This window comes from Brachypodium distachyon, chromosome 5 (genome assembly GCF_000005505.3).
Source record: "Brachypodium distachyon strain Bd21 chromosome 5, Brachypodium_distachyon_v3.0, whole genome shotgun sequence".
In the NCBI taxonomy this organism is placed as follows: Eukaryota; Viridiplantae; Streptophyta; class Magnoliopsida; order Poales; family Poaceae; genus Brachypodium; species Brachypodium distachyon.
Window position 1 is genome coordinate 18,179,956 of NC_016135.3, and position 65,948 is coordinate 18,245,903.

General features: G+C 46.5%; 11 protein-coding genes and 1 non-coding gene across 15 annotated transcripts in view; 7 read left to right on the forward strand and 5 right to left on the reverse strand.

The window, feature by feature from the left end:
• Positions 1-1,773: 1,773 nt before the first annotated feature.
• MIR827 (microRNA MIR827) lies at positions 1,774-1,937 on the reverse strand. The gene has a single exon (NR_126903.1). It is a non-coding gene; the product is annotated as a microRNA MIR827 (primary transcript).
• A 1,748-nt stretch (positions 1,938-3,685) lies between these two features.
• On the reverse strand, positions 3,686-9,883 carry LOC100820966 (la protein 1). The gene is made up of 9 exons (XM_003580021.4): positions 9,652-9,883; positions 9,392-9,544; positions 8,633-8,775; positions 8,227-8,375; positions 7,904-7,984; positions 7,482-7,812; positions 5,371-5,518; positions 4,981-5,059; positions 3,686-4,207 (listed from the first exon to the last, which is right to left on the reverse strand). Exons 1-9 carry the CDS (start codon positions 9,791-9,793, stop codon positions 4,096-4,098), a joined length of 1,338 nt encoding a protein of 445 aa, XP_003580069.1. The 5' UTR covers positions 9,794-9,883; the 3' UTR covers positions 3,686-4,095.
• Positions 9,884-11,093: 1,210 nt separating this feature from the next.
• LOC100821263 (zinc finger protein CONSTANS-LIKE 3) lies at positions 11,094-12,621 on the forward strand. Its single transcript, XM_003580022.4, has 2 exons — positions 11,094-11,964; positions 12,046-12,621. The coding sequence occupies exons 1-2, from the start codon at positions 11,308-11,310 to the stop codon at positions 12,412-12,414; spliced, it is 1,026 nt and encodes a 341-aa protein (XP_003580070.1). The 5' UTR covers positions 11,094-11,307; the 3' UTR covers positions 12,415-12,621.
• A 401-nt stretch (positions 12,622-13,022) lies between these two features.
• On the forward strand, positions 13,023-15,503 carry LOC100827347. Its single transcript, XM_024455543.1, has one exon. The coding sequence runs from the start codon at positions 13,469-13,471 to the stop codon at positions 15,290-15,292; it is 1,824 nt and encodes a 607-aa protein (XP_024311311.1). The 5' UTR covers positions 13,023-13,468; the 3' UTR covers positions 15,293-15,503.
• An 897-nt stretch (positions 15,504-16,400) lies between these two features.
• Positions 16,401-20,139, forward strand: LOC100828055 (VAN3-binding protein). 2 transcript variants are annotated; one of them, XM_024455544.1, is made up of 9 exons: positions 16,401-16,820; positions 17,725-17,810; positions 17,921-18,126; positions 18,223-18,300; positions 18,408-18,470; positions 18,703-19,057; positions 19,172-19,348; positions 19,475-19,582; positions 19,659-20,139. In XM_024455544.1, the coding sequence occupies exons 3-9, from the start codon at positions 17,929-17,931 to the stop codon at positions 19,871-19,873; spliced, it is 1,194 nt and encodes a 397-aa protein (XP_024311312.1). In that variant the 5' UTR covers positions 16,401-16,820; positions 17,725-17,810; positions 17,921-17,928; the 3' UTR covers positions 19,874-20,139. The 2 variants fall into 2 exon arrangements, with proteins under 2 accessions (XP_024311312.1, XP_014751107.1); XM_014895621.2 differs by lacking the exon at positions 16,401-16,820 and having other exon boundaries at positions 17,714-17,810.
• A 4,945-nt stretch (positions 20,140-25,084) lies between these two features.
• On the reverse strand, positions 25,085-28,537 carry LOC100821563 (cytochrome c oxidase subunit 6b-2). 2 transcript variants are annotated; one of them, XM_024456363.1, is made up of 4 exons: positions 28,234-28,537; positions 26,688-26,776; positions 26,522-26,603; positions 25,085-25,410 (listed from the first exon to the last, which is right to left on the reverse strand). In XM_024456363.1, exons 1-4 carry the CDS (start codon positions 28,306-28,308, stop codon positions 25,357-25,359), a joined length of 300 nt encoding a protein of 99 aa, XP_024312131.1. In that variant the 5' UTR covers positions 28,309-28,537; the 3' UTR covers positions 25,085-25,356. The 2 variants fall into 2 exon arrangements, with proteins under 2 accessions (XP_024312131.1, XP_003580071.1); XM_003580023.4 differs by lacking the exon at positions 28,234-28,537 and adding an exon at positions 27,678-27,858.
• Positions 28,538-34,380: 5,843 nt separating this feature from the next.
• On the forward strand, positions 34,381-37,043 carry LOC100821874 (S-adenosylmethionine decarboxylase proenzyme). Its single transcript, XM_024455597.1, has 3 exons — positions 34,381-34,614; positions 35,211-35,354; positions 35,449-37,043. The coding sequence occupies exon 3, from the start codon at positions 35,649-35,651 to the stop codon at positions 36,837-36,839; it is 1,191 nt and encodes a 396-aa protein (XP_024311365.1). The 5' UTR covers positions 34,381-34,614; positions 35,211-35,354; positions 35,449-35,648; the 3' UTR covers positions 36,840-37,043.
• Positions 37,044-38,969: 1,926 nt separating this feature from the next.
• On the reverse strand, positions 38,970-42,587 carry LOC100822183 (peroxidase 46). The gene is made up of 4 exons (XM_003580025.4): positions 41,477-42,587; positions 40,654-40,833; positions 39,711-39,876; positions 38,970-39,621 (listed from the first exon to the last, which is right to left on the reverse strand). The coding sequence occupies exons 1-4, from the start codon at positions 42,206-42,208 to the stop codon at positions 39,209-39,211; spliced, it is 1,491 nt and encodes a 496-aa protein (XP_003580073.1). The 5' UTR covers positions 42,209-42,587; the 3' UTR covers positions 38,970-39,208.
• Positions 42,588-45,195: 2,608 nt separating this feature from the next.
• Positions 45,196-49,711, forward strand: LOC100828357 (cell division control protein 48 homolog B). 2 transcript variants are annotated; one of them, XM_024456259.1, is made up of 13 exons: positions 45,196-45,483; positions 45,996-46,286; positions 46,398-46,442; positions 46,520-46,632; positions 46,716-46,865; positions 46,935-47,039; positions 47,184-47,283; positions 47,552-47,836; positions 47,947-48,116; positions 48,426-48,554; positions 48,941-49,034; positions 49,125-49,202; positions 49,279-49,711. In XM_024456259.1, the coding sequence occupies exons 2-13, from the start codon at positions 46,116-46,118 to the stop codon at positions 49,591-49,593; spliced, it is 1,755 nt and encodes a 584-aa protein (XP_024312027.1). In that variant the 5' UTR covers positions 45,196-45,483; positions 45,996-46,115; the 3' UTR covers positions 49,594-49,711. The 2 variants fall into 2 exon arrangements, with proteins under 2 accessions (XP_024312027.1, XP_010240074.1); XM_010241772.3 differs by having other exon boundaries at positions 45,197-45,483; positions 46,520-46,575.
• Positions 49,712-49,873: 162 nt separating this feature from the next.
• On the reverse strand, positions 49,874-51,993 carry LOC100822497 (protein CHROMOSOME TRANSMISSION FIDELITY 7). Its single transcript, XM_003580026.4, has 6 exons — positions 51,818-51,993; positions 51,325-51,571; positions 51,131-51,223; positions 50,834-50,908; positions 50,409-50,755; positions 49,874-50,131 (listed from the first exon to the last, which is right to left on the reverse strand). Exons 1-6 carry the CDS (start codon positions 51,916-51,918, stop codon positions 49,996-49,998), a joined length of 999 nt encoding a protein of 332 aa, XP_003580074.2. The 5' UTR covers positions 51,919-51,993; the 3' UTR covers positions 49,874-49,995.
• A 3,194-nt stretch (positions 51,994-55,187) lies between these two features.
• Positions 55,188-58,082, forward strand: LOC100828662 (probable folate-biopterin transporter 2). Its single transcript, XM_003581343.4, has 5 exons — positions 55,188-55,802; positions 55,910-56,169; positions 56,260-56,355; positions 56,452-56,622; positions 57,104-58,082. The coding sequence occupies exons 1-5, from the start codon at positions 55,190-55,192 to the stop codon at positions 57,809-57,811; spliced, it is 1,848 nt and encodes a 615-aa protein (XP_003581391.2). The 5' UTR covers positions 55,188-55,189; the 3' UTR covers positions 57,812-58,082.
• Positions 58,083-61,645: 3,563 nt separating this feature from the next.
• The window catches only part of LOC100822809 (eukaryotic translation initiation factor), a 6,193-nt gene continuing 1,890 nt past the window's right edge, over positions 61,646-65,948 (forward strand). The window contains exons 1-8 of the mRNA XM_010241773.3: positions 61,646-61,962; positions 62,633-62,704; positions 63,792-63,899; positions 64,078-64,311; positions 64,777-64,874; positions 64,980-65,067; positions 65,148-65,498; positions 65,576-65,818. Of these exons, the coding sequence (XP_010240075.1) occupies positions 61,807-61,962; positions 62,633-62,704; positions 63,792-63,899; positions 64,078-64,311; positions 64,777-64,874; positions 64,980-65,067; positions 65,148-65,498; positions 65,576-65,818 (1,350 nt within the window). The 5' untranslated portion in view covers positions 61,646-61,806. The remainder of the gene's footprint in view (positions 61,963-62,632; positions 62,705-63,791; positions 63,900-64,077; positions 64,312-64,776; positions 64,875-64,979; positions 65,068-65,147; positions 65,499-65,575; positions 65,819-65,948) is intronic.

Consider the following 65,948-nt stretch of genomic DNA (forward strand, 5'->3'; position numbering starts at 1 on the left):
TGTCTCGATCGATCGATCGCCAAGTGACGGCTGTTAGCAAGTACAGCGATCTTTCACCGGAACTGAAATGACAGGCGGACCAAGAAATTAAACAGCTGCACGCGCAAGCAACGGTGCAAGCAATTTTGCGAAGAAGCAGTTTATTTTATTTTATTTCGTTTTTCTTCAGGCAAAGAAGCAGTTTTGTCTAGAGAAGCTTAGGGTATTTTCGCAGAGCGGCAAAGTGTAAGGTCTAGCTACAGTGCTCTGTCGAATCATTTTTTTTTTGCGAGATGTCGAATCATTTGGTATATTTCTTTGGGGAAAATCGTTTAGGATTCGATCTGGACGAAGTGAGCTAGCAGCGCGCGGCTTTGGTTAGTGTGATTATAATACTAATCGATTGATTTAATGGGAGCCACGGAAGGATGAGGAGAAAGGGACATGCCACTGGCCAGGGGCTAAAACTAATGCTGCCGGGTTGTTGGACAATAAGAAATTCAGACGCCGACAAATCGGCGAGATGGCCAGGCATGTGTTGCATGAAAGAGAATTTTATTCGTCACCGACAGTAGCAAATTGGCATGACCGGGCGCTATAGATTACGGAATTAGACTAGTACGCTGGCAAGCTTCACACCATCCAAACCTTGCGACACATTTTTGTAGTGGTTAGCAAAACGCCAGCCTGCGTTCGGTCGGGGTCCGTGCTCGGCTGTAAGAATTCAGTTACAGTTGATGTGTTTTTTTTGTTACTCTGCCCGCATCATAGTAATTGTGTTTCTACTTTCTACGGACGGTGTAGACGTGTAGTACCGCTGGTTCCGCTTGCTCTGGAATCGATTCGAATCATTCGATCTTGGGGCCAAAGGGAAAGTATACCGTGTTTTTTACAAAAATACTTTTCAAGGGAACCCAAAAATGATCCGAGAGAAAGCAAAAAAGAAAGACACTGTGACAAGCCGCACCAGAGAAGAAGGGGTGAACCACCTTGGGCCGGGTTATCAAAAGCCCATTTTGGGATAGGCCTGGGCCCATACACCCAAAGACAACATGGAAATCACATGCATGGGCTGTCCTGGTAGACCTTGTTGGAAAGTTGAAACAGGCCAGGCCTAGTGTTCGTGCACCGGAACGGCCTAGCTGGCGCTCCGCACATGCGCAGGTTCGCGGCGGCGAGGATCTCGGCAACATCCATCCTCGGCCTCTCTTTTCGTGCACCGTTGCGACTTGTGACTTGTGAGCCGGTGACCGGGATAAAAGCGGGAAGGGAAACTCAGCCAGTTGGGCTGGAGGCATTCATCCTAGTACTGTAGGAATTAATTCCAGGCTTATATGGTTCCTAATTGGTTTGAACCCGAAGCTTCATGAGGCTTCAGAGTTTGAGCATCTAATTTTCTTTTCTTCTTCTGAATGCAGTTCTGGGGCTGCCACTCGTATCGTGCATTCGTGCTACGTGAGCCAACGCTGCTGCGGCCTGCGGCAGCAGGCACACACCGGACATGCCGGATGGCGTGCCGCGTGCGTGGCAGCTCCGCAGACCGCAGCTCTGGGAGACTCTATATCGATTCTGTCAATACTTGGGAGTACTCCACTGTAATTCACCGGTCGCATCGATCCGGGGAAAGAGGCAAGCAGACGATAAACGGCGAGCTGACGACCTTGGCGGAAGACAAGCACCACCGCGCGCTGGAAGCCGGATAAGCACCGTGAACTCGTGAAGCCGTAGATGCAGCCTGCATCTGAAGACCGAGACACTCGTACTATCAACCATCCAAGACTGGAGGATAGAGCAAGCTCAGGACGCACGGCATGTCTCACGAACATGTTTGCTGATGGTCATCTAACCATCGCCGGTGTGATGATGCAAAATCATGGCACAAGCACCGAAGCACGGACCGATCGATGGTTAGATGACAACCAACAAAACAAGTTCAGAGCTGCATGAATCGGCTCAATATCTCAGTAGAGTTACGGAGATCCATGGGATAGGAGGAGCGAGAGAGATGAGAAGGGAAGAAACCCGGGGCCTAGCCAGAGCTGGAAGGCGAAACAGGAGTGAGGAGAAGACTAATGCAGGGTATATGCTTTCCATGAGAGTATGATGCCAGAGGAAAGAAAAAAAAAACAGGGGGTATATTCGCGGGAATAAACCATTCGGGGTGGCATAACAAGTCAAAGGGCTTGCTGCTTACTACACGGAGACGGGAGTCCGTGAGACCGTGAGACCGTGAGTGAAGACTGTTTTGGATTGTAGGATTTTTTCATTTAAAAAATGGAGAGAAATTTTCAAACAAAAGTACATTTCAGATCATAAAATTCGAGCTGTCCAAGTTTCACATAATTCTCAACATGATATTAAACCTCCCCTTCCTCAATTTTTTTAGAGCCAAAGGCCCCGTCCCGTTTCATTTTCATTAAAAAGGAAATCAACGGTCTTACGAGAGATGTCCAGACTTTCAGCAAGAAACTTAAAAAACAAGCGAAACATCCTAAAGGATGACCAAACGCTAACAGCGAGCAGAACATTCAGCCAACACAGGCAAACAAACATTCAGCACAGCAGCAAGAGCGACAACCAGTCATGAAAACGTCCCCTATAAATCCTAAATAATTCATTACACATGGCATGCCAGTCATGCATATTTTAGTCATACATTTTCTAATTCCCGTGATACATAAATATGATCTCATGCCCTCTGTACTTCAAGAGAAGAAGACAAATTCGACATAGACATTTATCTATTTTCAGGCACAACTCGTATAATCATATTTTTGCACCGAGTTCCACAAGCTGAAAATATTCACAAGCGTTTAGAGTAGTTTCGGAGAAGAGAGAATATAGGTGTCATGACGAACCATTTCCTTTACACTCCAAAGCCCTCTTGGCCCTATGATTCTGCGGGGGTCAATTCACCCAAATCGAGTTCAAAATGTGCAAATAGTAATCCCAGAAAAGAAATTACAAATCTATGATTAAAATAAACATGGAAATAGATACTTCAAAAATTAGAAGAATTTATTATTGAGACATCTGGATAAAAGAAATAGCTTTTCATTAGTTAAATATTGATTTAGGTGCCAAATTGTCTACCTTGAGAAGCTTCGTTCCATCAAGGAACACAAAAGCTTGATCATATTCATATTGTCCTTATCATATGATAACTTAAAATTCTTTGTTATCCCAATCAAACTATTTCACCCACTAATACAATACTCTCGCATTGGCACGAACTAAAAAATACACTACAAGTTTAAAAAATAAATAAATAAAATACCCTACATGGTGGTGAAAAATCAACAAGTGAAGCGATTTGAATATGACGAAACACCACCATCAATTGAGTGTTTTAGGAGTAATGAAAAGATATTTATACCTTCAACACATCCCAAGATAAACAGACACGGATATTCTGATATATTCTGATATATACTGCGACCTGACATATATAGGGTCGCTGACATGTGGTTCCCGCCTTTGGAAAGTCCACATGCCCTGCGATCTCAGGGTGCATCCCTGTCCCTGTCCGAGACAAAATGCTATGGGATGCGATACAGATTCCTCACATCTCTGGTAATGACTAATGACTACTACCATTGTAATCATTGTAGGTTTCCCGGTTAAGTGATTCTGCTTGGGCATATAGAATTATAGATTAATCACAATAATGAACCGAAGGCTAGTTGGAACACAGAACACCAAATGATTTTCAGAAACAAAGAACATGATCCTGGATGCGGGATGCCGCCGTTTCTACTGAATACTCTCCGTTGAGAGCAGCAGCCAAGATTCAGTATAATTCCGGCCACTGCACTACTCTGTTTCAGATGCAGCAGTCAGGACTGGTATGATAGCAGCCTTTCCTGCTACAATTGCAGGCTGAAAGCTGGTTCACAATTCAAGCTTTGGCCGCACAATTTTTTTCTTTCTTTTACGCTCATTGTCAATATGGCTCACAGTTAAATCATTCCAACTTTAAAAAGATCAAACAAACATAAAGCTAACACAGCAGGGCCGTTTCCAAAGCCGTGTAGGCAGCAGGCACCAGAGACATATCATATGTCTTTTTCTTTCCTCACTGGAGCTAAGGGCTAAGGGGTATAGTAAGATCAAGCTCTATGCGGAAGCGTCAACCTTTTGAGCTTTATTAGAAGTCCTTTCATGCGAGTCGGAGTGGCGACCGCGCTTCGCGAAGTGCCTTCCACCTCCTCTGTTGTTCTTCCAGTCCCTGGAAAGTTTGCACCAAGAAAACGGCCTACATGTTAGCAATGATGCTAATACATAACTCTGACCAAAAAAACATGGTTTCCTACACTCCTATGGTCATAGTCCAACTAATTTTGGGTACTCCCTCCATCCCAAAAAAAGTGGGGAAATAAGTGTCGCAATTTTGTCTAAATACTACAGTCCGTACCTCTGAGGATTTACAAGGCACGCACGTGTTCCAAGATTCTCAATTTAACTAGCAAAATGTATCTTATATGAGAAAAGTTATATAATAAAACAGTTCATTTGACTACGAATCTTATGATATATTTTTTGTTTAACATAATACGTACATTTTTTGTTAGTTAAATTGAAGATCTTGAAACACGTGCGTGCCATATATAACCGGACGGAGGTAGTATGTATGTATCTAGACATGTTTCATTGTGTAGATTCTTCCATTTTGAAAAAAAAATTGTGACACTTATTTTGGGACGGAGGGAGTACATCACAAGCTTGTAATATTTTCAGAACAGTCCAGGAGAAAGAAAAGAGTGCAAGTCGGCGACAAAAATATTGCCAGCAGTTTCAGGACAACATAACATAATTCAAGACCTAACATATAGTTATTTTCTTGCATAGCATGAGGCTTCTTTACTCTTTAAAATTTCAATAGATATTATCTGATTTATACGCAGTTTAGACATAATATGCACTTCAGATACCAAGCAGGACTACAACTGGCAGAGAATTTAAGCACAGCATCAACAATCAAAAGTGAGAAATTTATAGTACCTCCCCCTGTTACTTCTATTGTCTTTATATTTCCCTTGTCCGCCCTTTATTTCACTCCAATAATCCTTCTCAGCTTGACCTGCATTGAAATAGTAGGTTCATCAAACTAAGCATACTGTTCAAATCTGCTATATTTATACTGTCATTTCCATGCCACAATTGATGAATCCTTAATGGTTTCATAAGACCAGTGCACCAATCAAAATTATTTTCAGGCATAATTAAAAGCTGACTGCCTAAAAGGCCCATTTGATGAAAAAAAAAATCTAAAAGGAATGATACCATAAACCACACCAACAGGTACTATATAAGAAGGCATCTACTTGCATGGTTGATTTAGTTACTTTATTCAATAGAAAAAGAATAACTAAGAGAAACTGCAGCCTTTACCGGTCACAGGTTCCAAAGTAACGATGTGGCCCTTCATAATCAAACCACCTTCATCCGAAAGAGCTGCAAAGGCACGGGCCTTTTCAGCTGCCTTAGAATCCTCAAACCTGATGTATCCTGAATCATCGCCCTTACTGAAGTCCACATACTTCAAGACAGAAAAAGGGCATGAAAAATATTGCAGTTTAGCATCAACTCATGATGTGTAATAGAGACATTCTGCTTTGAGACCTTAAAGAAACTACCAAGCTATAACATTAAAAATATCAATATATCAATGAATCGTCTTTGTATCACTAAAAATGGTGCAAATTATTCGTGATATTATAGAATTAACCAGATAGGTTATAGTGAAAACAGGTTAAAATTTTGAAATTATTTCTGCAACCCTACAAAAACATACAACAGTAACCTGAAATTCTGAATAGAAACAAATCCAATATCAATGAAAATGTTGGATAATATTCTTGTTATTGTCAAATTAACCAAATAGGTTATAGTGAAAACAAGTTAAAAGTTTTCAAATAATATCTGCAACCCTACAAAAAACATACAACAGTAACCTGAAATTCTGAATAGAAACAAACCCATAGCATGCTTGGCAGTGAGATTAGATGAATTGGTTGTGTACAACATATGTTGCGATCAATAAAACTGCGTGATTCTACATAACTTCATAATAAATAAATGTTTGCTTTGGCACAGGGTGGAACTTATTTTTTTTATGCCTAGTGGGCTTGTGATTGTGGGCAAAGGGAGGCACAGACAGGTAGATAAAGAATAAGTGGGCTTAGTATGAACAAGAACTTCGCAAGACTAAAATGTAACTGCTTTCTGTCTAAGGCTTCATAGCCACCCAAATAGCCTTAGTGTTAATGGTGAGGTTCAAAAGAGGTAAGGCTTGTTGTATAAATAAATAAAAACAAGCTTAGCGACATATTTTCTAGTAGTTTCGCGATCTGTAGTGAACATACAGATAGGATTGCAAATGAAATATGCATGTTCCAGACAATTTACGCATGTGAATTGAATATCACTAGTGAAGTTTGAACTTTCAGGTTTCTTTGTTACCCTTAATCTTGATTTGTATTTGCATGTTTAGATTTTTCTTTGCATGTAGTTAGGCATCCGGCGAGAGGTGTACATGCAATGTGTACGAGACCGACAACTTGTCAGCTAGGCGGTGCAAGGCGAGATGCCGAGAGATGTCGTGCGATGCGACATGGAGGCGAGATGCCGTCGTGCCATGCGATGCGGCCGGCCGTGCGAAGCTGATGAACAAGTCCATCGGGCCCTAGCTGCATGTGCATGTGTGGCCGGACGTTTGGCTAGGCAGAAGAATAATTAGTTAGCTGTTAGCGGCTGGACAGGTTGTTAGGCTGTTAGCAGCAGGCTATGTGTGCGTGTGTGCAGTTGGCCGGGTCTTACGATCCTCGAGAGATTCTAGGACGTGCTACTGCTGGTAGTGCGTGGCGCAAGACCAGGGCAGGTTGTTGCTCCGGCCATGCATGGTGAGCTAGCTATTTAAGCCGTGTAATCAAGTTGTTAAAGTGAGATAAAGGGAAATAAAAAGAGGGAAAGGGCAAGGCCATGAGAGGCAGCCATTGCCAAAAATCCATGTGTTTCTTTGTGTGTCCGTCTCAAGGAAACTAGAGAGAATAGAGGGAGCTGCAGCTGCGTGAGGCAGCTTGAAGAAGTCCTGCCGTGGCAGGAAGGAGTTCTGCCGCGGCAGGAAGAAGAAGAGGAGCAGGCGCTAGCTGCTCCAACATTCTTTGCCTTTTTGGCAAGCTTGAGATAACTTTTTCAGAGATGCAACTATCTCACAGAAAAAAGGGCTGTTTCTGTTCCAAACAAGTAATACATCGCATTACTGACAGAATGCAACAGTGGAGGACGGAGTTACATGGTGATCAAATATCATGACAGTAAAGTTTAAAGTTGTCTTCGCTTATTATTTTAGCAAGCTTGAGAGTTAAATTAGTAACTACTCCCTCCGATCCATACTAACTTAGTACAAAACGGGCGGCACTTTTGATGGATCGGAGGGAGTATATCACAGTAAAACAGGGTATGGAAAAAAATATGAAAAGAAAAAGAAGAAATCATATTACCCGCACTGTGCCAAATTTTGCAAAATGTTCTTTAAAGTCCTCCCTTAAAACTGGCTCCTTGTCATTTGCTGAAGGGTTATTACCATCCTTGGTATCAGATTTTGCATCCGCCGCTTTCAACTCCTCAAGATCATCTGGCTGCTCTTCCCTGACATCAGTGTTCTCAGGGATCGTCTCTTTATGATCTATCTCTGATTCCTCTGCAGGACTGGAAGCTCCTTCCTTCTTGGCAACGTCGGCCTCATCAACTTTGTCCCCGCCATTTTGTTCTGTATCGTTTTCAGCTAGAATTTTCTTCAGCTTGAAAGCGAGAATTAGACCTTTTGGATATCTGCAACCAAATATTAGTGATTCCCAGATTTAATTCAAACTCAAGAAAATAAAGAGAGCATGATTCACATCGTTAGTAAAGAAAGGTTTACCCTTCATCATGACCGTTCTTATTAGGGTGTGACTTTTCATAAGCTTCTTTCTTTGCTTCTCTTTCAGCATCAAATTCCTTCCTGCGTTATGCCAGCAGTGGATTACAGGTTGTTGATATACAGTTCAAATAAAATCAACAATGTCAAAACTGTGGGTCACTCAACTCTTGTTACTCTAAATAAGGTGTTGGCTTGTGTATAAATCATCGTGAACAAACAGCATAAGCAGATAAGCAAACTACAATCTCAAACTGATAAAGAAAGCATGGAAATGAAGAATTAGAGAATGTACCCCAGAATGGGAACAAAAATAGTTAGCTTACTTTGGTTTTATTTCCAGGTCCGCTCCTGCAAAAATAAGATTGTTCTTCATAACACCGTTTGCTTCCTCTTCTTCCGAAAATTCAACTAATGCCGTGCCACAGAAGTGCCTTTTGTCAGCAACATGCTTTGGTAGCCTAACACTGTTCACCTGCAATTCACACGCTTCAGATTAACATAGCATCATCAGCATTTACATTCAGGATTCATAATAATAGTGCTGTTGTATTAACTTTTGGGTTTGTCAAATTATGATATCCAGCCAATCCAACATATATCATGGATCTGACAGAACATTTCGAGTTCAAAAGAGCTGATATGTGTGTCACTGAACCTTTGAAGCAACAAGCACTGTATAATCTAGCATATCCTATCAGGTGAGGTAGTCAAGGCTATAATATAACATACCTTGCCATACTGAGCAAAGAAAGATTGGACATCCTCCAGCTTTACATTGTAAGGAAGTGGTGATGCAGCAACTGACCTAGAGTCGACTTGCTCTATAATCTCATCTGGCTTCAACAACTCATTAGCTCTACCAACTTTTTTCCCTGTAAAAATACAGAATTGAACCATGGTTATCAGACCACGTCACTAGCTTCTATAAGCACAACTAAAGTGAGACATGTTCATTCTGATCTAAATTTGCAAGAGGTAAACCGTCCATTTCACCAGGTGATTTGGCTTGCAGATTTGATCTACCATTTGAAAACAGTCATGATTTAATTCATCTACTCCCTCCGTCCAACAAAAGATGTCTCAAGTTTATCAAAATTTGAATGTATCTAGACATGACTTAGTGTATAGATGCATTCAAATTTGGTCAAAGTTGAGACATCCTTTGTTGGACGGAGGGAGTACTTTATATGAAAATCATAAAATTCACCCAAGTCTCAAAACGAAACTGTTAAGTACTCCCTCCGATCCTAAATTGTTGTCAAAATATTACATGTATCTAGACGCTTTTTAAGAATAGATACATCCATATATGGGCAAATTTGAGTCAAGAATTTAGGATCAGAGGGAGTACTTAAATTAAATACTACCCTTCCACTCACAATTTATGTGTCTTCAACAATGAAACAGAAACTCCGGCTGCAGACCACTATAGCATTCCACGTATTGTATCATAAGACTAGAGCGCTGAAGGGCAGATAACTTGCTTACCGTCCTCGGATACACGGAGAGCCGAGGAACACCGCAACACCTTGGCGACCGCAAGCACGGTGTTCTCAGGCACGCTGTCCTCCTTCACGGTCGCATCTAGGCCAAGGTGCGACCTCATCTTTGCGAAGGAGCAGATGAGAGCCAAGCTCACCACTGCCCAATCCCAACCCAAAAACAACACCAAAATTAGCCAAAGAGAAACACAAGGCAGAATCAGCATGATCATGAAAACAAACTTCAGGGGCTAGAGGAGCTCTTACATCCATCCTCGCTCTCCTCGACGGTCTTCCGCAGGAATCCGTCGCGGGGAAGGTTGCTGTCGCTGAAGTAGAACTCCACCTGGCGAAGGACAAGTTTAGCCTTGGCTTCGTCGAGGGAAGCGGCGGCGGCGTTGGTTGCCATGGCTGGCGCGTTTGGGGCGGACGGAGGCAGTGCTAGGGTTTTAGGAGGGGACGGGCAGGCCTGGTTTGGGGTTTTCTAGCGGCGACGAACCACCCGAGAAGAGGAGACGTGGAGGAAAGACGTGCGGCGCGTCTGGGCTATGGCCTATGGGCTGACTGCTGAGCATCCACGTCTAGGAATTACGACTGGACTTGGGTTGGGCCAGAAACCCTAGGTTAGCCCATTTACCCATTAAGATTCCTCTAGATATGGCCCATTTGTCCCTTAAATTTGCCGCAGACCATGTAATTCTGCCCAAGTCCATTTGCCCCCTCAAATTATCACCCCAAGCTTGGGGGCTTGGTGACTGCTTACAAAAAGTCACTCTTAATTTCCCTAAAAAAAGTCACCCTTAATCTTATGTAATTGAAGCAGTCTGGTTTGTACTTATTTTTTCTTGGAAACCAAGCAAGATACAGTTCGAAATGTTTATTAAATGTATCAAGGGCTTGTTCATTCGTCACATTTTCAAGCCCTTGGATCAACACCAGAATATACTTGTCTCCAAGTCATTCCCTATACGTACAAACCATAAATCGCAGCAACATGTTTGCAAAGTTCCATACCTTGGACAGGTACTATTTTCGGCTTGGAAGTGAGAAAACTATATATAGCCATATAGGAATTAGCAAAGAGATGCATCATAGCATGGAAACTCCGTGTGGTTGGATGCCCAGGACCAGATTCTCGTCAAACACAGAATAATTGGTTCAATTTATTCAGGTAATTTCGAATCCCCAGAAAAGAAACATTTCCTTTACGGAAAAGATTCCCACTGAAACTATTTCCTCCGTCAAAAAATAAGTGACATGGACTTTCATAAATTCTTATACAAATCAATATATACAAATTCACGCAACGGGATGGAGGGAGTACCATTTTCCATCTTGCATGAGTTTTGGTCTTTTGGATCGTTATTCCCGCGCTAAGAATCGACGGCCTGTTGCACACCCACCACGGGTCGCCGACATGGCCAGGCGAGCAAGCATCTCCAAGCGATAAGAGCACGATCCCGCGAGCCAACCTTCGCGCGCCATCTGTTCCCGGTCCGGTCGCCGTCGCATCCCCCCAACTTGGCGCGTCACGACGCCGGCCGAATTTCCCCAAGACAAGGACGAGGACGAGCGAGGGCGACTGGGCGAGCCAGCGTTTTCTTCCCCAGAGTTTTCAGTTTTTCACCGCGCGCACGTCCGCCTCTGGAATTCGGGACCCGATAAGACTCTGCGATGCACGCGCGGTGTGGCCCTGTCACTGGCATTGGCCGCTGGGGAACAAAGCCGGCCCCGCCGGGACATCGACTTCCGTGGCCGGGACTGCGTCCACGTCGCGCGCCCCCGTCAAAACCCCGCTCACCCCCGGCCTCAGCAGCTAGCTCAAATCCGCAGCCGGGCGCCGGGAAAGAAAGCTTGGCTGAGAATCGCCTTGTCCCTGCAGGCTGCAGCAGCCAATCGCCGTGCTAGCTCGGCGCGCGTGCGATGGAGGGGGAGGAGAAGTCGGTGGCTGCTGGCGCGGGGGCCTACTGGGGCGTGGGGGCTCGGGCGTGCGACGCGTGCGCCGGCGAGGCGGCCAGGCTCTTCTGCCGCGCCGACGCGGCGTTCCTGTGCACGGGGTGCGACGCGCGCGCGCACGGGCACGGGTCGCGCCACGCGCGGGTGTGGCTGTGCGAGGTCTGCGAGCACGCGCCCGCCGCGGTCACGTGCAAGGCCGACGCCGCGGCGCTCTGCGCCGCCTGCGACGCCGACATCCACGCCGCCAACCCGCTCGCGCGACGCCACGAGCGGGTCCCCGTCGCGCCCTTCTTCGGCGCGCTCGACGTCGACGCGCCCAACAAGCACTTCGTGGGCGGAGCCGGAGCCCATGCCCCGGCCGCTGCTGGAATAAACAACGAGGAAGACGAAGACGACCGGAGCAACGACGCCGAGGCGGCGTCGTGGCTGCTCCCGGAGCCCGACCAGAAAGTCGGCGGCGCGTTCTTCGCGGACTCCGACCCTTATAACCTCGACCTGGACTTCGCGCGCTCCATGGACGACATCAAGGCCATCAGCGTGCAGCTCAACGGTGCCCAGGCCGAGCTCGGCCTCACGGGCGGCAACAACAAGCTCTTCTACTCCGATCACTCCATGAACCACAGCGTAAGCGCGCATATCCGATCAATTCTAGCAGCACGCACCTAGTTAGCTCCCGATTGATCCACGAGCTGTATATGTGCGCAGGTGACGTCGTCGGAGGCTGCGGTGGTGCCGGAGTCGGCGCCGGTGGCGGTGGTGAGCAGGGGCAGGGAGCGGGAGGCGCGGCTGATGCGGTACAGGGAGAAGCGCAAGAGCCGGCGGTTCGAGAAGACCATCCGCTACGCGTCGCGCAAGGCGTACGCCGAGACCCGGCCGCGCGTCAAGGGCCGCTTCGCCAAGCGCACGGGCAACGGCGGCGCCGCAGCGCTGGGGGAGGAGGAGGACGAGCACGAGGGGCTCTACTCCTCGGCGGCCGCAGCCGTCGCCGCGCTCCTGCAGGCGCCCGGGGCAGGGCACGGGCACGGGCCCGAGCTCGACTACGGCGTGGACGGCGTCGTGCCCACCTTGGTCTAGACGTACGGTACCGATCGCCCTTCCCTTGATTATTGGGCGCGCTAGTAATTTTTGTTGCATGCACATACGCACGCGATGTAATTTTTGTTGTATGATTCGTTCGCTGGAGCGCGATCCGGACTTCAAATCCAATCCAATCCAAGCCCCCCCTCCCTTTTCTCAGCCCTGTATAATTTCCCTGTATATTATCACCTCACTTTTGCTTAACGATCATTTTTGCGCTGCTTCACTAGCGGTAATGATTAATGAATATGCTGTACGTGCAAAGTCGCTTTTGCTGTTCCTGCGCAGCGCGGCAACTTGAGCCTTGAGGTGACCGGACGAGGACGACGAGCAAGGCTGCAAGGAGGAGGTCGATCGGTTGGTCATTCTTTAGTGCGGCATATCTTTCTCCATTCCGAAACTGGATAAGCTCTGGACCGATCGAATCCAGAATGACAAGTGTCCGGTTGCCGTCCTGCTGATATGCCTTCTTCTTTCTTTGCCTTGTGCGTGCTGTTTCTTATACCTCTCTGTATCGCTGCCACCAGCGCTAGCTTTAGAGCTGGAGCAAATGCGACAGTACAACTGTTATTTGATGCTTCGGAAATCAGGGACCGTCTTCCTTTGACTGTTGAGATTCGGTTTTGTTTCATGTGTGCGTCTGTCTTGGTTTGCAGTACTGAGTAAAGTCGAGTAGGTTCTTTCGATATAACTTTCGGGGATCGATCAACGTAGACACGATCGCATGAGAATTTACATACGAATGAGATGTTTTAGCCGACGGTGCGGGTGCAATGCGTGGTCCATCTGTACGTACTCGTAGCACCACAGATGGAGTCTACAGGTTATCAGCTGACGACGAGTTTTATCTGCAGTTTTGGAGCAAAAGCTACGCCCTTCTTGGGGAAATGGGCCGGCCCCGAAAGAGTGCCTGGTTTAAACCCAAATCTTCATGGGCTAGCGAGGCCAGTGAGGCCCAACAGATAATTCTATCCCCAGAGGGGAGCATTTTACAGTGAAGCTGGAAAATCTCCAACCCCGGCAGGTCCAAAACCCCAAGCCCCAGTCAGCCATGCCGACCGGTGTGGCCACGACGCTCCCCTACCCGAAACCCCCGCAATCCCCTCGTCTCCTCCACCGCAGCCGCCACTACTCCGGCCTCCGCCTGCTCCTCGCCACCGCCTCCCCCTTCTCCCCACCTCTCGCCTGCTCCAGGCGCAAGCCCAATTCCACCATCCATGCCTCCTCCGACCCCGCCCCCTCCTCCTCCTCATCCTTCCCCTCCTCCCCGACCCCGCCTCCGCGCCCGCCCCCTACGGAACCCCCATCCACCATAGCCCACGCTGGCCGCAGCAAGAAGAACAAGAACACCTCTGGCGGCCGCATCGAGGGCAGCGGCGACGTGCGGCGCGAGGCCAAGTCCCGTGCCAAGCGCCGCAGCCGCCGCCTCGGAGAGAACGCCTTCTACCGCCGCAAGCGCCAGGCCGCCGCGGGCCAGGCCGACGTCTTCACCGACGAGGAGCTGGAGATGATTGGCCTAGGCTATGACCGCTCCGTCCGCTTCATGGACGGGCCCGACGACCCGCGCCTCCGCCACCCGCACGACTGGTACAGGTTCGGCCAGTACGGGCCCTACTCCTGGCGCGGCATCGTCGTGGGGCCGCCCATCCGCGGCCGCTTCTCCGACGACCGGGTCTCCCTCATGTCCGAGGTCGTCGACCACGACGACTGGGACCGCCACCATCAGTTCGAAATGTCCAACCAGTTCTCCAACCGCCTCAATGAGCTCGACGCCACCGTCGGCTTCAGGTACTTCTGGGTCTTCGTGCGGCACCCGAGCTGGCGGCCCAACGAACTACCATGGCAGCAGTGGACGCTCTCTGCCGAGGTCGCCGTCCAAGCCAGCAAAGACGAACGGCTGGATAAGTGGAGCCTCATGGGCAGGTTTGGCAACCCGACACGCGAGCTGATCACGCGCTGTGCAGCCTGGACACGCCCGGACATCCTATACGTCAAACGGCCGCTCTATCAGTCGAGGTTTGAGCCACAGGAGGAATTCTTTAGCCGGCTCCGCCCGTTGGTTGATCCCTCGACGGAGAACCAGTTCCTCTTCGACCTTGAGCAGGATGGCAGGGTCATTCAAACTACCTACTTTGGTGGCCTCTGCAGGATTGTGAAGGCAAACCCAAAGTCTTATGTGGATGACGTTGTGAATGCATTCTCAAAGCTGAGTGATGCGGACAAGTCGCGATGTCTGGAGTTCCTACTCACAAACCATCCCACGGAGCTTCTCCATCCATACACCAAGGAGTGGAAAGTAAAGTTAGAGGAGATGGAGCTTGGGTGTGATGCACCTGATGAGAGCGACGATGAGGGTGGTGACGATATTGGAGATGAGGTTATTGACTGGGTTGAGGATGACGAGGTTGATGTGATTGATGATATTGAGGATGATGTAGACAACAATTATGAGGCTGAGGAAGTGGCTGATGTCAGTGAAGAGGTGGAAGCAGATGAAATAATAGAAAACAGCGAGGAGAATGAGGAGTACTGGGATGAGCAATGGAAGAAGGCGATGAAAAGTTCTGATAGAATGGAGAAGCTGGTCAAGACTAGGTTCGAGGAATCATCTGAGTACGAAAAGCAGCAAATGCAACAGCAGAAAGAGATGGAATCGGAAGTGGGCACCTCTAACACAATGCTTATGGAACAGGAGCAGACTGAGGAGTATGAGGTGAAGCAGTTCCAGCTGGACAGTGCAAGGGGCAGAAGCGGGAAGCACAGAGTGAAGGGCGAGGCGCATCTGAGGGCTGCCGTCCGGCCATTCACTTATAGGAATCTTGTCAAGGAAATTGTTCTGATGAGACACCAAATTATTGAAGGAGAGATCGTTTAGTTTTGAAATGTTTGCCACTGGAGAAATGCAGAGACAGCAGAAACAAGTTTCTGAAGAGGGCTCTTGTTTATGTACAATATCTAGCCATATTGAGGGGATGTTGGTTTTTTTTTTTCTTGCAGTTGTGATCTGAGGGGATACTTAAATCATGTACCTGCAAAAGTTTTTAATGAATGTCTAGATTTGAAGCTATGATATGATATTTCTGATAGACTGGGAAGTCGGGCTTTTGCTAATTTCTTGTGTGAATTTGATTTTTATTGGGCTGGTTATTATAGCAACTGTTACTATCTAATGTGCTGACTACCAAGTGGTTCTATGCCACTTATTCGTCTGCAGCATATCACCTGAAACAACAACTCAGCCAACCTGTGCCTGATGACAATAGCACAGTGTCGAACCAAAACTCATGAGAATGGAGAGCCCCAAAGGCCTACAGCGAACTGGGCATGAAGGTGACGCTAGTAACCAACTTGCACATAAAGAGATTCAGAATTTTCACTAAAGAGAGATTCGGCAGTTCAGGGTTTGACTGAGAGAATTGCTTACTATTGCAGGGAAGAGTTAAAGGTCATATTATTGGGACTTGGGACAAAGGTTCGCATCGAGCTACAACTGTGGCCATCTTATCGCAGAGCCAAGAGGTGAAATGTTCTGCCATCTAAGTTTAGTGCACCAGAACTTGTCATGCCATCCCCCCTTCCTCCAAACCTACCGAAAAGCCATGACAAGAGCTCCATGCCGACAAATTAACATGATTTTAGTTTCCCCTTGAAAATTCTCTGAGAGAACCTTGAAGAATCCGCAGCGTCGGCTTTATTTTAAAAGGAGCTGTAAAGTTCACGGATCAAACTCATATCTCGTGATCAAAAGGGCCCTTGCCGTGAGATATAAAAATCCGCCTCAAGTTTTTCAAAAGGTGAATGATCAGCAGACAGGATTAGAAGGCCTGCACATGATACTGGAATAAACAAGTGTATAAGAAGCTTCAGCTGTAATGCTCTTTAGGCAGGCGGCAATAAGTGAAAAAACATTTAACCTAACGCACGCTCCAAAGCTAATCTTAAAGCCACCAAATTTGCTTTAGATTCCGATTATTACACCAACCAGCAATGAGTAACTGCTGCACCTCACTAGTCTACTTCATAAGAAGCAGTGTTGGGAGTTGCTCAACTATTCCTCACCAATGGCAGCTGGTTTTGGATCACCTGTAAACACTATTACCTGCCGCAAACCATGCTGCAAATTCTTGAGAAGTTAAGCTCCAATGATTCACCAATTAATGAAATTCTCTCATGCTCTGCGCCAAAACACATTCTTATTCCAAAATGGGAAGAGGCCTGGTACTGTAGCTGCAAGCAAGTGATTGAAGGTAGCAGTGGTGATTTTTCTGCTGAACCAATACAGAATCAGCTTAAGCTTTTGCAACACTCAATAGCTTCAAAACTCATATCCGCAACAGAAATGGAACGCACCAGACTGCAGTGATACTTCAGAACTGAAGAATCTGAAGGCATATCTAAACAAGGTATGTTCCCCTTGCTGCAATAGTTCGCTCTGAGTTTCTTAAATCTGAACCTCAGCATGTTTATAACAGGATCAATACAGCATCAGCTAGCCATTAGTACCTTCATATTATATGCTTGGACTGGTGCATGAGAAATGGGACCCTTCAGCACCATCCAGACTTAGTGCCAACAATAGGCTCATGCATCACTCGATGCAGAAGCCAGGGCCATACCTCCTTTTTCGATAAAAAGAGACTTTGCCTACAGTTTGCTACAGCATGAAACTGAAACCCAGTTCACTGAACACCCAACTAGATTCTCGCACTCTGCCGCTACAGGATACGACAGTACAGCTCTACGATCTATGACCCATGAAGTGTACGTCTTTGCTCCAACATTGCAGTATTGCACGCATGGCAATGATTCTGGGAAAGTTCCGCAGCATCGTATGGACGGCTCCCTCATCCTGCTGCCTTTTTTCCAATTTTATTTTGCAGCAGTGGGAACCCAAACTCCAAACATCGCATGTTCTCCCAAGGAAGCCTCTGCTTTGCAATCGATTTGATTAGATTAGCCGTAGAATAGATGGGACCATTGCACCCAAGAAAACCTTAAGTACCTCGTCTTTGCAACATTGTTCCTTTTTTAAGTGGTTCAAGTAGAAAATCCAGCACTAAAAGTGCATGCTAAGACTTCTCAAAAATTGAAGGACGGTTGTACCAATGATTTTTCTACGATAAAGGCTCCAAGGTCCCCATTTTGATTCCATCTTCTTAGTGTGCAGCTAAAGCATAATGGGCGATGGTAATGATACACCCCACTCTTATTCCTCCCAAAAGACACTAATAAGCTTGTTTACTCAGTATTTGAAATACTAAACCACTGCCTCTCTGTGACACCTGTCTTGTTTAAGTTTTTTTACAGCTAAAAGTTGCACTAAAGTGGTTGGAGCTATCCTAGTGATCTGTTGGAGGATCTGGTTCCTGCCAAGACATTCTATTCGGCTGCAGGTGGGTATCAGTCTTTCAGGGAGGGAAGCTGCCCCTGCACAACCACCAAGAAGATCACAGCACATCTCTGTATAAATCTCTGACCAATTGCAAACTTCTGGTGGAACTAGCTTTCACAATGGAGCCGGACGGAGGCCTGATTGCGTGCGAAGAGCCGCCGCCACCTCTAGAGCCGATGGACCTGCTGTCAAGTGCGTGGTGCAGTTCGGCGATCCAAGTTCTTCAGACGGGGCCTAAGGAGGATTGCTCGCTGGCGCTGGTGGAGCACCCGGTCATGGCACTTGACAATGATCGGAGAGACCTGTCGGAGTTGCAGGTAAGTGTAACTTCAGTGTACTGTAGCAATTATATTTTGTCAAGGTGAAAAATGGGCGCAGCATGACAAAATATGCCTATCCGGATGCTTTTACAGAAGAGTGATCGTAGCTTGGTCGTCGACAGCAGCGGTTTCGGTGCACCGCAGACGCAATGGAAATACGATGATCTAAAGGTGCTTAGTTCATGACGGCTGCGCAGTGTTCATGTGTACATGCAAGCTTGGTTTTAATTGGTCAGCCTGATGGTTCCAATTGTGTTCTTTTTGTGTGTGTGTTTCAGTCTTGGATATGGCTTCAGAAGGCGATTCACCCAGAGCTGGACTATGACCAGAAGAAGAAATGGGTGAGTGTACTACGCTTTAGTATGACCTGGGAAACAAAACATAATCGTGAAGAAATGGTGCAATTGAGGTAGCCAAATGGTGGCCACCCTCATTAGTTCATTTCCTTTTTCTTTTCATCCCACTTATAGGAAGCATTTCGTTGATTGATTTCCGAAACAAATCGTGCAATTGCCATTTATGATGATCACGCCGGAGCTAAAAACATTTTGAATCTCGCCTGTGCGCACGCAGCTCCCGCGCAAGATGGCGGCGCCATGGAGCGGCATCTCGCTCAAGAAGTGGGTCAAGGAGCGGAAGCAGAAGCGCAAGGAGGAGGCGCGACTGCACAAGGCCGAGGTCCACGCCGCGGTGTCCGTCGCGAGCGTCGCGGCCGTACTCGCCGCCATCGCCGCCGAGAGGGGCTCCGCGCCGGCGTCCATGAGGGAGACGTCGGTGGCGTCGGCCGCCGCGCTCGTGGCCGCGCAGTGCGCCAGGGTGGCCGAGGCCGCGGGTGCCACGCGCGACCAGGTCGCCGCGGCCGTCGGCGCCGCCGTGGCCGCCACGGATGCCAGCAACGTCATCACGCTCACCGCCGCCGCCGCCACCTGTACGTAGTAAAAGCCCTCTCTGTCGGACAGATTCTGAGTGCCCGCGAAGATTCAAACCATTCGATGCTATAGTCGTTTCTTAATTTTCGGGGTCTGTTTTGATTTGAATGTAGCACTGCGGGGCGCGGCGGCGCTGAGGGGGAGGCGAGGAGGCAGCGGCGGGCATGGGCAGAACGAGAGGGCGGACCAGGCGGCGCCGTGGCAGGACGACCTGGACTTCGACTTCAACTACGCGAGGTCCAAGGCGGCGCTGGCCAAGGGCGACGAGATGTTCGTGGCCATGCCGGACGGTACGTAAGCCGCCGTCCCGTTCCGTCCGATTGCGCGTGCTTTCGAGCTGCGGGCGTCATTGATCGCTCTCCGGCCTCATGTCTTTGCTTGCCGCGGGTAACGTAGTACTCCGTATATACGTGCAGGGAAGTGGAAGCTGCACACGGTGTCCGCCGCCTCGAACAAGGACGGCAAGGTGGTGCTGCGGATCAAGAAGATGAACCTGGTCATGGCTTTCTCCAACGCCAAAGAAAGTAAGCATGACCTTATTCTCTTCATCAGCCATGTATGTACGGTACACTGACCGGCTGCTTGCAAAAAATGTAACAGGCGTGGTCAATGACATGAGCCCGTGCGCGCCGGAGAAGGCGAGCCGGGACGAGGAGGCGACGTACCCGATGGAGGTGTCGACGAGCAAGGGCAAGGTGGAGCTCCGGGCCGACGACTACGCCGTGTACAAGAGGTGGGTCACCACGGTGACCCACATGCTCGCCTCCTCCGCCGCCCTCGTCAGCACGCGCCCGCCGATCACCCGGCGGAACTGACCCCCCCTGCGCGCGCCCCACCTGCGGCCTGAAGTAACAGCGACGCGTGTTGATCGTGATCCATCCGCCGTGTATTTCAGTTTCACAGCTTGTGTTCGACCCCCTTCCGGCCCCAAGACTGTAACGAAGTTTAATTAGCCGGTCGCTAGCTGCACGGTCCAGCACCTGCAGCGCCTGGGGCTCGTAGTATTTCTGCCGCGGAATGCGTTTCGTTTTGTAATTTCCTGTTCAAGTGCTAACTATGCGTTTGCTGATTCCTTGTTCAAGTGGTGACAATGCGTTTTCGCCGCTGTTGCGCGCGATTCGTCAGGCGACTGGTTTTCACTCGATCTCGGCCGGGTTTCCCAATCTCGCGCCAGCTTGCCGGCCGGAATGGTTCCACTTGCGAGGCCTTTTTTTTTAAAAAGACATCTCGCTTCATTGATTCAATAAACAAAGTACAAATAATCGAAATTGAAACGAAAACCAACAACAAAAAACCTTAATGAAACTAAAAGTTAAATTAAGATTCTTTGAAGTAAATAAACTTGATCCGTCATCCGTATCTTGAACTCTCTATCTCTTCGGTGATGAAATTGCAGAAGATCAAAACTGCACAAGCTGGACTAACCTTATAGGTTTTAAATAGCCACATGAGTCGCTCACCGCAACCGATGAGAACCTAATATCGTTGAACGCACTCTGGTCGGGGACGCACCCGCAGGTTGTCGATCTGCTGATTTGTCGCCGAACCAACTAGAAAGAAGACCAAAATAATGAAAAAACAAACCACGAGATCCGCTAACTCCATGGAGTAAATCGTGTTGACTACACCAGGAAGAGGATGGAGCTGGGAGACTATTATTCCATACGCCGTCGTGAGGACACAAAAACTCACAGAAAAGGTAGACAAACTGCAGTCAGACGTTGATCTATGGTTCCCCTCGTCACCCGATGCCTAATCGACGGTCGGAGACGAGGGAAACCCGAAGAAAAAACGCTGATCGGAAGACTCCTGGCGGCTAGGGCTTGGAACGGGGAAATTTGAAGACGGCTGCTCCACACTGATTTTCTTGCGAGGCCTCCTTGATTAGGCATGTTTCACCTTCTGTGCTTGTGTTCGCAGTTTTAATCCCTCCTCGCAAAAAAAGATACTAGTACTACTTCTGTGCCCTCATTTGCTGGTGCATTTGGAATGAGAAAAGAATCTGAACACTGGTGAGTGGTATCACCCTCATCTGCTGGTGCATTTGGAATGAGAAAAGAATCTGAACATTGGTGAGTGGTATCACCCTCATCTGCTGGTGCATTTGGAAGCACGGGAATTCGATCGTGTTAGTCGCCAACTCGCCGAGCGTGAACATGGTGTTTTGTGCCATCGAGCTGGAGGGATCGGCTTGGGCTGTGGTCAAACTCTTTAGGGGTAGTAGTTTCCCACAGTGGAATGAAAGCTAGTAGTCGTGTACTTTTGCTTATGGGCCCGTAACCGCGTCGCGGTATTCTACTTCAATATACACAACCTGCTTGGGTGTATTTTAGAAAAAAAGAAAAAAAATACTGCTGCGCCGTGGAATGTCCTTCTCATTTCCTTGTTCAAGCGCTAACATTGGTGAACATTTGCACGTTCCCATACCCGATTTGGTGTTGCTATTTCATCAGGCATCGATTTAATTTCGCTCGCCGATGACAGTCCGATCAACTTTTCGATCTCGCCAGCTTGCCGGTGTGGTTAAGATTGCAAGGCACAGCCGTCGTCTATGACAACTGCGACGCAAGGTCCGGTCCATTTGTTCGGAAGGCCCAAAGGAAAAATTGAAGAAAACAAGTGTCAAACCTTGTAACTTAACTATATTTATCATAAAAATCACATAAAACACACAAATTTTGGCCCCCAATTTGTGTTGGACTTACACCATCACACTTATCGCCTTGGCCTAGGGCTGGCTCTGTGTAGAGCTAATAGAGAAGAGTAAAAGACGCATCGCCGCAGTGGTTGGAGCCGCCAATGACACGTGTATAACAACTACAATAGAGCAGAGAGAAGAGTCATCGATCACCGTATGGTTACTGTCATGAGGTGAAGCCGTCTACAGCACAAGAACACAGATCCAGAGACGAGAGAGAAGACCTTGTTGTGTGCTTATTAGTAGTTAGGGTCCCAACTGTCTAACGCGCATATGCAATGACAGTGGTGGAGTCTAGGATGAGATATCGCTGAAGTAGTGGATAGAGGTTAGAATTCCTTTTGCAAATCTCGCCAAAGAGCGGGATATTCTTGCTTTTTGTGTGGGTAGAGATTTTTTTTTGATAGAAAGCACATAGTGATCTTGCTTAAATATAAGGAAAACTAGGCCAGAAAGTGGCGGAGAGTTCCGAGTGATCGAAAAAAACACAAGACAGCTCATTTGATCTAGAGATAAGGATGCCAAGGCCCAAAGTCCATCGGATATTACTCGTACTCACCTTTGATGGTCTTCCGAACTTCGAGAAAACTCTTGCAGCACCAGAGGCACCGGTGCACCGCCTGCCAAAATCTGCAATCAATCATTGATCGAGTATCTTAGATAACCGTTGTGAACCCCATCGTCATGAGGTCCACTTGTGCCTTGCGATCAATGCTTGCCAAGGCGAGAATTGCCTCGGCATGCTTCGATGTGAGCGGCCCATATTATTTGTCTCAGATTTGCCCAAATGGATGTATCTATGTTTAAAAAACATTTAGATACATGTAATATTTCGACAAGTAATTCCAGCCGGAGGGAGTACAATATTCAAACATTTAGCTATCTATGACATATGGGTTTCATTTCAAAAGGATACTGCAGGTGGACTCCGTCTTAGACTATGTCTTAAAATGCTAGCCTCTGTCTTAAAACGCTAATGTGTCCTTAAACAGGCAGTTATTAGAAAATAAGGAGTATAAATGCCTTAGGTTGATGTCTGAAGGTCTCCGGAAACAGCAAGCCCAAACGTGAGCTTTGCTGAGGTGCCGTGCGGTGATGCACAAACTGACTCTTAATTCTGCGTTACCTACGTGCACATATTCACATTCCGTTCGACGCATTCCAGCACTGAAGAGCATGCAGCCCTCCCAATGCCCACAAACACTATTACCCTGCACACATATTTCTGTTACACCGAAGCAGACAATGTGTACAACCCGCACAAGAGAACGAAAACGGAGTCAAATAAATGCCAACAGAGAGAGGGGGGGGGGGAGGAGCCGGGCAGGTAGGTGGAGCTGGAGCTCATCTACGGCGCCCATCCCGCCGGTTTAACGCCGGGGCATTGAAGGAGCCCATCGATCGCATGGCTGGATCCACCGCTTCTTCGCTGAACTGAATTTAAAGTTGCAGTCGCCGAGTTGGTGTATCCGCTGCTGCAGGTTGGTTGATTAGCCTCGGCCCGGGGCGCGTGCTCTGCGTCTCCTGCCCGTCGGGTGCAAGTCCAGGGCCGCAGTCGATCCCAGAGCCCTTTCCCGATCTTCCTCTCGCCATCATCACGTACGTTCGTATATACACGCGCTATACTGCCTCTACGCACACCAGAATACCCGATCGATCTACTGGCTCCATCAGTCACATCACTTGCACGGGGGAATGCTGTGTGCGTGCGTGGCGCGAGCATGGAGCGAAGAGATCCAATATATGCGGTGTGCTCTGGTTTCTAAGCTCTCTCGGCCCGTGTGTGTGCATGGCTGCAGCACAGGCACTGTACTGTGCCATCTTGATGAGGGAGCGAACAAACATACATGCGCATGCAAATGCATGGTCAGCAAATTAACCTCTCGGCTGCAGCGTCCATAAAGGCATGTTTCATCCTTTCGGGGATCGCCGTCCTCGGCTCGGACCACCCGCGCCTTACCACCATTTTGCACTCTCGCCATTTATCACGCACCCCCCTCTCTCCCTCAACTCGTAGTATGTCCTGTCTATCGGTCCTGCCTTCCTTCTGCTACATAAGGGGCTCCTCCTCGGCTAGACTTGTTCTTCTTCCCAGCAACGCACCCAGTCACCACTCTTCACCAGTAATCGCCATGCAAGCCACGGTTCCTCCCTTCGGCCTTGCCATGAAGCCGGCAAGCCTGAAGAGCCTTCGCTGCTGTCACCATGCCGGCCCAGGTTCCCTCTTCGCTGGTCGCTGGCTGATGCTCTGCTCCGTGACCGGGCTTCTTCTCGGCTGGTTCAAGGAGGGGACACCGAAGAGCTTGGCGTCGTCCCGCGCGCTGTGGTGATCAACGACTGGCTCTATCCTCCCTGAGCTCATCTGCTCATCTGCTCCCTGACATCTTTCATCATCCTCTCCCCGAACAGTTCGGCTGGGAATTCTTGCTTTGGGTGACTGTTCTTGACCTTGCAAGACTTTACCGTGCCGGACGCTCTTCTACTGAGTGCCCGACCCTCCCTCGTCCGTACCAACCCTCTCATCTCCTGTCATCCCGTCTATCCCTCTTGAGCTTTGTAACTTGCAGCTAGTAGAATCTACTTATTGTGTTGTTATTCTTTCCATCAGTTGTTGTTGTTTTCTTCGTGCGTAGCGAGAAAAGTTTGTCGAGATTGTTACTTGTAACTTGTAAGCCGGCCAACAATTGTTACTTGATGTCTCCCAGTTGCAGCTTGTGAGAAATTAAGGAAGTGTACGGGTTAATTAACTACTACAAGCACAAAATAAAAGCATGACATCAAACGTCCGCATAAAATTTAGAGCACACTTTGTTGGGCACATTTACATGCGTTCATGTGCAGCAGCATTCTTATTGTGTTCTGTACCATCTGACTGGGGCCGGCAGTGAAGTGTTCACCAGTATTGTCATGGTCACGTGCACCCATACAGAACGAACACTAGTCCAACTCAGCCTTCAAGCAATTCAGAGCGTCAGAACTCACATTAACTAGCAAACAGGACTACAGGAGTACTTCCCAGTGTTGCATCGGCTACTGTTTGCTGTACCGCGGGGAAAGATGTGACGCAAACTAGCTAGCTTGACAAAATATGATTGTAAACTGAATATCGAGTACTGCCTTATCACATAACGTGCAATGCAAGGCAATGTCTTTCTGGGAACTGCCCGCAAAATAAAATAAAATAATAATAATCTTTCTGGGAACATCTATCTGATCATCTGATGGATATTCACTGAGTATTGATATAAATGGGCAACCGCTGGGTGAACTGAAAGTAGTTTCCTTCTACTAACTAGCCCATTTTAGACCCCTCATCGCTCCATTCAAAGTCCAAGAACGGGCATAGATTACCAGATTGAGCAATAATACCTCATTTCAGAATATACTTCAATTAAAGCATGTGAAAAGCATGTCTGAATAACAGAATAAGCATGCTCAATTATTAGGGAAACATAAGAGGAAATCATCACTTGCTGTTTTGCAGCTATGGCCTGGAAGAGATCAAGACAGAAGCATAAATTCCAACCAGAAGATAGCAGGAGCACTGATGTGAAAGCAGTGGACTGGTCGGAGACTGGAGGAGACTCTCAAACAGAAGATTTAGAGGGGCCCTGGAAATGTCCCATTCTCCCTCTGCTCATTCCACTTATCAACCTGATTAAGCGTGACAGGAAAATTAGTTGATGATACTGAAGCAAAAAAAGGTAAAGTTGCTCCTTAATAGTAGAAGTTACACGAATTTGAAATGGAGTTGCTTTTGAACCAAAGAGAGATGATATGGTCCAGCACTCTGACGGATCATTTAAGGATAGAGGCATAGATGAAATGCTGGGAGCTAATTTAAAAGAAAGATTTAACACTCAAAAGGCTAATATATGAAACGCTCAGTTGAAAACAAGAAAAAATCTCGATCAGGTATAATAAATATATAGACCTCAAGAAAAAAAAAGGTGCATCACTGTAGTTGCTGTATGATAAATCAAGCCTCTAAGTTCTCAAATGGAAGCAATATCAGGTTGTCTATGTGTCTTGTTTTTTCGTTTCCAAGTTTGTGAACAAATTCATAACATCAATGTTGTAGTCATCACTTTGATGCATCGATTGTAAATTTCCAGCAGTGAAGTTTGTTGACGTGTTTTCAGATGAATGATTTCAACGAGGTCACTTCATTGGCAAAAAATTGTCAAATCCTAATGTTTCAAAATTGGCAGGTATTTTCACTACGACCACAGATGCGGTCTGCGAATTACTGCTCAAGAGTAGAAATTGTAGAATGCAGATCCTACGGAATCTACATTGGCAGGTATTTTTCACTATGACCACAGATGCGGTCTGCAAATTACCGCTCAACAGTAGGATGTGCTACTTGCAATTATAGTATCTAAGTGACTTCAGAAGGCTCATAGTAAAGCCAAATAAAGAGAAAATCGTGTTACTTTTTACCCTGCCGAGTTATACACAGATACTGGCGGAAACAACAAAATTATTTCAGCAGGATTTCTAAATCCAGATTCAATATTCTAGATTTAGATATAGTAATTTAGATAATGTATTACTTATCTTCTGGCAACTTCATGCATTATGCATAGACTATGGCAGTGGCAACACAGATTAGATAATTCACATTTAAAAATTCTACTGCAAACTAAGACCGCGCTATTTAAATCAAACTTCCTGGTATAATGCCCTTGCAGTTGAAAGTAATAAGAATGGCGGCAGTTATAAACTTATACAGTTATACAGTATAGACAACAAAGTCACTCACCCATTCAGCTGGGCAAAGAGATCGGTAGTACTTGGCAAATTTCTCACAGTCAGCAGTTTCTTCCCCTTTGGCATTCACACACCTGATTTCATCAAAGACAAATAGTCAGGAAACATAATAACATATTTTACGTGTTTACATCATGAAGTTATTGCATCATATATACCTGTGGTACTCAACATAGCGAGTAAAACAATGCCTGGTTTGGTTTGTTGTAGGAAAGCGGAAGTCAGCAGGTGCTGTTTTAATCTCAATCTGGTAAGTGAGCAAAATATGAACCCGTAAGGACAGTACAGCGTGCATGGAGAACAGAAATAAAGCTAACCAGTGACAATCAACTAGACAAAATTAGTGACCGATAAAACATCCCATCAATCAAACAGTAACCATGATGGAAGTTTTCTAGAATAAAACATGGATAAATTTTCCAGCAAATATATCTTGGAGTTCACAGTTTGATGATGGCATGTACAAGTAAAATGGTAGATCCCGTACAAGTCGTTAAAACACCAACATTGTTGTATGGAGTGGGTACACACTATAACCAGACCAAACCAACGATTCTCCTGAAAATGAAGCACCCAATTGCCATCACATCTAACATTGGTGCCACTACCTTTAATACAGGACGTCAGTGAAACCCCCCAAGCAGGTGGTTCTGAGTATCGTCCCAAATTCAACACTTAAAATGCATACATCAGCATTACAGAACCAACCAGCCTAAAGAATTCACCTTCGTTCAAAATAAATCTTAGCAATTCACCGTCCAATCGTTCTGCTGAGCTAGTCCGATCTAACCAGCAAATTCTGTAAAACTCCTAATAGAGATAGGCGCTAATCGCACGAAAGGGAATGGCACAAAACACACCAATCGCTCACGAGGAATAGGGCAGAAATATAAGGACCTCCAGCGCCAAAAAAAAAGGACCTAGGGTTCAGAACAAACACGGGTATCTGCTTATCGCAACCCAGATCACGCGAAGATACATACCCTACGGATCAGAATCAGATCCACGCGACGAGGAACAAACTATAACCGCGCCGCGATCGACGAAACAACGAATACAGTATACTGTAGGGGAAGCGAATGTTCCGGAACGACCCTACGGAGATCCGATCGAACGAAACAGAACAAGATTCTAGAAGGTTCCCTCACCTCGGCCATGTCGTGGGGCTGGACGGAGACTAGAGATCGAAGGCTAGGAAGGAAATCGCGGCGTCGATGAGCGGAGAAACGGGGGCTCGACGGAAAGGGAGAGGAGGGACCTGGGAAGGGACATGGGCCCGGTCAAGACGGAGCTTAATATTCGGATCTGGCCCATGATGACTACGAATAAACTATGGGCTCTACTATGGGCCTTCACCTAACTAACTTGAATAGATGCCACAGCTTGTTTCTCCGATGCTTCCAGCCGACCAGCACCAGCCCATGAAATCTTTCGGTGAGGGGCCTCCAGCCGGACCTAGTGCCTTTGGGACTTTGGGTGCTTGTGGATGTGGAGTGTGGACGAGAAAATAACAGAGCACATGAACCAAGTGATTGGCAGTGGATTTTTTTTTCTTACGGGCTCATTTGGCTGCAGGGAGTAAAAAAACCAGGTAACCAAACACGGGGCGGGCATTTTCAGGAGCACAAGGGAGGATCCCCTTACACCATGGGGCATGGTGCCATTTGGCAGCAAGGAGACAGGAGGGAAGGGATTTGTGCTCACAGATGATGATAGGAGCTCTTCAGATCCGAGGGGAAAAGAACGTTGAGGTGGAGCAGAGCTCGAGGGAGGGGGCATGGCCCTCGGTTGCCGGAGGGAGGCGGCCGGTTCGGGGTAAGGGGCGTTGCTCGCAGGCCGGATCGAGGGAAGGGCTTGGGGAGGCGGCCGGGTGGGCGGTGCCACTCGCGATCGAGGGAGGGGGGCGGCGACGTCGCTTCGGGTCGCTGGAGGGAAGGACAGAGGGAAGAACGGCGGCGTCGCACGGTCGCGATGCGTCGTGAGAACGAGCGAGCGAGCTAGTGGATTTTCTCCCGTCGTGGGAGTCTTCCCCGTAGAAAGGCCGTGGAAAAGGAAGGGATCTCTCCCCCCTCATGGGCTACCAAACGCGTCCCCTGAACATCATTGTTGATAGTAGAAACCGACTCATGCAGAGCAGCTGACGTTGTTTGTGGTGACGATGACGGAGATCAAGCGACCTTGGTGCTTGTTTCTCTAGCGTTGCATCCAACGATTTCAAAGTCTTAGCAAATGATCTATAACTGTGATCGATCAAGGTAGCGTCTAACGGCATCGAGGTGACAAACAAACTACGTATGAACGGAATCCATGGTGATATGGATACATTATCCGAGAGGCCATGTAGAGAGTACAAAAGGTTTTACGCAAGTGTTGTTCTCAAGGGGCATGGATCAAACCCTGATGTTCACAATCTGGATCCTGGTGCTTTGCTTTTAGACATTGGTCTTCTTGTATCCACTGGCTTCACATTGCACCTGATTACATTTTTGTCCAGATTAATAGAGTAGATTTCATTAAAATTGAGACAAATAAGTACCATTTTGTACACCATGTAGGGTGGGCTTTTTTCGAGTTTGCCCTCTATTTAGCGTGGGGTTTTCCCGTTTATATACAATTTGTCAAATTATGTTGAATTTGACAGATGGGCCACCTTGTCAAGTTGAGATGATCAGCTATCTGACGCCCCTGCATGCCGGATTCATACATGTGTTGGGTGTTTCTGACTTGGCCCGAGTAGCTTCCAACCATGACTAACATGTCCAGTTGCGAGACTGAACCGCGCCCCATACGCTCTACCATTCCTGAGTACTCGCCTACGCATCGTACGTACGTGCTCCATCATCGTCGGATCTCTACCACCGCCCACCACTACCTATCCCAAATCGTATGCGCCACGAGTAGCGGGATGATTCGGTTGCTACCGACTAGGCCTAACCAAGACACGGATCACTCCGGACATGTTTAAAACACCCAACACATGTATATTTTAGACGTGTCTTGCAATTACACGTTAGCTCATCCTCACGAGCGACCTCCATCTATTTAGATTTGACACGGATTGACAAATCAGGGTACCGCCTACAAATTGTCAAAAACAAATCAGGGTAAAAAGTGATCAAAATTTAATCAGATGCTTCCTGATAATTTTGGACACTACTTCACAAAGTGAAAATCACTCAAACGAATGAAGAGAGCTTGTTGTTCAAGGTAATCCACATCGTTCAACGAGACACGCATGACATTAAACGTGAGTGATTTGATCTTATCGTGGGGCATGTTACCCACGAATTGACCAGGAGTATCTCTTGCAAAAAATAATTCAGTCCCAGATTGACCGCAAAGTCAGGCACATAGGACTACACGCGGATCCATTCTCGCGACGAAAAAAGAAATCAGCTGTCAAATTTCTGAAATTTTATTCCCCATTCCAAGTTGCCCGCGCCCCCGGTCCAGCTGCGCAGGCGGCACTCTAATCCGCTAGCCGTCGATGTCATCGTCGCACCTTGCGCTCGCCGCCTACACCTATGTCACGCCGGCTTGCCGGCCCGCTTTTTCCCATTCAGTGACGACAGAGACGGCGCCTTTCGTCTTGAGTCATGGCTGCGGCGGGCGGCTAGTATTAACTTTAGCAAAGTTGCAAACATCCGGTGATGACCCTAGCTTGTCTGCCATGTGCTACTAATACTTTAATGAATCTATCCGATTGATTCAGAAAGGCAGGCCCTCGATGCCCAGCTAGACACAGAAAAGAGGGAAGTGCGGCCTCTCGCTTCTCCACGGGCTTTTCCTGACAGTACCGAGATCGCAAATTCATGAGCCTTTCAGTCTGCCCAGGGACGTACGCCGTACGCGAGCTCTCAAGAGAAAACTCCATTCGGCGATCTTTTTGGACACTATGTATGTTATGTGTCCCGATCGACAGGATCACCTCCTAGCCTACCATTATATAGTGCTATGCATACTAAATCAAGACGCTTGCTTGTGTGACTCGAGACTTGACTGTTTTCTCTTCTGAAAACGATATGCACCTCGATAATGAACCAGCTGTATGCTTGGCACTACCAGGAGAGCATATAAACAGCAGCATAAACGGACAAACAATGAAAGAAACATGCTAACTTCACATGCCGCGTGGTCAGGCTTAATTCCGACCACCGATGGTACTGTACAAGTGGTAGTTCGTTTCCTGGCGTACGTCTAAATATGTCTGCGCAAGAACACGCGTATCCGCCATTTCATAGTTCAGAGAAATCGGTGTGCCGTATCCGCCAGAAACAGAAATTGACTAGCTGTTCTAGACTCGACAATAAACAGTGTGACAACGAATCAAGAAAAAACAGGAACACACCGCCACACCGGTAACATCAGGGCAGGGTCGCAAAGGTCATCTCTTCGACTGTTCGCTTGGTACTCTACCCTGAAGCGGAGAGATCACCCAGTTCGTGCCGATCATCCCCGTCAAAGCTTCACCAAAACGTAACGTCCCGTGCAACAACTTCCTCGGCTGCTCGCATCATCGTGTTTGACTGCAGTGTTTGTCCATTGCGTCCAGGTTCAAATTAACGTGGAAAAACGTGCACTTCAGTCCACCACGGGCTATATGAAATTAAAATTTAAAGCGAGAGCAAACGACAAGCATGTCTGGCTGTGCGGGAGGGAGAAAGGAATGCGACATGAATGGGCCAAGTAGTGAAAGGAATCACGGGACCATATCACCTGTCACGCTCATGCATCAGAGGTTGAATACTGGAGCAAGATATGGTCAGCTTATCTATCCATCTATCCCTGCTGGGTGTCCTTGGCGTGGCGAGCTGCCGTGCATCTCTGAATTCTCGGCCAGGGAAAAGATTGCGTGATCCGTGCGGGTTTGGTGTCTCGGCTGATCGGCGCCTCATATTAATTCGTGTGGCCTCCGATGGTACAGCACTACAGCGACGAGGAGAGCCGATGCCTTCTCTGTGTTTGCGTTGAGATTTCGTCCGTTTGTTTATGCGTGGCGAGCAGTATAAAAGCGCCGAGAGATTAGAGGATGAAATTGAGGAAAGCGGGGTGGCGCTTTTCGTGTGAGGAGCTAGACAAGATCATGACTTTACTTACAGTACTTTTTTTTTGTTTTCTAGCTTTTGACGAAGTTGGAACGGCGCGGCGCCATGCATGCTCGCCACTTTGCCAGGTGCGCGGACGTGGCTGTCTCAGCGGTGTGCACTTATCGTTGTCACGGACTCACCGCAGCCCGGCGTAGCGTGTGTGCAACATGGTAGGGTACATTTGACATCTTACTTCAAACAAATGAATTAGTTTTTTTTAAATCGTGTTATTTTAAAAACTTAGTTCATTGGTTGAGCTAAGAAGGCTCAGAGGGTCCTCTGAGATTCAAAAGGTTGCAGCTCTAAGGGTGAACAAGTAATCTCGCCTAGTCATTGCGTAGATTATGGTGCTGCTCGCCTTTTTCCCTAGAGGATCCGGGTAATCCCAGGAGAGATTATGACAACTAATCCTTTCACTATACTTCAGTAAGAGTATGTTTTAGCGTCGAGTCTTTGTTATTACGGCAGTTTGTAGGATAATTATCTGAGTAAGATCACCGAGAAACACCCCGATGAAATCTGAAATCAGTAACATTTACTACAAAGGGAAAAAATACTCATGTTTCTGGAGTTTGTCTCAGCTTCTGTGTGCTCCTTACGTTCAAACTATAAAACTTTATAACTTGGTTCTAAGACAAAATTTTGAATTTTAAGCAAGATTACAAAAGATATCTACGATATCAAATAGTATGCCACGAAGATGTATATACACTGTCAAATTTAATAAGGTTATGTTTGGTCAGACTTAAATGTGGGTTTTGGCTTTGGATTTATAAGTCACATAGACCACATGTTTTAGCTTTGGGTTTATAAGGGCCTCGAGAGTGTGCTAAGCCAAATATGGATGAGGTTATGCAGTTTGGCACCGATGCCATATGAGCATTTTTTCCACAACGTTTGCGATGCTAAATTTTGCTTGCATGTGTTGGTCCCACCTAGAGAATAAACAATAGTACTGGTAATTGTCTTTATCTCCAGCCATGTTCGTTTCACACCATGACGAGAGAGAGTTTCAACAGCAATCCTTCGACACATTTTTTAATGTCTTCACTCAATTTGGCACCGGACCATGTAGCTGCTCCGGTTCCAAAATTTTAGGATTTGACATCAGCCAAAACTTAAAAGCAACATTTAAAACTATAAAACATAATTTGAAACATAATTTCACATAAACCGGATGGGTCCTTCTCGGTCTACACGGCCTTAGTCAATTTCAATGATAAAACCAAGACCTCGAGTTATTCTCTATTATATTTGTTCGTCAATCCTCACAACAACAGCCAAGCGCCGTGAGAGCATCTCTAGTAGATTCCTTATATAACCTCGATCCCTTAATATTTCGGTTTTGGTGCAAAAGAATCACTCCTTAAAACAGGACGGCCCGTAGAAGTTTTACGGACCCCCATAAAATTTTCCGCCCGCTCGCTATATCTAGGGCTCCGACAATCATTTAAGTGTCAAGGTCCTCATCTCCACCGCATGTATGCCACCACCAACCCGGTCAAATCCGTCCAACCCCGCGCGACACCATAAAACAAAACTAATTTGTGAGATCCGTTCTATCCGAACCCACGCACTACAGTAAAATACGTTTTCGGTCTACATTAGACGACTTCTACGGACCGACTATAGAAGAGATACTTTAATCACTACTCCATTCGATCCGTATTACTTGTCGCGGTTTTGTCTAGTGTATCGGAGGGAGTACTTCTTTCCGCAAATCAAACAAAGTTCTTCCAAAATGAGCACGTACAAAGTTTGTCCAAGAGTCATGAAACGTTTTGGAGCGACGAGTAGGCTACATGACAACGAAATTAGGGCATCTCCAATACTCCTTCCGTTTACTCCTTCCATTTCGGAAGGATCGAACAGATGGAGTACTACTCATTAGAGCATCTCCAATACTGGTTGATACTAAATTTCTCCTCTCTCCTTTTCAATATGTTGTCTTGTTTCTTATTCTTTTTCTTTTTCTTGATGGACCCACATGTTATCTTTTTTCTGTCTTGGTATCATTGTAGTACCTGTTACTTATTCAAGTAACCACTACTTAGTTGTGATGTTTATCTCTACTTTACATTGGACACTGCTTTCTTGGTACCTGTGTAGTACCCTTTGTTGAAGATGTACTTATATTTAAAACCGTGCTAATTTTTACAAAACCCGGAATACGAACGCCCTCTAGGAAAACAATCCAAGCGCGGATACCGTTCGGCGAAACAGTAGGAGGAGACCTCACAGAGGTGTAAAGAATCAAAGCTTTTTCTTCTTCTCAGAGATAAGGAATGAAGGAATCAAAGCCCCGTGATGCCATTGCCCTTTGCCATCGTTCAAGCTTCGACTGCCTACCGCGCCGAGTCAGCCACAACGTGGACTCCAGATTCCCAACTCCGACAGGTAGAGCCCACCTGTCCTCGCCCGGAAGCAGTCAGAACATCGCAGACGGCCCGCAATCCCGAGGGCCACCCGATCCACCGCGGCCCAGGGCACCACAGCCGCGAATCCCACGCGCCCCAGCTGTCAAAGCCTTTCAAAAACAAAAAGAGAAACAACAGGTACTGTGGAAACCGTCGGAACCTCAGAGAAGAACGAGCCAGAACACCCTCTAGACGCGGTGCACCGTAGACGAGCGCTCACAGCCGCGAATCCCATATTCGAGTGGGGTCCACTGCGCGTCCACCGGTGCACGGGCCTCCACGCGGGCCGGGTCTTTCCTTGGCGGCCACGGACACCCGGCTCCGATAGGGGCAGCTATAAGTACGGGGGCAGACCCAGGGTTCCTCCCTCAGCCGCACGCTTCTTGTTGCCTAAGAATTTCCTCTCGACCCAATCCTCTCGCCGACGCCGTAGCAACCTTTGAGAGAACGAGATCTGCAAACCCGTTCTGAGGGAGAGGAAATTTGAGGAGGGGGTTCAAAGGGGGAGTTCGAGAGATCGGAATCAGATCAAGCGGGCGCGCTCGGGATTTGGGGGAACCAAACAATTTTTCCCAGGAACTGTAAGTTTGTTACGCTAATCCTTGTTACTCTTGTTCTACCGTACCCTGTAGATTTGTGATCTAGGTTATGTTGGTATGTACGATAGTTGTGCTGTTTTCAGGATTTAGGTCGGGTAGTTTCTGCTTTCAGTACGGAAATTATTCTTTTAGGTAGTTCGCATCTGGATCTGGGATATGCGGTGTTTGGCCTATGCCTTGAAATTTTGTTTACTGTTACTGCAAAATTATTCACCGTAATTCAATTGTTAGATGGATTTGAAATCAAAATCGAGCGAGGAAGTCGTCCCTAGTTGCTGTTGTATAAATTGTGCAGTATGAAAATTTATTTACCCCATTTTATTTTACACGATTCTCTTAGTTAAAATTCCCCATTGAATATTAAATTGTGTAATTATGAAATTTTGATTTACCCATTTATGTCTGCGGTTGATTTTAGTTGACGCGATTCTCTTGGTTAATTTCCCATATGATTCTGGATCTGGTTAATTCTGTTTGTTGCCACTAGGAGTCCCAAATAATGTCCGTCATTGTTTCTTCATTCTTGACCGTGAAAGTTTGCTAGAATCCTTTGTCTAACTCCTATTTCTCTTTTGCAGTAAGTGAATGTACTAATGGAATCAAAGGGTGGCAAAAAGTCTAGCAGTAGTAGTTCCCTGATGTACGAAGCTCCCCTCGGTTACAGCATTGAGGACGTTCGACCAGCTGGAGGTGCCAAGAAGTTTTCTGCTGCGTACTCGAACGTAAGGACGAAACACAAACTCTTTTATTTTGTTTCCATCGTTCTATCTATTCTAATCTGTTGCTAATCATGCAACTTATTTCTATCTCCTGCAGTGCGCGAAGAAGCCATCCTGATATCGCTTTTGGCTTCCCCTTCCCGTAGTTTAGGATTTCTCTGCAATTTTATTCTGACTCTTTTCTTCCACCAATCTCTCTGGCTAGCTGCTTCGCTATAATCAACCTGTTCTGTGGTCTTGCTTCTTGCCCTCCTCTCTGCTCCTTCTCCGGTGCTGTTTTCTGACTCAATTGCTCCAATGGCTGTCCTCTCTGTTGACCCCGCCCCGGTATCGGCGATCGGGTTTGAGGGCTATGAGAAGCGCCTTGAGATCACCTTCTCCGAGGCTTCTGTCTTTGCTGACCCGCATGGTCGTGGCTTGCGCGCTCTCTCCAGGGCCCAGATTGACTCTGTTCTGGATCTTGCACGGTGCACCATTGTGTCCGAGCTCTCCAACAAGGACTTTGACTCCTATGTTCTATCTGAGTCGAGCCTGTTTATCTACTCTCAGAAGATTGTGATCAAGACCTGTGGGACTACCATGCTCCTGCTCACCATTCCAAGGATTCTTGAGCTTGCTGAAGAGCTGTGCATGCCGCTTGCTGCTGTGAAGTACTCTCGAGGGATGTTCATCTTCCCTGGCGCACAGCCAGCTCCCCACAGGAGCTTCTCTGAGGAGGTTGATGTCCTTAACCGCTACTTTGGTGGCCTGAAATCTGGTGGCAATGCTTATGTGATTGGAGATCCAGCCAAGCCAGGCCAGAAGTGGCACATCTATTATGCCACTGAGCAACCTGAGAAACCTATGGTCACACTGGAGATGTGCATGACTGGGCTGGACAAGAAGAAAGCCTCTGTCTTCTTCAAGACTTCTGCTGATGGACACATCTCATGTGCTAAGGAGATGACAAAGGTCTCTGGTATCTCTGAAATCATCCCGGAGATGGAGGTCTGTGACTTCGACTTTGAGCCCTGCGGCTACTCCATGAACGCCATCCATGGATCTGCGTTCTCTACAATCCATGTGACCCCTGAGGACGGCTTCAGCTATGCCAGCTACGAAGTCATGGGCATCGACGCTTCTGCCCTTGCCTATGGCGACCTTGTCAAGAGGGTCCTCAGGTGCTTTGGCCCATCAGAGTTCTCTGTTGCTGTCACCATCTTTGGTGGACGTGGCCATGCTGCTACATGGGGGAAGAAGCTCACTGCCGAGGCTTATGACTGCAACAATACGGTTGAGCAAGAGCTCCCGTGTGGCGGTGTTCTCATTTACCAGAGCTTTGCTGTGAACGAAGAAGTTGCTGTCTCTGCCGGGTCGCCGAGATCGGTGTTCCACTGCTTCGATGGCGAGAACGTGGAGAACCATGCTCTTGTGAAGGACGGCAAGCTTGCTAATCTGCTCCAATGGCGAGAGGACGCTCTGGAGGAGGATGGCGTGCTGTACGAGTGATCTGATGTCTGCTGTTTCGTCCCCGTGCAATTTGTTTTGACTTATTTCCCTTCGGTTATTCTGTGAAGCAGCCAGCCAGGCTATTGTTGCTCTGAATAAGTCTAATAGCTCTAGGTGGTCAGCTGCGTCTACCACAATGAGCATATGTCTGAAGAAAAGTTGTCAAAAACCGCAATAAATAAGCATTATTGTCCTTCTGAATTCTGTTTTTTGTACTATTTGGTCATTTGTACATGCGTAATTGTGTACATGTCGTGTTCGATTCTCCGCACCATCTTAATAATTGTGGACACATCATGTGCCAGACTATCCGATTGTATGCTTATCCTCTGAATTTCTGATACACGTGCACCTGCCTCAATAATTCAAAGTGCTTCAACGGAGGTGGGCGCACGCACATGGAGTAACTTCTTTCTCGAACAAAAAGTACGTAGTATAAGTTTATTTTCTATTCCTCGAACAGAAAACAATGAAGTTTGCAAATCTAATGTTTGCATATAATAGGAAGTTGCTGCTAATCGTATGCACATCCAATGCACAAGATCGATGGACGATGCCGACGTGCGAGAGTGACGACTCTCCGAACCAATTCTGGATGGGTGCTCCCCTGTCCTTACTTTCGTCGTACGCAACTACAATAGGACCGCGCGATGTCGTATACAATTGCCTGTGCCAACTACAGTTACGCCGGCCGATCTGTCTTTGCACCGACTCGATCGATCGATCAAATTAAGCCCTTTAACAACCACACTTGCGCCTGCCGATCTGTCACTCTCGATCACGCGAGAGGCATCTCCCTTCGCATTGCCGACTGTTTCTTTCCTTCTCATTCTTTTCTTGAAGCTTTGTTCTTTTTAGTGGGATATGCGTCTGGTTTTGTTTCCGCTCCGTGTCGTGTCTCGAGTCGACAAGTGCCCCTCGCGTTCATTTTTCGGTGCTTCCTGTCTCGCATCAAGTGTTGGCACGGTGATCCCATCGACCTATCGCCAAGGATTCCCCGATCTACTTGGTTGCCATGGGTATGCTGCGTCTAGAAGAGCCCGCGGCGCCACATCTCAGTGTCCGCGGAACACGAATATGTTCTGGGGCGCGTTGCCACGCGGGGCCGTCCATATACTACTATCCCCCTCACCCGCGCGGATAGGGATTCCAATTCCAAGCGCATCAAATTCCAAATCTTTTCCTCTTCTTTTCCGCGACGGATCAAATCCCAAGCATTGACGAATGACGGGCGCTGAAAAGTATTCTGAAGGATTGCGTGATTGAGCCGGGGATCGAGTGCTTGGCTCACACGCTCTGCCGTTTGTTCGGGCCATGTTCCTCTCCTCGCGTGTCGATGAGATGGATCCATGCGTTTTGGCAGTCAGCACTGATTGATTGGCCGGCATGTGGCCAAGACGAATACGGCTAGGGCCACCGCTGTGGTGCCTTCCTAGCAGATGCCCATGGCCCCCCAAGGCCAAGTTGCGTGGCGAGTCCGTGAGTGAAAGGAATCTCCGTTTGTACTGGCTGTGCCTCTGTGGCCGTTGTATAGCTTTTTTTTTTTTTTGAGGGGGTTGGCCGTGGTATAGCTAGCCCGTGCCAAAGGTTTCCAAAGCATAGGCAGGCAACGGCCCGCTCTACCTTTTGTTTTTTTGAGGGGAGGGCCCGCTCTACCTTGGACGCCGCTGTTGGACTCTTCCTCTTCCAGGCGGGTTCTCTTCCGTGACGGCTCAACCCACGGCCCACGGACATTTCTGCATGCAGTAGAAGGAGGCCCGTTTGGTAGGTCGGGTCGCACGCCAAGCAGCCATGCCCATATATGACATACGGCGTACTAATCTGGCTCTGAATCCTCTCAAAAAAATAAAAAAATCTGGCTTTGAAAGTACCAAGCGCGGCCTGTGTCACTTGAGTACTCTTGGCAGGCTCCATCGATCCCCATGTGCTTTCTATGACTTCCAACACCCCGAACCAAAGACACGATGCAGAGCTTCAGTTCATCGTCTATCTATTCTGTCCTGGCCTGGGTCCTAGACCAAATGGTAATATCCTCGACTGAGATAAATGAATGGCGCTCTGCTTCCATGAAAATGAAGGAACATTTGCTGTTCTGCACAGGCAGTTTGCTAGACCGCTGCAGAGTTCAAATACTTGAACGGAGCATCATTTTATTGGGCTTAATTTGGTATTTTCTGTTGCAGGTAAAACGCAATGCCGCTTGCCGCCCTCTACATGCGGCGGCCTACACAAAGAAAGACTCGGTCATCGGCTACAAGAAGAACAAACGAATCGATCTAATTCCCCCAGCTCGCTGCTAATACATCCGATCCCTATGTATTTGTATTACATGTTACATCATCCAGAATCTGTGATCGCTACTCGATCCATCAGCCGTTGACGCTGGAGCAGAGCCGCCGGATCTCGCCGTCGGATCCTGTCTTGACGCCGAGGCTGGTGAGCCTGGCGTACGAGCCGGCCCAGCTGGCGAAGAAGCTCTCCTGACTCTGCGCGAAGGCCGACACCTTGGCCCTCGTCGTGGCGTTCTGCACCAGCACGGCGTCCGTGCGCAGCAGGCCACGCCCGTCCAGCAGGTTGCTGAAGTACCGGTTGTCGAACACCTTCGCCGACCCCTCGTCGCAGTCCACCGTCACGGTGCTGTTCCCCGATGAGCAGGTCTGCATCAGCTCGTTCGCGTAGTCGGTGTTCATTGATGCATCAACGGGCACCATGCTTCCATTGGCGTCAGGATGGAAGCGCTCCCGGAATGTGCCGCAGTGCGCTGACCCGATGGTGTGCCCGCCTGCATAAGCGGTAGTGCTGGTGTGAGATGATTCCACAGTGCCAGTGTAGCCAACTGCTGTTTTACTCTGAGCAGGGTTGTGAATGTACCTGAGAGAGTGACGAGGTCGTCCAAGGTGAGGCCCTTCGAGGCGAAGCTCGCCGCCATAGCGTCGACGGAGAAGCCCGTGTCAATGATGTTTGCTCTGACATTGGAGGCTAGCGAGACAAGGCTATCACGTCGCCCGAGAGAGACGGGCACCGACGGTCCTCCGGTCTAGTTTGGAACAAACATATAATCAAACATCAGTTGATGAACTAGTACCACTCAAAACATTTTGCATTTCTATACCCATGAAGTGTACACAGGCGTATAGCAGCCTGCATTAGTTCTTCAGCTTAGTTGCTTCTTTTCTCGTCAAGAACGGAGATTAGCCATGCAAAAAATAACGTGCAGCCTTATTTTTACTGTCATCTCACCAGATCATCTACTGTATCTAAAACTAACAGATAGGTGAAATGGTGGATGTTTCAGCAACTCTACTGGCCTGAAATTAGCAAATGCATAGTCAATTCCAACTTCCAAAAGCACATCCGTTGTCAAGCTTCAGAATTCCAATTATGTCTACTTGTCCTTTGCCCTTAGGACCATCAGTCATGTGCCATACAAATCATGCACATACAAAGGCCAGGTCCCAACATAAGTTGGGATTATGCTCAGTTGCTCACTTATATGGAAGCTCTTCAGGATCTCCCTCCCCATTGTATTTGGATGTAATCATTAGACAGGCTTACTAATTAACTAGTCATTGCTACATATGGGACCGTGAGCGCTTGATTCATTGGATGGTACAAGATCAGATTGTTGCAGCATTCAATGACAGTTTATGATGTCCTATGTCCACCAAGTACTCCTGCTTAGTACTACCATTTCTCTAAGCAGATTCATGTATCAATTATCAGCACATTTAAATTTTATGAGAATTAAGAGAAAGCACAAACTGCAGCGAAGTGTATTAGGGCAATGGGTTTGGGTAGGTGCATTGATACTTACATATGTGACAGCATCTCTTGCAGCAAGGACTATAATGTCACTGCAAGAAACGGTTGCAGGGCATACAGCTTCGAGCAGCCTCTTGGCTTCATCAATGACATTGAACCCGCCCAGCGAGAGGTTTGCGGGATCGGTCCTCTCCGTGCCGCTGCCTTCGATCAGCACCGACGCATCGCATCCCTGAGATAAAGAAAATTACACAGTTAAAATTATTCCTGCCGTTGATCGCAAATAAATAAATAAATTCCTGCCGTTGTCCATATGCGCTTTCAGAAACATGATGAACTGAAACTGTAAGGTGCCATCAGTTGCACGCATGTAGCATGTCAAAGACTACTATGTATCAGGCGAGTTGAAGTTTGGGGGCTCACTGATATACCTATGTAGCTCAATTAGTAAAATTGCGTTTCCTAAAGAAAAAGTTCCAGATCATTCTGTTGATCAGAGGATCAATCGACATTATTAATGGACGCAAAATGAAATAGGTCCGGCATACCATTCACTTGCGTCACTGTTTCCTCAGGAAACTATGGGCAGGGTAAGAGAAAAAACTGTTTGGAGATTCATGTAGTGAAGGGGGGAAGGATCATGACAAGGCACATCGGAATAAAATGTCACATTAGTCATCAGTGAGCTACTGCGGCCACCGCTGAACGCACGAGGCAATGCTCCAACGCCATGACGTCAGGATAATTTTCTGGAAATACCAGATTAATTGAATCCTAGATCTAGCACAAGGGTGTGCCAACATCAAGAACGCCAAGTAAAACACATTTCCAAAATGCAAGTGGAGTAAATAGAGTACTCGAAATCTTTCCATTACCTCTACGAAGCAGTCATGGAAGACCATCCTGAGGAGCTTGCCGGGGATGGTGGGGTCCAAGGTGGAGGCCGACCTGACGACATCGTTCACCGCCAGCTCCACGCTCGGGCAGGAGGCGGCGTAGAAGCTGGGCGAGAGCGCCGGCGAAGACGTCGGCGGGGCAGAGTTCGCCGGAGACGGCGGCGGTGCCGGAGATGGAACAGATGGTTTCAGTACTGGTGTCGGGGTCGTCGTAGGAGGAGACGCTTTCGGGGCGGGTGCCGGTGCGGGAGATGGTTTTTGAGCCGGAGCCGGCGCCGGCGCTGAGGGTGATGGCTTTGGAGCCCGCGATGGCGACGGCATGGGTGGTGGAGATGGTGGCTTCGGAACCGGCGACGCTGCAGGTGGAGCCGATGGCTTCGGCGCCTGCGCCGGCGCGGGTGGAGATGGCGGCTTTGGCGCCGGAAGTGGAGACGATGGCTTTGGCGCTGGAGAAGCCGCGGGCCTAGGTGTCGGCTTGGGAGCCGGCGAAGCCGATGGGGGAGACGCTGGCTTTGGCGCAGGCGACAACGCTGGCCCGGACGCCCGCTTCGGAGCCCGCGACGCCGCTGGTGGAAACGACGGTACGGCTGCTCTTCGAGCCGGCGGCGCCGGAAGCGGCGACTGAGACGAGGCGACCGCCGCAAGCGCCGACAAGACCAGCGCCAAGCACATGAACATGACTCCCCATTGCGGCCTCCGACCCGTACCCATCACGGAAGATACTCCGGTGGCCCGAGTATCATGCACCAGCGAGTATAAGGCGTGAACGAAGCTCGCGAGCCAAGACCTCGCCCACACGAGTTCACCGCCGCCTGCTGCCTGCGAGAACAAGTCCAGTATCTACCGCGGCAGCGAGAAGGAGCTAGCTAGAGAGCGCTGGGTGGGTCGCTAGGAAACAACTGCTGATGCTGGCCCGGCCGGAGAATCTAATGTGACACGCTCCAAAGGCCAAAGCGCGTTTACTGCTGTTTTGGCATTGACGACGGGAGCGGCCGGGCTGGCGGCAATGCAATGCAGCTAGCAGAGGCGCAAAGGTGGCAACTCCCGTCTACAACTACCGGCCGCTATGGCACGCGGCTCCAAGAGATCTCTCTCGTGTCTATCCATAGATCGTGCCCGGCCTGCGCTACACGCACGCACACGCCAAACGAGCCGGCGTGTCCTGGTGCCCGCTGCGTAATCCTGTCTCGCCGTACTACGTACCAGCAAACCATTTAATTACAGCCAGTTTGGCTGGATGTTTTTTTCTCCTCCTCGATCTCCTCTCATCCGCTGGACGTGTCTGCGTGGGTGCGTATGAATGCGCTCACGGACGTCGCCGTACGCGGCGTGCCCTGTGCTTTGTTCTTCGCGCGCGTCGTCGTTTCGTTTCATCTTCTCCTCTCTCTTTTTCTCCCGTTTTACGGTCAGCGTGAGACCGCTGTGCTGCTTGGTGGTTCCTTCTCGTGCAGCTAGCGTTGCAGGCAGGCCAGCGGTAGTAACATGCACGAAGGCCAGCCAGTACAGCAGTACTGAGCTGGGTTGGGGGTGATTGGCGTGCCGTAGTTAACCGGGGAGAGATCGCACTGCCATTGATGGCGGCATTTACTTCTGGGTCGCTGTTAGTTGGGGCAGGGAAGAGAAGGCTGGACGGTGAAGGTGCACGCCATCTGCAGCAGCGCTGGGGCCGGGGCAAAGACTAGCGGTACCTTGGCGCCGCCTCTCGTTCCGGGTTTTCAAACCGCGCAGCAGAAGATAACGTGCGTCGACCAAGGGCTTCTGTCGTACTAAGTCGGTGTTTTTAACTAAACTCCGCCGGCCAACCACCTTCCCGTCGTGGGGTCGCACGCGGCTAAGCACCATGACATGGGTCGTAACTCAGGGGAAGTTTTCTCTTTTCCTGAGTAGACTAGAAATTGCACTGCCAACACTGACTGAGCACATGTGTTTCCCTTGACGAAATGGGATGGGAAACTTGTCAGGGTGCTGCTGTGCATTGTGCCATGAGCGCCAGCTGCGAGCATCACCAGCCCCCCACACCAGAGAAAGAGTAAGAAGACGCGTGGCCGGCTAAAGCCGGCGAACAAGACTCAGGCTTGAGACAAGACAAGCAAGCCGGAACGAACACCTTGCTTGGGTTTTGCTGTTGATTTTTCCCTTCCCGCGTCTCAAACAGAGCAAGGTTCTCGTTGATTCGCATTCGCATGGTTTCAAAATCACAGGAATAGAAAAAACATAGAATTTAAATGTCATGCCATGTTGAATCCTATGAAAATTCAAAATACAAAAATGTGTAGTAGAAATTGTTTGATTGCACTACAGAAAAAATGTAGGATTTGCTTAAAAGATTATGTGCTACTTATTGTTGTCATAGAGACAAAAGAAATTTTAACTAGTTCATAGGAATTATTCCTGTGGTTTCAGATCCAGTAAATCAAACGAGCTATAAAGAAAAAATTCCTTAGGAATAGAACCCTTCAAATTTCCTATGAAATTCCTTTGAATCAAATGAGTCCTAATACAAGTAAAAGTAGGTTATGTTCCGGATTTCCCTCCTAAAAAAAGTAGGTTCTTTCCGGCATGTATTGGGCTGGCTAACTTCATACAGGCTTAATATCGAGCCGTTCCGAGCATAGACAGGCCGACGAAAATGGGAACAGAATGGGCCCGAATTACCCTCAGGTCTAGTACCCTCCTCACACTGTTCGGCTGTAAGAATTCGGCCTGTACACACCCCTTCGCTGTGGCGCTGCCTCCCCGCGTTCTTCTTCTTCTTCCCCAAACAGAAGCATTGACACTGAACAACAGACCTCCGCGGCGGCGGCGACGCAGCCAGCATGTGAGCTCCGCCTCCTCCACCCATTGCGCCTCTCTTCTCCCTTACTTGGTGTCTCTCCTCCCCGTCCCATGGGGCCTCTGTTCTCCCTCCCATGGCCGCTCTTCTCCCCGTCCCTAGAAATTGGGAAATCTCTTTTAAACCCGTAATCCCCTTCTTGGCTCTTGCCTTATCCAGGGAAAATTTGGGCGTCAGCATACTCATTTGTGGGCATAATTTGTTCTCTGCTACTGTTTTTTTTCAAGAATGCCACCCAGTTGATGAATCATCGATTAAAGAAGAAGAGCCAGAAGGGTAGTACAACTCCGAAGCGGCGTAGCTTTTTTTCTCTGCTACTGTTGTTTCCATATACGTAAAGGTTTAGTACAATCCTTGTGCTATCTTAGTAAAATTGTTCCGCTGCCATTAAAAAAGTAAATCCTGTGATCAACTACTTCATATGCATGTTCTGTTTCAAATACGTGTAGCTGGACCATGTCAAAACGATCTTTAGATTTAACTCTGTTATGCAATAATTTTCTTCTGGACTATATCTCTATGCAGCATTGAAGTATGAACTTTTACCTTTGACTGGAACACTGAACTATGCGCCTTCTTCTATGCACCGTGCAAATGATGACTCTTATATACGGAGTATTATCGTGTTGTTCTCGGTGCAAAAATTAGTCTCCAATCGTTGGTAACTACATTAATTTTTTGTTTGAGTGGATGGTAACTACATTAATTTTGCACTGGCGGAGCTATATTGTGGCCTAACTGGGGCCGGCCCGCCCAGGTTTTTTGCAAAAAACAAAATTACTACTCATAGGCCCAGCCCAGCAGAAAACTCACAGAAGCCAGGCCCTTTTAGCCCTTTACGCTGCCTGCCTGGGATCGTCACTTCGCCTGGCGCCCTCGAGCACTTGCCCTCGACGACGCCGGCCGGAAGCCAGGCACAGGGCCGCTCCGCACACCGCCGCCACTCGCCCACTGCCCTGCGCCTCCTCGCCCCGCCCGGCATCCTGCGCTGCTGCCCTGCGCCGCCTCGCCTCACCTCCCCGCACCTGCAGCCCTTCGCCCGCAGCCACTGCTGCTCCGCCGTCGCGGTGGCTGCTGCTTCTCTGCCGCGAGCGTCGCCCCGCAGGATTCCCTGCGCTCGCTTCCCCTCATCTTCCCCAATTTCTCTATTCAGGTATTTTTCTTAGGTAGCATCTTTTGGTATAGCTTCTTTTGTTTGTGATATGTAACCTATGCGAACAGATGATTTGAGGAATGACAAATGTTTAGTGAAGTGGTATGATTGGGAACACAATTTTGTGTTCTCCTTTAGCCTGGCCCACCCATGAGTTTCTTGGTAGCTCTGCCAGTGAATTTTGGGATTTTAAGTGATAAAGATATGCATGTTTTATCGTTAAGAAAATGAATATATGTGTGACTATAAATTTCCTCTGTACTTAAAAAAAGAAGGTGCATAACATAGTTCTTCCAAACATGTCTAAAATCTAAAGAAGCAACAATGCGTGCATCCAAACAGGAATTGGAATTGACAAGATGAATGGATTCCACCAAGCAATTCCATCATTAACCAAACACCAGAATTGCAATCATAGCATATTTCTATTTCAGGTTGAATTGGAATTTACACCCCAATTCCTGTTCTTGCACAAACAGAGCCTAGGGTTTATTCTGGGTTTTCTCTTGCAGCTCCGGCGGCTCCCGACACTTTCCGTGCCTTGCTGTGCTACCTGCACGGCGACTTGATGCCCCTGCTCGCTGGCGATTTACTGGTATTGGGGCACTGAAATAAGAGAAGTAGGCGAGGAGATGGCCGCTGGGAGCAAAGCCGGTGGCAGCGATGGGGATGATGGCGATTCGACTGGAGCTTGGCGGGCGGAGGAGGCTGTAGCTGGAAACCGCATGGCGCTTGATGCTCTGCGGGAGCTTGTGGTATATCCCTTCATCTACGCACGCCAGTCGCGTCTTCTCGGCCTCAAGGTGCCTATTATCTATCACCTGTCCCCTGCTCTTCTCCGCCACCAATTTCACCACCCTATGCGCCTTCCATTAACCAATTCCCTGTCTGTTGTGTGAGCTTGCATTCTGCAGTGGCCCAGAGGATTGCTTCTCTACGGTCCCCCTGGCACCGGAAAGGTACTACATTTGCAATCAAAGTACTGTAGAAATCTTCATCAGCATGTTTCTTAGAGTAATTCTTTTTATTTTGTCAGACAAGCCTGGTTCAAGCCATGGTTCGAGAATGCAATGCCCACCTGACAATGATCAAGTACTGGCTCAACTTGATGTCATTGATACTGCAGTTTTTAATACGACGAACACAGGAGTATCATTTAAAATATTTCTGTTTTGCTTTCACTGACTATTTGGACATGATCTTTAAATGATTTAATATTCTTGTGTTGGCAGCCCATATTCTGTGCATAAAGCTCATGCTGGAGAGGGTGAGAAGTTCCTGCGTGAAGCTTTCTCTGAAGCATATTCTCAGGCGTCACAGGGTAGACCAGCCATTATTTTCATTGATGAACTGGATGCCATATGTCCACGCCGCGATAACAAGTAGGTTTGTTATGTTATTTATGGCCGTTGTGTTTGTCAAAAATTGTTTTCTCAATGTACATTTCACAGACGAGAGCAAGAGTCCCGCATTGTTGGTCAGCTGCTGACTCTGATGGATGGAAACAAGAAAACAGTGAAGCTTCCTCATGTAGTTGTTGTTGCATCAACCAACAGGTCAGGACATGACAGTTGGATGATCTGTAGTTTCTCATTTAGTGGCCATGTTTAAGGGGGCCTCTCCAGTGGGTCAAGATTCTATTCTATATATCTAGTGGAAAGTGGTTCAATTGAAACAGTAGCTCATTCTGTAATGTGTAGAGTGGATGCGATTGATCCAGCACTGAGAAGGCCAGGACGTTTCGATTCAGAGATAGAGGTCACTGTTCCCTCCCTAGAAGAAAGGTTGCAGATTCTTAAGGTAACATATATGTTTCTCATGTTTCTTTCTAACTTCTGTTAATGCCTAGGACTTCTTATTAGGTTGTACGTTTACTTCATCAGCACATATGACCCAGAATCTCTGTAGAAAACTGCAGTAACTATGTTCACTTGTCACTGCTTGATATTGTGTGTACTGGGCATAAAATGTTTGTAACATTACAATGCAAAGATTGCATCTTCTGAATCACTTGATTCATGTCTTTTTTTTGTGCCTAAGGTGTAATCTTATACACCTTTTTTTATAGCTTTATACCAAGAATCTACATCTTGATTCAACTGTTGATCTTCAAACTATCGCTGCATCCTGCAATGGTTATGTTGGAGCTGATTTACAAGCTCTATGTCGAGAAGCTGCCCTACTTGCGTATCGTAGATTGTCAAACTCATCTGAGGATGAGAAGGTTCACACACTTATCATGGCAGACTGGGAGTCCGCTAGATCTCAGGTCAGAGCAAGCATGACAAGAGGGGTAACAAAAGAAGTTTCAACTGTTTTATGGGATGATATTGGGGGTTTGCAAGATCTAAAGGTGAGATATGCTTCCTTTTAGGCTTTCTCATAATAAAGACCTGGTATAGTGGTTTTTCATAAAAACTTCCTTTGCCGAAAAAAATGATGATGACTGTTCCTATACTTCAGAAAAAGCTTCAGCAAGCTGTTGAGTGGCCCATCAAACATGCTGCTGCATTTGCTAGACTAGGGATATCACCAGTTCGTGGTGTGCTTCTGCATGGTCCTCCAGGGTGCTCAAAGACCACCCTTGCCAAGGCTGCAGCACATGCTGCCCAAGCTTCTTTCTTTTCTTTGAGGTTTGTCATAGAATAATCACTATATCCTTTTTCCGAATAAAATCCCATCTCACTACACAATTCAAGGCGTCATTCAATCATGCTAGATGAATTAATCCCAAATATAGTGAGATAGCTGTCGGAGAAAGGGGGAAATGAAACTTATTGCTCACTTTGCATGGTATCTAGCTGGCATATTATGCATTCTTGTTGGTTCAGTTAATATATCTGGTATCCTTAAGTTTGAATTTGCTTAAACTAATGAAGAACACCTTAGCCTAAGCTCAAGATGCACTCCTCATCGATGTTTTGACATATATTGTTTACCAGTGGTGCAGAATTATATTCGAAGTATGTTGGAGAAGGTGAAGCTTTGTTGCGAAGAACATTCCAGAGTGCACGCCTTGCTGCTCCTAGCATTTTATTTTTTGATGAGGCTGATGCAATTGCTCCTAAAAGGTATGCACTCAGATCCTTGCATGCTATGATATGGAACATAAATACTTAAGATCTATATCAAGTGATGTGTAATTTTAGTAAAATTGAGCTTGTAGAACCATCATGACAATGGATATTAACTTGTACATCATTCATTTATAACTATTTGATCTCAGATTTTTGCATTTTGTATGGTGCACATTATGTAGAATCTTATACATGTACTATTAAGATTTAAGAGAACCAACATATTTTCTTAGAAATGGTTTGAATTTTACTTTTATCGAGAATAGAACTGGTTTATGTGAAATTTGGCTGTGCACTTGTGAATCATGTTTTCACCGGCTGCTGAGAATGCTAATTTTGCAACGAAAATAACTTAGGCTGGCACTTGTGTGACCTTGCAGAACTGGTCCTGGTGGAAACAGTGGCAATGTCACAGTTGGAGAAAGACTCCTGTCCACTTTGTTGACCGAAATGGATGGCTTAGAACTGGCTACGGTACTTGTTGGCTCGTTGATAGTGTTTAACACGATTCTACTAAGCATCTACCTCTCTGTTCTTTAAAAGTTCTTTTTTCCTTCTTTTCAGGGGATTATTGTTTTGGCTGCTACTAATCGTCCCAAAGCAATTGATGCAGCTCTTCTCCGCCCAGGTCGTTTTGATATGGTATATCCCTGTCTCTGCGACCCTCTCTGGCATGCATATCTGCAACCACTTACCCTAACTTTCCATTGAGCTGCAGGTGTTGTATGTTCCACCGCCTGATGTGCAAGGTCGGCACGAGATACTGCGCATCCATACACGGAAAATGAAGTTGGGGGAGGATGTGGACCTTGTGAAGATAGCAGAGTGCACTGAGCTGTTCACTGGTGCTGATCTTGAAGGCCTGTGCAGGGAAGCAGGAATGGCAGCCCTGAGGGAAGATCTGTCAGCAAATTCCATACACAAAGCTCATTTCGAGGCCGCAAGAAGGTCACTGAGGCCATCACTGACAAAAGCAGAAATTGATGAGTATGCAGCCGCCGCCATCCATGGTCTGTCAACGAGGAAACACTGAGATGCACTTGTGTTTAAACTTGCGTAACAAACAATCATGGATTTATTGTACTCAGATCAGTTTATCCTTGGACAATGCAATTGCTGGGCGGTTACCCATTGATAATTTTTTTGTACCATGGTCGTAGTGTTATAATGGTTAAATAAATGTATCGATGGAGATACATTTTTCGCCCTGCTGTATAGAACGGTAAGTCACGTGAATTGGAGAAAACATGTGAGTGAGAGCCTCTCTCTTTCTAAAACAAGTAACACCTACGAGAACCAACACCCCACTCAAGTTTTCTGGTACCACAGTGAGAGTCCATGCATTGATGCATACTGATATTCGACCTGAGCATTAGCAGCGTGTACATTTTACAAGAGAAGTGCAAGTATAAAACACTTTACATGGGAGAATCTCTTATACATCTCCTTCCCTGTAGACTAAGAATGCACTGGTCTTGCAGTAGCTCGATGCTAGCGCCTTCCCGGCAGAGGTTGGCGGCGTGAAAGCACATTGAGAGATCCCCAACGTGCTTCCTTCGTAGAAGCTCTTCCTGCAGGAGACAAATGAAAGTGACAACATCATGATAGGAAAGGAAAGCTCAATAAACCAGTGATCTTTGCAGGGTGATGCCAGTTACAGATAGTCTAGCAAGACTGTCTTCTATGTGGTAAAAATGTGTTCTTTGTGCAAATTGGCAAATGATGAGTTATCCAGGCACGCAAGTTTTCAGGAGTGTGTAACATAAAAGAAAAGGCTGATTTTGTGAGTGAATAAGCTGCAAGGATCAGAGCAAGCAAAAATGCGGTCAGGCCCCCCTGAGAACGTACCTCACAGCATCCATTAGCTGCGACCCGATTTGCTTTCTTCTGCGTGATGGCACCACCCAGATGGCCCGGAATCCACAGAGCGCGGGAACAGCTTCTTCTTCACAGATGATGGCACCGGGGCCTTGACACTCTTCTTTGTTCTTGTCGAGATGATTATGCCGCCGTGAGACTTCCCTCTTGAAACTAATTTCACCAAACTCTAATGTGTGGTTTGCTTTTCCTGATTCAGCTTTACTGATATCTCTGCGGTTTTCTGTTGTGGAGCTCGGAATAACCTTATGTGCTGCTTTTATCCGCTCGGCAACTAGACATCCCACTATCCTCCCACCAGATATGAACAGATAAACCTATGCAACAAAGAGGGGGGTTTCTTTACTCAGTAAGAGAGAACACATTGCATTGTTGTCGTCATATTGGAAACTGACCTTGCAGAGCTTATGAAGGAGCTGGCCTTCACCGAATCCCAGCTCCTTTTCCACCACTTTGATCACCTCTTGCACCTGGCACATTTAAATGGCATTATATTGTTTGCATCTGTTCATCTACATTTATAATGTCAAATTTTGTATTATCTGTGAAGTGCAGACTTCTAGCAGTATGGCTGTATGGCAGTATGCACAAACGCATACAGATCAGGTGTACCAGTAAAACACCGCTCACAGGTCTGCATTTCTTTAGAAAGTCATATATCTGAATATATCAAATTGAGTAAGGCAACACACCTTACTGTTCCGTTTGCAAGAATTTTCGCCGGATGCGAGAATTATCCGCTCACCTCCCTCCGAACTCGCAACCACAATTTCATCGCGCCAACCCTGCAATCCGTCAGTTCAAATACTCTCCAGTCTCAGAAACGCAAGGAACGATGACTGCAATGCTGCAGTTCACAGACAGAGCTGGATCATAATAAGAGAACCTTGAACGGAACGCCCTCGAAGTAGCTCTTGTGGTAGGCCCTGTGGACCTTCTCGTCCTCGTCGTTCCCGCGGGCGTACATCATGCCGCAGCCGGCGCACATGTGGAGGAGGAAGTCGGGCTGCCCCAGCTCCAGGTGGAACTGCCCGTAGTTCCTCTTCTTGTTGAGGACCTTGGCGTCCGCGAAGCTCTTGGGCTTCTTCGCCACCTCCGTCGGGCCACTACTTTCCCTACGCGCCCCGTCGACACTGCCCAAAACCGTAGGCACGGATCAGTCAATTGGCAAAAGGTGAAACTGGGAACGCGAATTTAGGGTACTAGAGAGGAAATAAGAACGGAATCACAGATCGAATTTTCCAGTCAGATGGGTAATCATGCACAAATTGCTCGAATCCGGCGAGATTTGGTACTGCAGTGGTCAGTTTCAAGCAGGGGGAAGGAAGAAGAAGAAGAAGAAGAAGAAGAAGAAGAAGAAGAAGAAGAAGAAGAAGAACCTGCTCGGATCCGGCCCCGGGGCCTGGCGCTTGAAGAACGCGTTGATCTTGGGCTGCATCTCGTCGTCTCGCCTTCTCTCTGATTTCGGGTTCGCCTCCATCTCCTTTGCCTGCCAACGGGAGCGGAAAGGGGAGAGAAGAGGCGACGGCGGCCGGCAGGAGGGGGGGGGGAGGGGGAAGACGGAGACAGCGCTTTGGTGGAGGATCGACGGTGCAGATGAGGGGATGAGGCCGCGGGCGGAGGAGATCGGACGGCGGGCAGTCAGGGGGCAGGGATTGAGAAGTCCGTCGCGCGGGTTTCTGAAACGCAGATGTGGGATTCGGGCGCCAAAACAACCGCCGATAAAATTAGGCGTATTTTGATGAAATTTCGTGGACTGTCACTAAAACTAAAACTAGATGATAAGCCGCATGTTGCTGTGGGTATTTGTAACATATACTGTGTAAAAGTGCCAAACTGCACATCAGGTTGCAAAAAACACATTGTTGATTTTTTTGTGAAAATATAATTTTAATTACATATTGGTAAGTTTTAACTACATATTCTGGTTGGAAGCGGAATAACAATTGCTATGCAATTATATATTGGCAATGACACTCCACAGTTTCACATGGACATGGTGTATTTAAATTTTAAAATACATGCACATATGTCCAGCGGCTCTTTCTCCCTCTTTTTTTTTGAAAAAATTGACTTGAAAGCTTCTACACCTGTTCTTAGCGATCTGTGGGTATGATGATAGCTTGCCTCATCGCCTACAAATTAGATTCAACATATGATAATATAGTTATCAAATCATTTGTAAAAAAAATAAAAAAGTTTTCCTTTAGAATGTAGCCGACGAACTAATGAAGCAGGATTTGTTTCCGGTGATAATTTTTTATTTTTTGCAATTGCAAGGGCTGCGATGCCGAAGCCAACAGACACAACAAAGTAATGAACACATGACTATCACACAAGCATGGGTCATGCTTCAACCAAAAATTTAATCTACAATCAGAAGCGGTAAAGGCAAGATACCTGTAAAGGAATATCGCAGGGCCGATGTAACATGGCATCCACCCATGGCTGCAAATGCATGGCATGCCATGCCTGGGCGAACTTTGCACCAGTTCTTGAAGGTTCTCAGTTGAGAAGGCAATAATATCACTTGAGAATAGAAGGCAGAGGCCATTATGTGCTAAAAGAGAGGGAGGCGCAGGAATAGGAGAAGCCCGGAGGAGAGAGACAGCCATGAACGGGTATTTTTAGAGTTTTCATATTTATATGAAGCAAAGACATAATGACAAAGAAATGGATCGTCATAGTGAAAACAATAAAATGAAAAAACTGAAGCCACAGGACTGCGGAGACCCAACAGACGAAACCAATATGGGCTACACGGGGGAGGCCAGCCGTGCAATTCGGTGCATGCGTTGTGTTTTCTCAACACGATGCATGTGTTGTGCGAGAACAAAACCGGTTAGGGCTGCTGGGCTTTCAATAGCCCACGTGCAAGAAGGGAACGCTGTGTGCGGCATGCACGAAGAAATCGAGCGATTCCGGCCGTGTGGACGGAAGATTATATTCCTCTAAAAAAGGGAAATTGCATGCAGTAGATTAGATGAATGCCGATGTGGATAGGCTACATGTCAAACTTGCTAAATTAACTGTACTTAGTGTGTTTCAACTTTATAGAGTTTATAAATATGCCATAGGATTGCTTTTTTCTCATCATTTTGTTTTTTATTTGAATGGTTCTCAATCTTGATATACCAATGCTCCTCTCGCCTTTGTACACTTCAATTGGTTTTTCTGCCACAGTTGACTAGCTAACAGGTAAACAAAAATTTCACTAGCATCTTTTTTAAGACAAGTATAAATTCAAACCATAAATATATTAATTTAAATCTAAACCTAAAATTTTATAAAGAACTATTAAATAGGCCATAGGTGTACATAATTTGGCAAATAAAACAAATGATTTGTTCTCTTATTTTTTCTTTAAATAACAATATCTCATGGTTACGGATGACGTGGAGGAGGGGAGAGTAGAACATATTTGGCACTTTGCATAGGGACCTTCATGTTAACTTTTTTTTTAACCTTACCTACATGTTGACTTTTCTCATATTGGCAACCTAAGACTTCAAGAGGCAGCATGATGTACAAAATGTCTCTGTTTCTAGACAAAGGGATAAAATGTGAAAAATCATCTGCTTTTTTTTTGCGAGGAAAAATTTGTTTGCTTTTATAGCCACAAATGTGTGTGGATTGATGGTTTAGGTTATTTATCTTCATGTTTGTTTGCCCCAACAGCCACCATTTACGTTACCTTGACGATTGATGCTATGTTTTTCTTTTCAAAAAGGAGGAACCTCGGTCTCCATCAATCCATACATATGAATCTAGCATTACTTAGTATCATGTCATTACAACAAGGACAGAAAAAAAACAAGACAATGCGAGCTACAGATGAAACATTGTTACAACTCATGGAAGTAGAAAAAACGACATCAAAAGGATAAATATACATTCTTACTCTTGCATACACGGTTTTAAGACAAACATATTGTGTTTTGGACCAATTAATGTACTTTCGCCGCAAACACAATGACATGTTATTAGGTGTGTTCCATTTCGTCCATTTGAAAAGTTGACTCCTTGGACAACACCGGTGGCACATCCAGGCGCATACAAACTTGCTAGATAGGTTTATACTATAAACTTATAATGTACCGCCTAAACTCACTAATAGCTCGATTTCTATTGGGATGACTTGCGTATGCAGTGTTTTATTGGTTGCAAATTGAATTTCAAAATTTAAGTTCAGCAAATAAACATGAGCTATATAACAAAATCTATACGTTAAATTTTGAAATCGCATAGAATGTACTCCACATTTTACTGGGTCCCCATTTTTCTTATCTAAAAGTTGGTCATATTTATATCCTAGCACGAGTGAACTGGCAAACTTACATGTTCTTCAAGTTTAGTAAATTGCAACCATAGTGCAGCACGATGCAAAAAGCGTACACACACAAGTTCCTCAATTCTAGTATAGAAAAATACTAGAAAAAGCTAATGCTCTAGTGCCGCAGCAGTGATTGACCCAGCAGTTTCATGGTCCTCTAAAAATGACTATAATTATCAACAAAAATGCTTTATTGCCAACAACAGGTCAGCACACGAAATGCTAGATGTAGCCAATATCGTGACATCATCTTACCCTTTTTTCTGATGTTTTCTGTTGATGAAAAGCCACATTGGCTACTTTATTGGCAGTGATAGCGAGTGCATGCCTCTAAAAATGCCTCGTATCAAATCAGAAAATTATCACTGCCTATCCCGTTTCATCACTTCTCTGAGCTGTCTCCTCTTCCTCTTGGAAAATGTTAGTACAGTACTGCAGAAGAAACAAGTTTCGAGTCGAAGTCAAACTTGAAGATCGGGTACCCATCGAACACTTCGCCCCCTGTCCGGAAACGGGCTATTCAGCTCACCGACAAATCTCGTCGGCCTCACCCTGCAACCAATCGCCGTTGGTCCGCCCGCATTCTAGCTGCGCGAATTCCGGCGGCTTCTCCTTAGATCCTCGAGAAGACCCCAGAAGAAACTGCCCGTCTCGGGCTGCCATAATGGATCCCCGGGGCCGGGAGGACGGGCCACTTCAAGAAGCCGCTGGAGCCGGAGCCGACGACGACGGAGGCGAATGCGGCGTCGCCTCCCCCTGCCGTTGGCTGCGGCGGCTTTCCCGGGAGCTGCACTGGAGCTTCGTGCTCGCCGTCTTCGCCGTCTACGGGGCCTGCCAGGGCGTGGGCAACGCCGTCGGGGGAGTCGCCGCCGGGTACTACTGGAAGGACGTGCAGGGCGTCCAGCCGTCGGCCGCCCAGTTCTACCAGGGCGTCACCGACGCGCCGTGGGTCGTCAAGCCCCTCTGGGGCCTGCTCACCGACGTCGTCCCCATCGCCGGATACCGCCGCCGCCCCTACTTCCTCGTAGCAGGTGAAACGATTGGGGACTCTCTTCTCGATTCCACCACATAAACAGGTAAGCATCGAACCATATTATTGGTCAGTATCCTGATGCCTCTCGGTTCTGAGGCAATGCAGGTGTGATTGGCGTGTCGTCCATGCTCATGCTTTCTCTGCAACGCAATTTGGGTATCATGCCGGCGATTGTGGCGCTGACGGCCCAGAGCGCCGGCGCGGCGATAGCCGACGTGACGGTGGACGCCCTGGTTGCGCAGAACAGCATCACGAACCCGCCCCTCGCTTCCGACATGCAAAGCTTGTGTGGCTTTAGCTCCTCCTTTGGGGCATTGATCGGATTCTCCATCAGCGGCCTTCTTGTCCACTCATTGGGCTCCCAGGTTCGATCTCCTGCTAGAGTACTGTGTATATTCTTGTTTTTCACATAAATGTTATCGGCGAATGATATGTTTTGTGCTTGTTGTTCAAAGGGGGCTCTTGGCTTGTTGAGTATCCCCTCAGTGCTGGTGTTCTCAGCTGGGATTCTCTTGAAGGAGAGTCGTGTGACAGACTTCGATTACAAGCAGGTCAGATGGCACATTCAGCATTTTTGTTGGGTTGAATTGCTGAATGCAGTCTTGCACAGTAATGCCACTCAATTACTCAAGGACTTGCTGATTCAGGTTCATAGGAAGTTCTACAAAGCAACTCAGTCCATGGGGGTAACGTTGAAGTGCCCTGAAGTTTGGCGGCCATGTGTGTATATCTATGTTTCTCTCAATCTAAGTCTGGACATCCAAGGAGGAATGTTCTACTGGTACACAGACCGACTAATGGGACCAGCATTTTCTGAGGTGTGCACGTGTCTTAGATATTATCAGTTCATTCCATAGACTAAGATCCTGAAGAAAAAAAAAAGTCCACGATGGTTGAATCTGTATAGGGAGGTGGTGTTCAAACAAATCCATTACGTTGCTGCTAAGAAGCTTCCATTAATTATCTAGGAAAACTCACAGGCTGAAATAATTTACCTAGATGCAAAGTAGTTTACTTTTGTAGCTTCTGTAATTATATGAACATGGAAGTGTGTTCTATCTGATTATAATTAGTGCAGTATAGGTTGTTATTCGATGAATAAGCTCTGAAATGGCCTTCCAACACGCTCGAATGTTCCAAGATATCAGTCTCAAGCTGATCCTGCCCCTTTTTCATGCAACCTGTGGTAGAATTTTGCATGGATCTGCTATAGGTTGCGTTGAAATTCATGATATGGTTTTACATGTTCCTTCAGGTTTTCTTGTCGAAGGAACTTACGAAACATTTGCATCATTACAGGGACTAATTGGTCTGATCTATGCAATAGCTTCAGTGGGTTCACTGCTCGGAGTTTTACTATACCAAAGTGCTCTAAAGGACTGCAATTTCCGCAGCATGCTTCTATGGGGTCAAGTCCTGTCAAGTCTGGCAGGAATGCTCGATCTAGTCCTAGTGACCCGACTGAACATGAAAATCGGCATACCAGATTACATCTTTGCGGTGATTGATAACGGTGTTTCTCAAATGGTTGGCCAACTTAAATGGCTTCCGCTTCTCGTACTTTGCTCCAAGCTTTGTCCTCCGGGTATTGAAGGAACCTTCTATGCACTACTCATGTCTTTACAAAACGCGGGGTTGCTTATGTCTGCTTGGTGTGGTGGCCTGCTGCTACACATGCTGAATGTGACTCGAACGAACTTCAGTAACCTTTGGGTTGCTGTCTTGATTAGGAACGTCTCAAGGCTCCTTCCACTGATGCTACTATTTCTTGTTCCTGAAAGTGATCAGAATTCGACATTCCTTCCTGCAGAGATGCTCGAAGAGGGCGCAACTACAGAAGCTGTTAAAGATGGATCCGTAAATGTTGAATTTTCTGACCTTGTTGCAGAAAATTCTAGTTATTATCCCTCCAATGTGGCTGCTGAAGATGAGATTATAAAAGTGATTGATGCTGTAGGAGATGATGTAGAGCTCATCCCACTGATGAACAAGACCACAGCAGTTTAGTGGCTAGCTGATGAACAAGGATGATCCGATGGTGCCTCAGACATTTCGACTGTATGCTTCTAGTCTTCAGTAGCGGACTAACAAGGTGATATTTGCTAGCAGTACTATTTTTGACCGATTGTTTTATCTGTATTTTGTATAGGTAAAAAGCAGCTGAGTAGCAAGTGAAACATAAATTTTCCTTTTCATCATCTTCTTCTAATTTCTAAATATGATGTCAGTCCATTCAATCATATATGAGGAGAAATTGCATTGGGCACCCAATTTCTTTAACAGAGCTAACTACTACAATGTTTCATTCTCTAATTTGACAACTCTTCCTGATTAGCTATCCATTCCATTTCTTCCACCCTTCACGGAGTAGAGTACGCTTGATGACGTTTGCATTTTGAGGAGATTACCCTTTGTAGGGTTGAGACAGTAGCATTTGCACTACACTTGATATTGCTTGAAGCTTGAACTGCATTAGCATATTCTCAGGGTGCACCATTTTCACCCTAACTGTCCATTTTCTCTTTGGACTATTTGTTGATTGAATTACAAGCTAGGAGGCTACACGTACTCGTAAATACCACAATTGTTTTATTCTGCTTAAAAAGCTATAGCGATGAAGGTATGTTCTAAAAGTAAATTGACGTTCACAACATCACATCGACCGTACGTGGTCAGATTTGTTTTAAGTGTGTATCATATTCTCTGACAGTTCTGAAATTTATTGGAAACACTGGTTTTTTGGGGTCTTTGGTCCAGAGCAATGCAGATCTCGATCTAACGTTTTGGTAGATTTCAATAGCAAAAAATAATTGATTTATTTTAGTCAGCAAAGCGGGCTGGTGCTGTCGGTCGTCGCCCCATTACTAAATGCGGGTGGAAAATATTGCATTTCACCGTAGGAGGGAGCGAGATGATTATATAGTGTGTCGTCGTACACATCTGAAAAGTGAAAACCGTGCTTGACCCTCACTTTCGGTTTCACAGCATAAAGTAGACTTTTAATTGATGTTATATATCTATTTATTTATTATCAGCATCAAAAACGCGCGGGACATTTAGCCAGTAGTATTTGCATTGACGATTTATGTGTTGCTTTTTTTCAAGGTGTATATCCTACTACTAATATGTTCATGTGGCCATGGCATCCGCGAATTGGACAACCTTAGGGATCCAATGAAGCGGTTTTTAAATATCGATTCTTGCTATATATCTGGCACGAGGTCATCGGCTAACCAATGTCGTGATACTTTGGTTGTTTAGTTCTAGAGCCAGATGGAATGGAACGGAACGGTTCTATTCTATAGGAATGAAATGTAATGGAATGGTTCTACTTTTCAATATTCTAACAACCAAACACTTAAATCACTGGTTTCACTTGGAACCAACTCATTCCTACGTAAGAATGAGATGGTTAGGCATATTGAGGGAATATTCCTTTTTGAGGAACTATATGGTTCCTTTTCACTTCTCCGTGTTCTAAGAACCAAACACAAGAATCATCTCAGCTTTTGAAAACATTCCATTACATTCCACTTCATGATCTCAACCAAACACTACCTTAAATCACTGGTTCCACTTGGAACCGACTCATTTTTTCATTTTTAAGAAATGAGATGGTTAGGCATATTGACGGAATATTCCCTTTTGAGGAACCATATGGTTCCATTCCACTTATCTATGTTCTAAAATCAAACACAGGAATCATTTCAGCTTTTGAAACCATTCCATTACATTCCACTTCATGATCTTAACCAAACACTAAGTAAATCAATGGTATTTTTTCCTTGAAAAAACAAGGATTTTTATTGAACAACTCCAATATTGAAGAGAACACCTTAACAAAAACAAGCATGCCTTCTTCCACCAGTACCGGTCGATGGCGTGCCATGGCTATTGGAGTTAGCTTGATGTTGTTGCCTACGAGCATGAAGTTATTGGTGCTAAGGTCAACTAGACCAGCCTCCCCAGAGAAGAAGTCGTTGTTGGGGCCGCATGAAGCCCTAATCCATGTCTGACGTTGTCGCTCCAAGAAACAACACATGTGGTAGAGAAAACTTGCTCTATTAATATGCGGTATATCTAGGCAAAATTATAATTATAGCTACCACTCGATGTTTTTCTGTGAGCTCGCTAAGTCCTTGCAGGATCCACTCAGACTCACTCGGTACATCACTAAAAATGAGTGTGGTAGATTCCCAGAGAGCATTGGCATGGGGGCAACGAAGGAGAGCATCGTAAGTATCATCACAGTCATTGTCGCGGGGTGTCCATGACAATGCCCATTGCGATGGACTTGTGTTTTCAAGAGAAGAGGTGTGTGTTGGTGATTTCGTCGACTAACAAGTCAAGGAGAAGGGCACGATTTATCCAGGTTCGGGGATCTCGTGGAGGTAATACCCCTACTCCTGCTTGCATGAGCTGTTATTAATGATGGATTACAAGATCGCCGGAAGGCTATGGTGCACAGATTGGATCTGGCGTGATGTGTATGCGAGAGTAATTTATCGATCGATGATCTCATCTCCTCCCTGGTGCCCCTCCTAGTCCTTTATATAGGAGGCTAGGTCTCGGGTGCAGAGTCCTGGTAGATTACAAGTTGAGATAAACCCTAACCCAGTTTGCTTATCTTAACTTGAGCCAGACTCCAAGGTACTTGAGCTTCATGCACCGCAGTGGGTCATCAAGTGGGCCTCCAGTTGGGCCGTAGCAGGCATACCAAAGGTGAGGACCGCTAGGGTTTAACCACGTCAGTCACCCCCACATATCTGACAACACGACAGAGTTTGTTGCAAGAGCATTTCTCCCAACTTTCCAAACAAAAATCTGATCTTTATGAGGAAATACATGGAAGCAAAAGAAAAAAGATGTCAGGCAAGAGAGACTCACGACAACCGTCTTTAAAATTGGGTAATTGTGTCACTATTTTCATATACTGCAAAAAGAAAACACAACGTGATATTAATTGCACACTAGAGCGCTTGGACATGGACTCATTTGGTTCATAACTACGCTTTACCACAAAGTGTCGTGACACTATATGAGCACTAGGCTTGATCTTCGAAAGATGCTTTCGTCTAATCTTGCCAACTCTGGAAACCGTTTTTTTTTCATCGCACATGTATTGATTGCCATAACTTAGTAGGAAAACTAGACCCAATTCCTATTATGAATCAAACATAACGAAAAAAACATTGTCTCCATCCAAAAAGACAATTTTAGCATCTTGCCAAATATGTCTCTCCTTTTCTTGACTTCATATATTCGGCCATAGATATCTCAAACATTTCGTATTTGTGCATATTTGATCCGGTTCTATCTGAATACAAATTTGCTTGCCGCAACTCATAATACTCCGTACTAAAAATATAGCAAAGTCCAACTATAAACCAAACATGTTGTAAAAAAGAGTGCATATCTAAAGAAACAATTATACTACTATAATAATTCTACAAATACAATTCCCTTTTTTTTATAATCCGGCCAGATATCAAACATAAGTTATTCGCGTATATTTAATTCCTTTCGAGCCGAATACAAATGCTCCCAAGTCAGACATGTACTGTTGGCTGTTGTCCATTACAGCCTGCGCGGGTGACGAGATAACATCGCGTTCCAGCCCGGATACTGTAGTCGTAAATAGCCCAGCCTCTCTTGCCCAAAACCGTAACTAGCCACCACCGTCCAGGCATCAGCTCTCACCGACAGGTGGGTCCAGGTCTCACGACTCCACAAAGCCACATGGCTAAAGTACGAAAATGCCCACAGAAAGCCACAAAAAGTACAGGCAATTGCCCCTCAACCCTAATGCTCTCGAGATAAAACCCCACCCTCCTCCCGTCACCACGCCTCCACTAGAGAGGTCGCAAACGGAACCCACACCATCCCCCAAACGAACAAGGAAAAAGTTTTCGATTTCTCCGCGATTCTCCTCCGGCGGCTCGCCGATTCCTGTCGATCCAGCTATCGGGGTTATTAGGCGTTCGGATTTGGAACCCGCAACCATGACGACGGACCAGCCGGTGATCAGCTTGCGCCCCGGCGGCGGCGGCGGCGGCCCCCGCGCCAGCCGCCTCTTCTCCCCCGCCTTCGCCACCGCCGCCTCCGGTTCCGGCGACTTCCTCCGACCGCACGGCGGCGCTGCCTCCGGCGTCTCCAGGGTGAGAGAGCTCGCGCCGCCCGATCTGGGGGGGACGGGGTTACTGTTCGATGGGGGTTCGATTAGTTTGCGGTAGGGTGGGAGGGGGAGATCCAAGGGGGAAATATCGGATCTCGGCTGTGGGGGCTGTGCTAGTCTGGACGGAGCGTTTCTTGGCTGCGGATGCTGTTTCGTTGATCGATATATGGAGATTTAGTAGCCATTGCACCTGTTGAACGAGGTTTTAGGCACTGTTATTGCGTAAGAAGGGATTGAATCTCGAGACTGGGCTGTGGTTTAGGCACGTACGGATTGACGTTCGGTGCTTCTGTAGGCTACAATTTCGATTTAAGGACATTCCGTTGGACTGTGCGTGCTCGAACGGATTTCAGCTTTCAGGGCTTTGCTTATTTGTGGTTTGTGTTATATGATGGCTGTGGCATATGTAGTGAACAAAACTGGCTCCTGATCTTGATGGTACTCGTGTGTAGAGCTATGTTTAATTGCTACACATCATGTCTCTGTTACATGCCTGGCTTAGACCAAACAAGTGGTTCTAGTTGAAGGTTTTGGGAATATTTCGATTGTGTTCAAATTCTTAAATGATTACCCATGTTTTAGTCTATGCTTTAGTTTAATTTGATCTATAGACCTGTATCTGCTATACTGACATGGATAGTAATTCGGTGCAGATTGGCGACTCACATTTTGAGACACGTGAGCGTATTCGTTATTCAAGAGATCAACTTCTTGAGCTGCGCGAGGTACTTGCTATCTGATACTTTATGGAAATTCAGTTTCTGCATGTAAAACTTGTTCTAAATATTATCGTGAAACTTGTTAGGGTTAGTGTACCCTGTGGAAAATGCATTTTGGGTGGGGCCTGATACAATTTCCTGCATTTAGGATGCATCAGAGAAGGTCTATCAAGTTTGAATTTTTTAATACATTGGGCTGCGACATTAACAGAACATAGGCAGTGAAATTCCCCTATCTGTTTGTGTTGTTGTGATATGTGTACAGTCAAACATAACAAATTTTGGCCACAGCAATTATAGAAGTGTGTAGATTGGTCACATGAAAATGATTTCAATGCAGTTGCAATTAGAAGACTTCCATGTTGTGTGTGTTTGAATGTGCCTGCTAGCATATTGCCGGGAGTTGACTGTCATTGCTAGTTTTATTTCTCGAAAACCATGCTATTTCTAAGCGACATTCATATATGAACTGAGGGGAATATGACTCAATGATCTAAGATGTTAGAAGCTTCCACATGGCACAAAAAAAGAAGCAAAACTACACTTGTCGACCTCATTTGGAAGAGGGAGGATTAGATTTCTATTGGAAATTTTCCTACGAGGCCCTTTGGATAGGAATCAACCTACAGATTCCTATCAGAAATTTTCCTCCACATGTTGGATGACTCTTAAGTGTGAGCTCCAACCTCATGTTTCAAGAAATCCAAGGCAAGATCAGTCTCTCTCTCCCATCCTGTCTGTTCAGTCAAGAACAATTTCCTGCAGAACTCTGTAGGCGTCCAAGTAACAACTTTGTGAAATTTCTACTCTTTTTTTTTCATATTCCTGTGTTCCCAATGCAGCCTTATACTTTTATCTGATCTGTACCAGTTTCGTTACGCATGTTTTGATTTGAACATGAGGGAAAAGGGGCTGGATTTTTAGTCAAGTTCCACCTCAATTAGGATGGTTCTCTTGAGAGGGCGGACTATATGTACCTACCCAGTTATGTTGTGGTGTTAAATTGTTGGTTGTATTTGCGTGTATGACCAATAAATTCTTCCTGACAATGGAGACACTTTATTTGTTTGCACTAATCATAGATTCCTTGCAGATCGCTGATGTACCTGAGGACATCTCAAGGATTAAGCAGGAAATTGAAGCAGAGCTTCAGGGTCTGCTTCAGGTTGATGACCAGAGCTGGGTTCGCAATGATTCAATTGTGAGTTCTTCATTATTTCAATGGGTATCATAGTTCACCTATTTTTACAATCTGTGTCACTTCAATGTTTTGCAGCTTTGTCAAACGGTCTTCATGCAATCATAGTGTTTCTTTCTACAGTTCCATTCTGATTCACACATTTGGAATATGGAATCCTTATGGTAGTCTTCTTATGCAGGTGCCAGCGCAGACGCAAACCCAAACCCAAACACAAGCACAAGCACAAAATCGGTATACAGAGACAGATAACCGTGACTGGCGTACACGCACAGTGCAACCTCCACCAGTCCATGAAGAGAAGTCTTGGGACAATATTCGTGAAAATAAAGAATTGTACAATTCAAGTGGTAGGCAGCAAGAGCAATTTAACAGGCAAGATCAGTTGAGCTCCCAATTTGTTTCAAAAGCACAGGTACCTTCGAGATAAGGAGCATCAGTTGCTTACTCTGTCGCTCCATTCATCTTTTCAATATGTTTTGTAGTTTAAATTTTGAATAAGCTCCTGTTACCAATACTGATGTGATGAGACTCGATTAATCAAATATAGTACAGTAAATTTGGTCAATGTTGGGATCATTGATCCAACTCAACAGTGTAGTTTGATTATGTTCCCTATAATTTGCTTAATTAATTATTGTTCTGCGTAACTATGAACATACCGTACTGTTCTGTTAACAAACAATTATTCAAATGGAGACTACGTGCAGAAGTTGTGTGGTTGAGTACTAAAAAGTGATGAATATTCAGTGTCAACCAATTTCATATGTATTTTAATGCGTTTTTATTATATTTTTCATCTTGTTTGTCCTATGAATATATTTTTCAACAATTTGCATATTATTCAGTATTCCACATCCTTTTGTGTTCCAAATTTCAGGTTGGCCCCCCTCCAGCTCTTATCAAGGCTGAGGTACCTTGGTCAGCCCGAAGAGGCAATCTCACGGAGAAAGATAGAGTCCTGAAAACAGTGAAAGGGTAATAATATCGATTATATTTTTGTTTTTTCTTCTTGTTTACTGAGCAAATATTACCTAGTTCTTGTTTGCCCTTTGCATGCTATTTATTTACTCTTGCTTGCAGTATATTAAACAAACTGACGCCAGAGAAATTTGATCTACTCAAGGGCCAACTACTGGAATCTGGAATCACTACTGCTGATATTTTGAAGGTTTGCTTGTTACCAGCTATGTATTATTTTTCTACCTCTTGGCAGTTGCCCAGTGACTCATACTTCTGCTTTTGATTCAGGATGTTATTTCTCTCATATTTGAGAAGGCTGTTTTTGAGCCCACCTTCTGTCAGATGTATGCCCAACTTTGTTCTGAACTCAATGACAATCTCCCGTCATTCCCTCCCGAAGAATCAGGTGGTAAAGAGATTACATTCAAACGTGTGCTGTTGAACAATTGTCAGGAAGCTTTTGAAGGTGCCGACAGCCTTAGGGTCGAGATTGCAAGATTGATTGAACCTGATCAAGAGATGGAGAGAAGGGACAAAGAAAGGATTTTCAAGCTTAGGACACTTGGGAATATTCGTCTCATTGGTGAGCTACTGAAGCAAAAGATGGTACCTGAGAAGATAGTTCATCACATTGTTAAGGTACATATCAGAAAACCGATGATACATTTATTATTCCCTGAAAAGTTCTCTGATCCAATTCCCTATGCAACATGTAGGAATTACTGGGTTCTGATAAAAAGGCTTGTCCTGATGAGGAACACGTTGAAGCCATCTGTCAGTTCTTCAATACGATTGGCAAACAGCTTGATGAGAACCCAAAGTCTCGCCGAATTAATGATACCTACTTCATTCAGATCAAGGAACTAGTCGCAAATCCTCAGTTGACACCACGTTCGAAGTTCATGGTTCGTGATTTGATTGATCTTCGTTCTAACAACTGGGTACCTCGACGTGCGGAGGTAAATAAAATCACCCTGCTGTATGGACTGGCTACTTTGCTTGCAGTTGTTTTCTTAGTGAATAATATTTGATTGATTTTAAGTTTGACCACTATTGCTGGATACTAGCTTATATTCACTTAGGTTAGTA

What these genes read in the sequence shown, in the direction of transcription:
- LOC100820966 (XM_003580021.4), bottom strand. Translation starts at nt 9,793, where the DNA reads ATGGCAACCAACGCCGCCGCCGCTTCCCTCGACGAAGCCAAGGCTAAA. An exon ending in GACCTGGAAATAAAACCAAA is followed by an intron (nt 7,985 to 8,226) that starts GTAAGCTAACTA and finishes GGCATAACGCAG; the next exon opens with GAAGGAATTTGATGCTGAAA. An exon ending in CAAAATTTGGCACAGTGCGG is followed by an intron (nt 5,519 to 7,481) that starts GTAATATGATTT and finishes TCTGTCTTGAAG; the next exon opens with TATGTGGACTTCAGTAAGGG.
- LOC100821263 (XM_003580022.4), top strand. Translation starts at nt 11,308, where the DNA reads ATGGAGGGGGAGGAGAAGTCGGTGGCTGCTGGCGCGGGGGCCTACTGG. An exon ending in ATCACTCCATGAACCACAGC is followed by an intron (nt 11,965 to 12,045) that starts GTAAGCGCGCAT and finishes ATATGTGCGCAG; the next exon opens with GTGACGTCGTCGGAGGCTGC.
- LOC100827347 (XM_024455543.1), top strand. Translation starts at nt 13,469, where the DNA reads ATGCCGACCGGTGTGGCCACGACGCTCCCCTACCCGAAACCCCCGCAA.
- LOC100828055 (XM_024455544.1), top strand. Translation starts at nt 17,929, where the DNA reads ATGGAGCCGGACGGAGGCCTGATTGCGTGCGAAGAGCCGCCGCCACCT. An exon ending in GAGACCTGTCGGAGTTGCAG is followed by an intron (nt 18,127 to 18,222) that starts GTAAGTGTAACT and finishes ATGCTTTTACAG; the next exon opens with AAGAGTGATCGTAGCTTGGT. An exon ending in GTTCGTGGCCATGCCGGACG is followed by an intron (nt 19,349 to 19,474) that starts GTACGTAAGCCG and finishes ATATACGTGCAG; the next exon opens with GGAAGTGGAAGCTGCACACG.
- LOC100821563 (XM_024456363.1), bottom strand. Translation starts at nt 28,308, where the DNA reads ATGCCCCCTCCCTCGAGCTCTGCTCCACCTCAACGTTCTTTTCCCCTC. An exon ending in CGCTATGTTGAGTACCACAG is followed by an intron (nt 26,604 to 26,687) that starts GTATATATGATG and finishes TGATGAAATCAG; the next exon opens with GTGTGTGAATGCCAAAGGGG. An exon ending in CTCTTTGCCCAGCTGAATGG is followed by an intron (nt 25,411 to 26,521) that starts GTGAGTGACTTT and finishes ACGCTTAATCAG; the next exon opens with GTTGATAAGTGGAATGAGCA.
- LOC100821874 (XM_024455597.1), top strand. Translation starts at nt 35,649, where the DNA reads ATGGCTGTCCTCTCTGTTGACCCCGCCCCGGTATCGGCGATCGGGTTT.
- LOC100822183 (XM_003580025.4), bottom strand. Translation starts at nt 42,208, where the DNA reads ATGGGTACGGGTCGGAGGCCGCAATGGGGAGTCATGTTCATGTGCTTG. An exon ending in TCCATGACTGCTTCGTAGAG is followed by an intron (nt 40,834 to 41,476) that starts GTAATGGAAAGA and finishes TCTTTATCTCAG; the next exon opens with GGATGCGATGCGTCGGTGCT. An exon ending in CGACCTCGTCACTCTCTCAG is followed by an intron (nt 39,622 to 39,710) that starts GTACATTCACAA and finishes CCGCTTATGCAG; the next exon opens with GCGGGCACACCATCGGGTCA.
- LOC100828357 (XM_024456259.1), top strand. Translation starts at nt 46,116, where the DNA reads ATGGCCGCTGGGAGCAAAGCCGGTGGCAGCGATGGGGATGATGGCGAT. An exon ending in GTTGTTGCATCAACCAACAG is followed by an intron (nt 47,040 to 47,183) that starts GTCAGGACATGA and finishes TGTAATGTGTAG; the next exon opens with AGTGGATGCGATTGATCCAG. An exon ending in GGGGTTTGCAAGATCTAAAG is followed by an intron (nt 47,837 to 47,946) that starts GTGAGATATGCT and finishes CCTATACTTCAG; the next exon opens with AAAAAGCTTCAGCAAGCTGT.
- LOC100822497 (XM_003580026.4), bottom strand. Translation starts at nt 51,918, where the DNA reads ATGGAGGCGAACCCGAAATCAGAGAGAAGGCGAGACGACGAGATGCAG. An exon ending in CTTGCAAACGGAACAGTAAG is followed by an intron (nt 50,909 to 51,130) that starts GTGTGTTGCCTT and finishes TAAATGTGCCAG; the next exon opens with GTGCAAGAGGTGATCAAAGT. An exon ending in CAGCTAATGGATGCTGTGAG is followed by an intron (nt 50,132 to 50,408) that starts GTACGTTCTCAG and finishes TGTCTCCTGCAG; the next exon opens with GAAGAGCTTCTACGAAGGAA.
- LOC100828662 (XM_003581343.4), top strand. Translation starts at nt 55,190, where the DNA reads ATGTTAGTACAGTACTGCAGAAGAAACAAGTTTCGAGTCGAAGTCAAA. An exon ending in CCCCTACTTCCTCGTAGCAG is followed by an intron (nt 55,803 to 55,909) that starts GTGAAACGATTG and finishes GAGGCAATGCAG; the next exon opens with GTGTGATTGGCGTGTCGTCC. An exon ending in TGGGACCAGCATTTTCTGAG is followed by an intron (nt 56,623 to 57,103) that starts GTGTGCACGTGT and finishes GCATCATTACAG; the next exon opens with GGACTAATTGGTCTGATCTA.